Here is a 67,868-nt window from a genome sequence, read left to right on the forward strand (position 1 = left end):
ATAAAAATAGCCTTAGTTTTTAAGGCAGAAGCTCTAGGTCCCAAGTGGGCAGACAGGTGCCCATGGATTTATTTCCTCTTTTAAAGTAGGTGGATTTATTCTCATTTTTTTACTGATGGGGAAACTGAGGCACAGAGAAGCAAAGTGGGTGCCCAGAGCTGCCAGGCCACTAGATTCACATTTCTGACTGTGCCACTCCCCAGACGGCCTTGAGTGGATTCAGAGGCCTTGTGGCCAGTGGCCAGCCTGCTGTCATCTTGGAGAGGAATTTTAGGGAGCTGGTCCTGACCGTGGGGGCAAGGCAGCCCCACGGGCAGGCAGTAGCAGAGGAGTTGGGAAAATTTACCAGTCCCTGCTGGCCAGAGCCCAGGTGTGGCAGGGCTGTTTGGGATCAGTGCTGGGGAGGGGACCCTAGGTGAGCAGAGCCCTTGGGTGTCCCATCTGGGAGGGTCTTGGGCCCCAGAAGGTAGGGATAGAGGGAGTGAGTGGGCAGAGAGGCAGCTGAGGGTGTGCGGAGGAGGCTGTCAGGTGCAAATAGGCTAGGGGAGCAATCCCCTCTCTGCCCCTCCCCTTGTTTGTGTGTGCCCACTGGGGTAGGCCCATCTGTTCCTTGTTAGGGACTCCACAGACAGTCCTCCCAGAGAGTAATTAATGCCGCGTTGCTGGCAGATCCAGCAGCACGCCAGCCCCAGGGCTTCATTCTGGTAGCACAGATGCCCAGCTGACCCCAGAAATGCTGCTCCGTTCCCACCTAACAATCCTGGAGACACAGTGTGTGGGGAGGTGGCTGTGGGGGAGGCGTGGTGCCGGCCAGGCCCTGCTGCTGTGTCTGGGTGGCAGAGAGGGTTTCGGTGCTGGTAGGCAGCCAGAGATGGCCACAGGACCTTCTCACCACCCTGGGCCTGCCTTCATCCATCGCCTGCTCTGAAATTTCTCATTCATTGTTGGCTGCGCTCTAGACTTGCGGTGTGACCTTAGCCAAGCTGCTTATCCTTTCTGGGGAATTTTCTTTTCCCCATCTGTAGAATGGGTGTGTTGGGCTGAGTCATTACTGAGACACCCCTGCCTCCCCTTGTCTGAGTCCCAGCTTTGTGTTTATCTGCCTGCTTCTGAGCGGCCCTGCTGGAATCCCCGTTCCCTGCCACCACCCCCGCCTCACCACTCCGTATTGACTTCCCCTTGGTGCTCCTCCTGGCTCTCTGGCTGTGTGCACAGCCCCAGAGGCAGTCCCCAGAGCCAGATGACTGCCGGTTCTCTCTGTAATTAACCCCTGCCCATGCCCAGAATGAGGGGCGCTGCATTCCCTGTGCCCTGCGCAGACCAGCCGGTTTTCCTAGCACAGGGCCGGGCAGAGGTGACTGCCTCCACAGTGGCCACCTCCAGCCGGCCCAGCACATTCCTCAGGCTTATCTGGGGGCCCGCCCCTCCGGACTCTGCCCTCCCACCCAGGAAGCAGCACCCAGCGGAGCTGCTGAAGAGTTCCAGGGGCCGGGAGGAGAGCCCGAGTGGGCTTGATTCGCAGCCTGCCTGGGGCTGGAGAGAACCAGGTATAGAGTGGGGTGGGGCAGAGGGACTGCGGGGAGGGGGTCTGCTGAGCCTGACCAAGCAAATTGTCCTGAAGGAACCCCAGGGAGTGTGGGGTTCACTTGATCCCAGACTCTGTGCCATCTCCTGGGAACCCCTGCCTCCCCTCTCTTGGAAGGCTCTCCTGTGAGGTTCCTGAGCATAGGAGGGGGCCAGGCCCTGGGTCCCTCAACCGAAGTCCACTCCAGAGTTGTAACGGGAGGTGGGACGGGACTGCAGCTCCCAGGCCACCTCCCTCTGTCCCCAGCTCCACAGCGGGAGCCAGCGCCAGTCCTCCCAGGAAGGGGTTAACCGCCAGTCCCAGCCGTGAGGGAGGGGACTGGGCTGGACCATTTTCCTCGCTGCTTGCCTCCACCTCGGTTTTCCTGAATGGTTCTGCCGTCCCGGGTGGGGAGGGAAGGGAAGGAAGGAGGGCGGGTGGAGGGAGGGAGGGAGGAGTGTGGGAAGAGGAAGGAAAAAAGAGCGAGACAGCCAGGGGAAGAGAAAGATGTCACTGTCTAATCTCCCTGTCATTTTCATTTCCAGCAGGCGCCGGGCAGAGGAGCTGCTAGAACAATGCTGAGGCGGGCGAGGTGAGGAGCGGCCGGCGCGGCCCCCTCGACGGAGCGTCGGGAACAGGTGATCGGAGGAGCCGGAACCCCCGGCCACCTGGGCAAGCCCTCCCCGCGCCCGCCCGGCGCCCCGGAGCCCCAGGTCGGGGGGCGGGGGCAGCCATGGCGACCAATTTCAACGACATCGTCAAGCAAGGCTACGTGAAGATGAAGAGCAGGAAGCTGGGGGTGAGCCGCGGGGCGGGGGGCCTGGCCGGAGTCCGGGGGGCGGGCTGGGGGGGCCGGGGGTGCCGGCGGGGCCGGCGTCGCCGGCGTCGCGCACTTGTGGTCTCGAGGCTTCTGGCCGGCGGCCGCCCGCATGTGCCGCCCGCGCCCCCGCCCCAGCCGGCCTGGCCGGCGTCCCAGCAGCCGGGTCAGCGGTGGCCGCCGACGGGCAGGCGGCTCCCCGGCCATTGTTGAAGTTGCGGCTCGGCCGGTGGCGGCGGGAGCGGCGGGCGCTGCGGTGCCGCGTCGGAGCCCGAGACCCACCTCTTACTTCCCCTGGCGGCCCGCGGGCCGCCGCCTCGCTTCCCCGCCTCTCCCCTCCCCTCTCCTGGCCTCTTTTCTTTTAAGTCCCTAGTCTCCCCCAGCTGCCCGGGGCTTTCTGTGTGCGGTCCCTTGTGCATTTGTCTTAGTTATTGCTTTCACTGTTAAAAAGAAGTGTTTGGCGCGGAGAGTGGTCGGCGATGGGGCAGGGCAGGGGTAGGAGGGCGCAGAGGTTCGGAAGCTGGTATTTATGTGGTTTATGAATGGGAACTGAGGGCAGGATGGCCTGTGGCTCTGGGACAGGCTGCTTTTCTCCAAGTTGTTGGCGGTGACTCCTTGCTCGCTCGCCAGGTGCTTGGCCCGGAGCTGGGGGCTCAGAGGGTCTGTGGGGATGAGGCCTCAGACACACCTTACCGTGATCCCGGTGTGGATGGCCTCCCCACTCCTCCCCAGAGGGCCTGAGGAGGGCCTCCTGGGCCCAACATAATGATCTTGGTGAGGTTGTCCTAGAGCTGCCTCTATTCCCCTGCTGACCCTCCCCCACCTCCAATGAGCGGTCCTGGTAGCCGCACCCTCCCCAGTAGGAAGGTAACCTCTTGAAAGCGGTGGCCCGAGTCTGTGTTTCTTCCCGGTCTCCGGTCTCTTTCTTCCTCCCCTCCCCCATTGCCCCGGTGGGGGTGGGGTGGGATCAGACTGCTCAAGGCTTCCTGGCTCAGCCTGAGTGGGGTGGGGGAGCAATAGGGCTCTGATAGGGCTTCCCTGCCTGGATTGCAGACTGACCAGGACTAGCCTTGTAGAGGGATGGTTTTTGCCGGTCCTCCCCTCCTGTGGCCCTAGGGAGGGGGTGGCTATGGGGTGTGTTCTGTCCTGGCCGAGTGCAGTGGCTGAGCTGGGGGCCTGTCAGGAGGCTTAGCTGGATTTGAATTTGTATCCCAGCCTGGGTTCCAGCCCAGAAGGTGGGGCTCTGATGGGCATCACCCACCTTGCTGTTGTTCTGAGGGAAGGATGGAGCCCACTTGGAGCACAGAACAAGGAGAGAAGCTGAAAGCTGAGGTGGGGGGCCAAGGGAGTAGGGGCCCAGCTTCTAGGATGGCTCCTCCTTCCTGTGGAGCCAGGGCCACCTGGGCCAAGGCCCTGTATAGGCAGAGCTTACCAGAAAGGGAAGCCCCTTGAGGCAGCCACTTGGGCTCAGTATCAGACCTGTTCCAGGAGGAGACCTGGGAACCAAGTGGCCTACAGGTGGGCACAGCCAGAGGAGGGGCTGGGAGCCGGGGTGTGGCTGGCAAGGCCGAGTTTGGGTCTCCCTCTGCCTGGGGGGATTCAGCTTCCCCCTGCAGGCCTGATATGAGGGGCCCAGCCCCCTAGCCGTTCCTGTCCCGGCGCAGCCCTTGTCTCAGCTCCCAAAGGTGAGCCGGGAGGGGCAGAAAGAACTGGCGAGCAGACCCTTCTTCCCGCCAGGGCCTTCCTCTGGCAGAGCTGTGGTGGAGTGTTTCTGGTTCTGAAGTGCTGATCAAAGACCAGGAGAAGTGGGGAAGGAGGGCTCTTGAGCACAGTGGCTCCCTGGGGCTGTGCATGCGTGTGTGTGCGTGTATGTGTGTGTGTGTGTGTAACCAAGCAACCAGGGTGCTCAGGCCCCTGGGCCTTCTGCCCCAACACTGCAGGCTGCACGGAGCCCAAGCTGGCATATCTGGGTGGGCTGCCTTCGTTCACTCCTCCATCCATTCATTCATGAGCTCCTCGTATGGTCACTCGCTTGTTCAGCAGAGCTGTGCTAGCAAGGTTGCCAGGATGGGAGGGAAGATTCTGAGACTAGAATACAGCCTCTGTCCTAAAGGAGCTTCCCAGCAGAGAGCTGAGGCTGCTGCGGTTTGGGTGGACAGGCCAGGGCGGGAGCCAGGGCCATGAGTACGGGGCCAGAGATGCCTCCTATAGTCCCAGATAGGAGCCATTAATGGCCTGGTTCTGAGTGGCTTCTTGGCATGGGGGCCGCCTAGGCCCACCAGGCCTGGGGTCCTGTCTGTCCAGGACTTGGTGTCCGCCTGGCAGAGCAGAGCGTGGAGGTGCTGTGGGCTTGGGGCTGTGGGCTTGGGCCCTTGCTTCCTCCACTCTGCTCTGGCAGCCCTCAGGCTCCCTACAGTTTGCCAGTGGGAGAGTGAACCAGAGATTCCTTGCTAGTGGGCTCTGCCAGGCTTCTGGAGAGCTTGCTGGTGGAGTGGGTGCATCCCAGCCAGACTCTGGGCTGGAAGAGCGCCTGGGATGGAGGAGGGGGCCGGAAAGGAAGAGCCAGCAGCCTGGGCAGGTGGCTAGGCCAGCCCTTATGGGGTTTGACAAGCAGTTTGCCCCGTAGCCCTGGAGTGTGGTCAGCTCCCTGCGCCCTGGCTCCTTGTGTGTCTGGAGGAGTGTGTAAAGCTACAGAAAATGTAGGTGGCTTTAGGCACAGGGTCATCGGCAGTGGTTGGACAGGAGGGAAACTTACCTGGAGAGACACCGTGCTCTGGGGTAACCCCAGGTTCTTGGCTCTGCCCCTTTACCTCTGAGAGCCTCTGGTGTCCCAGCTGGAACAGGGAATGAATCCTTGGCCCCCCACACTCCAGGGCCTCAGAACAAAGAAGGGGCAGCCAGAGATTCAAGGGGCAGGTATGATGCCCATCCAGAGCCCTCCGCTGGCTCCGAGAACAAGGGCTGGGGCCATGTGCAGGCCACAAGCCCCAGCAAGGGTCTATCCTTGCCCCTAGGACACTCCTCCGTCGTGGCTGGCACAGACGAGCCCTGGACAGAATGTTTATTTCGTGGGCTCCGAGTATCAGCTCTGGGCCTAGCCAGCCTTTTTAAGATAACGGTCCCACCATTGTATCAGCTGGGACTTAACTTTTTGGTGCCTCAGTTGCCCCTTCTGTGAAGGGCAGATGATAAACCAACCTCAAGAGGGACCTGAGGTTAACTGTGAGGAGCGCTAAGAAGTACAAATGAGAAGCATTCAGTATGTGGTGGCTGTTTATATTAAGCTTAGAGCCGAACACACAGTACATGGTAATTCAGTGCATCCTTTGGGGAACAGCCTTTCAGAGCCAGCAAAGAAACAAACCCGTTTTCTCAATTTGGGGAGGGGGCGTCACTGCCAGTGGTGTTCGCCTTCCCCAGGTTTTCTCCTGGGTGGGTCTCTGGGGAAGGCTGTGTAGCACTGCCCCCTGTGGTAGGCAAGGGTAATTTCAGGGTCATGTTGGGTGGGAGCGGTCCCAGGAGCCCTGATCCCCTTCCCATCTCGCCACCTCGCAGATCTACCGGAGGTGCTGGCTGGTGTTCCGGAAATCCTCCAGCAAGGGGCCCCAGCGGCTGGAGAAGTATCCCGATGAGAAATCCGTGTGCCTCCGAGGCTGCCCCAAGGTTAGGGGTCTTGAGCCCTAACTGGCCCAGGCTGTAAGCAGTGATGATTTGCAGTCCTGAGGTCTGCGAGCACCCTCCTGGGGGTGGCATAACTTGGGGGGCGGGGGATGTAGTGGGAGGCACTCCAGCCTGGCTTAGTCCCTTGTGGATGCTGTCCCAGGTGACCGAGATCAGCAACGTCAAGTGTGTCACAAGGCTCCCCAAGGAGACCAAAAGGCAGGCGGTGGCCATCATATTCACTGACGACTCGGCGCGTACCTTCACCTGCGACTCAGGTGAGGAGCTGGGGCTGCAGGCTTCCATCCATCCATCCTGCCCCGGGGCAGTCATGGTCCAGCAGTCCAGCCGGGAGGAGGCAGAGCAGGACCAGCCCCGGCTTGGTATGATGCGTTGGGGTGAAAGTAGGGGAGGAAGCAGGTTCCCAGGACAAGGTGAAACAGGCCGAATCCACTGGCCTTGTCCTCTCTGCCCTGCACAGCGGGACACTTCAGGCTGAGGCAGATAGGGTGGGCTGCTGGGGGACCCTGGGCTGGCACGAGGTACCACTTTCTCTAGAGCTGGAGGCAGAGGAATGGTACAAGACGCTGTCCGTGGAGTGTCTGGGTTCACGACTCAACGACATCAGTCTGGGAGAGCCAGACCTCCTGGCCCCAGGAGTGCAGTGTGAGCAGACAGGTGAGGCCTGGTGCTGGCAGGTGGCCGGGAGGAGAGGGGGAGAGAGGAGAGTCCTCCCCTAGGGAGGCTCCAGGCCTGCTCCTCTCCCACTCCAGACCGCTTCAACGTCTTCCTCTTGCCCTGCCCCAACCTGGATGTGTATGGCGAGTGCAAGCTGCAGATCACCCACGAGAACATCTACCTCTGGGACATACACAACCCCCGCGTGAAGCTTGTCTCGTGGCCCCTCTGCTCACTGCGTCGCTATGGCCGGGATGCCACACGCTTTACCTTTGAGGCTGGCCGGTAGGACCCTCTCGCCTCCCCCTACCCTGACCCACTGTGGTCATGTTGTTGGCTGCCATTCACTATGTCACGCATAGTGCTGGGAGCTTTAGTTCTTTATCAGCGTAGAAAACCAGAAGGGAACCTAAGATTCCCATTTTACAGCTGAAGACATTGAGGCTCACGCCAGCCAGGTCAAGTGCAGCTGTTTACCAAAAGTCAAACTGCTTGTGCTCAAGTCAGAGCTGGTGCTGGTGCTTAGAGGTGTGGACCAAGGCTTTGTTTCTTCACTGTCAAATAGGGGATCATAAAAGTACCCACTCTGTAGAATGATGGTGAGGATTGGGTAACCTAGAGCTTGAACTCTGGAGCCAGCAGGCCCAGACTTAACATTGTGCGTGATCCTCTGTATAACCCAGCTTCGGTTACTGCCCTTCTTGTGTGCCTGTTTACTCATCTGCGAAATGGTTTGAGAAAACTTGGAATAGAGGAAACCGTGCCGGTGCACAGACCAGAGGGTGAGAGAGAAGGCCGAGTGGGCTGAGTCTTATAAAGCACTGAGCTCCTCTGGGACCCAGAAACCGCCAGGCAGGTTGGGGCTGTGTGGACAGCCCCACCTGCTCCCCAGAGGGCACAGGATGCAGCTAGCGGGTGGTGCCGGAGCACCCGGCCAAGCACGTGTGTAACCCAGTCCCCAACACCTCGCCCTCTGTGCCTCTCGCGTGCCTAGGATGTGCGATGCTGGGGAAGGGCTGTACACCTTTCAGACCCAGGAAGGGGAACAGATCTACCAACGGGTCCACAGTGCCACCCTGGCCATTGCTGAGCAACACAAGCGTGTCCTGCTAGAGATGGAGAAGAACGTGCGGGTGAGGCTTTGGGTGTCAGCCAGTCTGGGGTGCCAGTGAGGCTGGAGGGTGGGCGTCTAGGAGGGAGCCATGGCCCCCAGAGCTAATGGGAGGGACCCGCCCTTCTCCACCCCACAGCTGCTGAACAAGGGCACGGAACACTACTCGTACCCCTGCACGCCCACCACCATGCTGCCCCGCAGCGCCTACTGGCACCACATCACAGGCTCCCAGAATATCGCCGAGGCCTCTAGTTATGCCGGTGAGTCCCTGTGGGGCCCCCTGCTCCCTGGCCACCAGGATCTGCGGAAGACGGGGGCCCGCTGACCTGCACCCAAGGCCTGAGCCCGCCTCTGTGTCCACAGGTGAGGGGTATGGGGCAGCCCAGGCCAGCTCAGAAACAGACCTCCTCAACGGATTCATCCTGCTAAAGCCAAAGCCCAGCCAGGGGGACAGCAGCGAGGCCAAGACCCCAGCCCAGTGACAGCAGGGCTGGTGCACGGCAAGGACTGCTGTGGGGCCCTGTGGCAGGGCCGCCTGCAGCCTACTGTGGACAGCCTTGTGGGCTACTGGCCAAGAGCCTGGAGAAACGGAGCAAGCTGTCCTTTCCCTCCTCCTCCCAGGGGTGAGGCTGGACCAAGGCACAGGGCTGGCCACACCAGCAGAGCATGTGCAAGGGGTTGGAGCTACTGTGGGACTATATACTGTTAATGATTTTAATATATATGGCTTATGACATATTCTATATTAATGAGACCCCCCCCACCTACACATTTTTTAATCCCATGACCAGGTCCCAGTCAGGCTGTTTTTGAACATGAGGGCAGCTGTTCCTGTCCTCTGGGGGACAGCTCCCCCTTCCCCCTACTGCCCGGACACGCTGGAGCTGCCGGGGCCTGAGGTGGTAGCCAGCTCTCCCTAGGCAGCCCAGCGGCTACAGCGGCAGGTGGCTTCTCCCTTCCTCTGGGCCTGGAGCAGCAAAGGAAGGATCAGAGCTTCTATGGTGCCACGCGGCAGCCTTGCACTTGGGAGTTTTAAACCGATGACATCTGGTTGACACCTCAGGTGAAAATCTGGTTTTAAAATGTAGTTTTTGCCAAGGATCCTTTCTGCTTAGTATGCTCAGAAGATACCCCAGGGCCAGGGGTGCTGGTTCCCTCAGCCAGGCGGAGGGTGGCCAGTCCCAAGCTCTTCCCTGCCCGAGGGCTGGCCGGGGAAGGCAGGACTGCTGTGGGGAGCACCCCTGCTGCCCCCTCACTGACCGAGGGCAGGCGAGGGCCCAGCCGACGGAGCCCCTCTGCCCAGTTTGGCCACCCTCTGGTCAGCCTAAAGCACTCAGAAACGGAGCCCTTCCCACTTCCTCTTCCCCACATGGTGCTGAGGCTCCCTGCTGAAATGCAATTAAAGCAATTGATTTTCTAGTGCTGGTATTTATTGACTACCTTGCAGAAGGGCTATCTTTATATTCCCATCAAACCTTTGGTTGCGTGTGTGGGTTTTTGTTTTTTAATACTTTTGGGTTCTGATTTGTGGGAACAGACCCTGTTGTAAATAACCACTATTCAAGTTGTGGCAGGACGATCCAGCCAGAGGCCCCTCCTGGAGAGCCCTGGATCTGGGGAGGGGGCCACAGCCAGCTCGGCTCCAAACCTGACCCAGGGAATGACCACCCAAAGGCCTGGGAGAGGGAGGCAGGGCCGGGCGGGCTCAAGTTAGTGGCACGATGACGCATGAAGGAGATTATGTTGTGCTCTTTATTGCCAAAAATAAAAACTTTTAAAAAAGACAACTCCTGTTAATAAATATCCCTTCCTTGCTGTAGCAGGTCTCCGGTTTTCTCCTGGCTTCTCCTTCTAGATGGCCTAATTAATTGCTTTGGGGGTGATTCTACCTCTAGGGCTAAGGGGTCAAGGCCAGACCTCCCTTAAGGCCCTTGCTCCCTAGCCTGTGAACTTAAATAATCAGGCCCCTGGTAGCGAATGCAGACATACAGGGTTTATCTGGGGAGGGGGGCAGCCACAGTCTTAACACCATTGACTAAGGGTTCTCAAGTCTGGGCCACTCGGGGGTTTGAGTGAAATGCCTGTAGGCTGGCTTGGGCCAGGAGCTGGACTGATAGCTCCAGCACTCAGTCCTGACGCCAGAAGCCCAAGGTACAATGGTGAGAACTTTTAGAAAGGGGCTAAAGACCTGAAATGACCAGAAGAGGTGAGTCTTACCCTGCAGGTCTCACCCTACCCAGGTATGTCAGGAAACTGGCTGAAGGGGTGGTCTGGGGTGCTGCTGGCAATCAGGGGGCAGGGCCAGGATGCTAATGTCTAGTAAAAACCTGTCTGGACTCAGATACCAGTGGCACCCCGGGGCCATCTATCCACAACGGAGCAAAGCTGGGAGGGGACCCCTCCACTTTCAGCTACTTTCTTAAGATTACTGATGGCTTGAGTAGCCTGAGCAACAGCTATCTACCTCAGAGGCTACAAGTATCTCTGGAGAGAATGGAGACCCAGCTGCTGGTCTAGAACCCCTCTTGCTGGAACAGGTGAGCTGCTGCTAGTTTATGGTCAGAACATCACTCTGGATCTCGTGGCTTAACTGGGTCTGTAAGTCACTCAGCTTTTTCTTCAATCCAGAGAGGGCTGAGAGGACAATGGTTTCAGGACGCAGAGAGCCACAGGACTCCACATTGTAGTAAAACCTAAGAGGAAGAGTTGGGTTAAGAGCCCTCCACGAGGCAGGCCGGCTAGCCCAAGCTTCAGCCCTGGATCATGCTCTCTCCCTTCTGGGTCCTGACTCCCTTTCTAGAACGTGGCTTTGGCCCAGAGCTGAATTCCAGCCTCTTCCTAACAGCAGTCCTACTGCACACTAGAGGACTTCAGGAAGGCCAAGCCCCCTCAAAAAGCTTGCTGTTCGCCATCAGAAGACTGGTCTCTTTCTCGCTCTGGGCTGGTCCCTTCTCTGGGGACTGAGTCAGTAGCAGCAGAGTCAGAGTGGCTAACTGGAGGGCTCCTCCATCCCCCAATGATGAGGGGAGGATAATCTGCCCCGGGACGTGTACATGGCACGGGCTCTGCAGTTCTCCATCCTGCCTCAGCTCCCGGGCACCAGGATGTCTCCCCGGCTCAGGGCCTGCACCAAAACCCTATGTTCTTCCACGCTTCACCTTCAGGTGCCAGACGAGGGTCTTACCTCTCTGGCTTGCCATTGGGGTCATAGGGAGCCTGGGACTCATCTTCATCCAGCTCGGAGTACTCGCTCTTCGGCCTAAGATCAAACACGGGTCAGCAGGGGCAGCTACTGAGACTGCCTGCCTTGAGGCTGCCCCCACCCCACTGCCTCGGAGCCACGTCTACACCAAACCCCCGGAAAGGCCTGCCCTCACTCCCGACGAGAACTTACCACTCCTCGGGCTTGGGGTACACCGTGTGCCGCAGGGCATTGTCAGGATCATATTCAAAAGCCACCCCTGCAGTAGGGTTCCACTTGGCATGCTCCTTGCCAAAGCCCTTTTTGGCATAGGCTCGAAGTCTTAGCTCCTGGCCTTTCCTAAGCTTGACAATGAGGATGTCTGCGGGGAGAGGTGTAAGTCAGCCAAGGGCCAGCAGACACATGGTCCCTTGAGTTTTGACCTGGAATGCCACTGGAAAACCAGAATCCAGACAAATAGCTCAAGGTCAGCTGACAAGGAGACAAGGCACCGTGAGAGGCTGTGTCAGGTCTTTGTCTCCGACTGGCCTGCAAAATGACATGTTAGTAGACATTTGCACGCACCCTCCAGCCCCTTACCATCCTGTTCCACGTAGTCATTGGGGTCATTATCTCGGTTCCGAGAGGTCACCTAGAGGGAGCCCAAACAGAGGCAGGAGTTAGCGCCTCGTCTTCCCAATCACCTCTTCCAGCAACAATGTTCGAGCACCTGCCACACCAGGCCAGGAGGCCTAGGAAGTGGGGGGTGGGGGAAAGTGCCTCCTAGGGCTGGACTCTGATCCCCATCTCCAGGCACGGGGACAACTTTCTCAGTCAAAAAGGTGCCATGGCCTTTAAAAGGGTGCTTGGGGGACACAGGACCCCAACAGTGCTACTCTCCACACTAGCTAGTATCCAGAATTATTAGTACTTTTCAGACCCCAGACTGAGAGGAAAGCAGAGGGTAACAAGGGAAACCGCATCTTGTAACACCGCCCGAGTCTGGCCCACTTGGAGCTCAGAGGAGGAGGACAAAGGTGCTGGGTAAGGAGGATGTGGTAAAACACTAACTGGAATGACCCGGGGGCTGTTGGAGATGAGGTCTCGAGATGTGACGTGACGAGTTTGGTCTTCATTGCACCGCACGTCTAGGGTGAACTCCACTGAGCACTCGGGGCAGAACTCCTCACACGTGCAGTCCTGAGGGAGGAAGAGAAGCTGGAAGGGGTCCATGGAGAGATGGGGAATCCTGAGCTCCCCGTTTCTCATACCTGGTTCCTTCCCTTTCTCCATCTATAAAACGGCCGGCCATGGGCTCTAGGCTCTGGTGAGCCGTGTCCATCTGGTACACATTCTCAGGGGCTGCTCAATGCAGGCACGTCCCAGTTTAGAGACCACCTATACCTACTGATGCCCACATTCTCCTTCCACCTCCGCCAGCTGCCAGGCGGAGTGCTAACAGCCCACCCTGGCCCCTGGGGTGCTCTTCTACAGAGAATCAAGGCGTTGAGAGAATGATGCTTTCATGCATCATAGGGCTTCCCCTGAACTAAGTGGACTGACTTGGGCAGGTCACCAGCATTTAAAATAAAATGATCCAGAGCATAACACAAAAAAGTACATTTCAAGCTCTAAACTACTTACCTTTTCTTAAAGACAAAATCTCTCCCTTACGGAAAATTTCACAGATTCAAAAGAACAGAGCAAGTATGAAAGGCTACGACCAGGGCGCCTGGGTGGCTCAGTGAGTTAAACCCTCTGCCTTCGGCTCAGGTCATGATCCCGGGGTCCTGGGATTGAGCCCCGCATCGGGCTCTCTGCTCAGCGGGGAGCCTGCTTCCTCCTCTCTCTCTCTCTGCCTGCCTCTCTGCCTACCTGTGATCTCTGTCAAATAAATAAATAAATCTTAAAAAAAAAAAAAGAAAGGCTACGACCATGTAACCATCACTGGTTTCAATAATTATCCACAGTTCTTTAAGCAGCTGATGCTGGAAACAACCCATTCCTCTCGTAGGGACCACCACCTACAGTGTAACTTCACGCAAGAAGATTTACTGGAATGTAACTAAGCCAACTGTTCTCCCCCTCACACCAGCAGGAAACTTTAACCTGCTTCTGATGTTTTTGAGATGAGGAGGAAAAACGAGGGGCCACACCTGGATAGTCTGCAGTCATACACAGGTGAGGCAGGAAGGCAACCTAGAGCTTTAGCAGAAATATGAAATGGAGGGGATACCCAGCTGGCTCAGTCCATGGAGCAAAAAAAAAGGGGGGGGGAGACCCATTAATATGCTGTCTGTGAGACTCATTTCAGAAACAAAGACACCCCCAGATTTAGAGTAAGGGGCTAGAAAACCATTTACCATGCTAATGGACATTGAGAAAAAGCTGGGGTGGCCATCCTTAGACAAACTAGATTTTAAACCAAAGACTAATAAGAGATGAAGAAGGACACTATATCATACTTATTCTTAAAGGTCTATCGAACAAGATCTAACAATTGTAAATATTTTTGCCCCTAACATGGGAGCAGCCAATTATATAAGCCAATTAATAACAAAATCAAAGAAACTCATCAACAATTATACAATAGTAGGAGACTTTAACAACCCCCCTCACTGAAACGGACAGATCATCCAAGCAAAAGATCAACAAGGAAATAAGGGCTTTAAATGACATACTGCACCAGACAAACCTCACATATATTCAGAACATTCCATCCAAAAGCAACAGAATACAAATTCTTCTCTAGTGCACATGGAACATTTTCCAGAATAGATCATATCCTGGGTCACAAATCACGTCTCAACCAGTACCAAAAGACTAGGATCATTCCCTGCATATTTTCAGACCACACTGCTTTGAAACTTGAACTCCATCACAAGCGGAAAGTTGGAAAAAACTCAGATACGTGGAGGCTAAAGAGCATCCTACTAAAGAATAAATGGGTCAACCAGGAAATTAAGAATTGAAAAAATTCATGGAAACAAATGAAAATGAAAACACAATTGTTCCAAATCTGTGGGACACAGCAAAGGCAGTCCTGACAGGAAAGTATATAGCGACAGAAGCCTTTCTCAAGAAATGAGAAAGGTCTCAAGTACACAACCTAACCCTACACCTAAAGTAGCTAGAGAATGAACAGCAAATAAAGCCCAAACCGAACAGGAGAAGAGAAATAATAAAGATCAGAGCAGAAATCAATGAAATAGAAACCAAAAGAACAGAACAGATCAGCGAAACCAGCAGCTGGTTCTTTGAAAGAAATAATAACACTGATAAACCCCTGGCCAGACTCATCAAAAAGAAAAGAGAAAGGACTCAAAAAAATAAAATCATGAATGGAGGAGGAGAGATCACAACCAATACCAAAGAAATACAAATAATTATAAGGACATATTAAGAGCAACTATATGCCAGCAAATTAGACAATCTGGAAGAAATGGATGCATTCCTGGAGACATATAAACTACCAAAACCAAACCAGAAAGAAACAGAAAACCTGATCAGACCCATAACGAAGCAGTCATCAAAAATCTCCCAAGAAACAAGAGCCCAGGGCCAGATGGCTCCCCAGGGGAATTCTACCAAACATTTAAAGAAGAATTAATTTCTATTCTCCTGAAACTGTTCCAAAAAATAGAAATGGAAGGAAAACATCCAAACTCATTTTATGAGGTCAGCATTACCTTGATTCCAAAACCAAAGAGCCCACCAAAAAGGAGAATCACAGAGCAATACCCCTGATGAACACGGATGCAAAAATTCTCACCAACCCAGTATCTAATAGAATCCAACGGTAAGTTAAAAGGATTATTGACCACAACCATGTGGGATTTATTCCTGGGCTGCAAGGTTGGTTCAACATCCACCAATCAATGTGATACAATACATTAATAAAAGAAGAACAAAAACCACATGGTACTTTCTATAGATGCAGAAAAAGCATTTGACAAAGTACAGCATTCTTTCTCAATTAAAACTCTTCACAGTGTAGGGATAGAGGATACATACCTCAATATCATCAAAGCCATCTATGAAAAATCCACAGCGAGTATCATTCTCAATGGGGAAGAATTGAGAGCTTTTCCCCTAAGGTCAGGAACATAGCAAGGATGTCGACTATCACCACTGCTGTTCAACACAAAGTACTAGAAGTTCTAGCCTCAGCTTTCAGACACTAAAAAGAAAGAAAAGTCATCCGAATTGGCAAAGAAGAAGTCAAACTCACTCTTCGGAGATATGACACTTTATGTGGAAAACCCAAAAGACTCCACCCCCAAACTGCTAGGACTCATACAGGAATTCAGTAAAGTGTCAGAATATAAAATCCATGCACAGAAATCAGTTGTATTTCTATACACCAACAACGAGACAGAAGAGAGAGAAATTAAGGCATCAATCCCTCTTACAATTGCACCCAAAACCTTAAGATACCTAGGAATAAACCTAACCAAAGAGGCAAAGAATCTGTACTCAGAAAACTGTAGAACACTCATGAAAGAACTGAGGAAGACACAAAGAAATGGAAAAACGTTCCATGTTTATGGAATGAAAGAACAAATAATGTGAAAAGGTCTATGCTACCTAGAGCAATCTACGCATTCAATGCAATCCCTACAACATACCAACAACTTTTTTCACAGAAATGGAACAAATAATCCTAAAATTTGTATGGAACCAGACAAGACCCCAAATACCCAGAGGAACGTTGAAAAAGAAAACCAAAGTTGGCAGCATCACAATTCCAGACTTCAAGCTCCATTACAAAGCTATAATCATCAAGACAGTATGGTAGTGGCACAAAAACAGACACATAGGTCAATGGAACAGATTAAAGAGCCCAGAAATGGACCCTCAACTCTATGGTCAACTCATCTTCGAAAAAGCAGTAAAGAATGTCCAATGGAAAAAAGATAGTCTCTTCAACAAATGGTGTTGGGAAAATTGGACAGCTGCATGCAGAAGAATGAAACTGGACCATTTCCTTACACCACACATAAGAACAGGCTTAAAATGGATGAAATCCTCCATGTGAGACAAGAGCCCATCCAAATCCTTGAGAAGAACACAGTCAGCAATTTCTTTGAGCTCAGCCTCAGCAACTTCTTCCTAGACACGTCGCCAAAGACAAGGGAAGGAAGGCAAAAAAGAACTACTGGGATTTCATCAAGATAAAAACCTTCTGCACAGCAAAGGACACTTTTTTTGTGGACAAAAAGTCAACAGAACCAAAAGACAACCAAAATGGGAAAATGGAAAAAGACATTTGCAAATGACATACCAGATAAAGGGCTAGTATCCAAAATCTATAAAGAATTTATCAAACTCAACACCCAAAGAACAAATAATCCAGTCAAGAAATGAGCAAAAACCACGGACATTTCTGCAAAGAAGACATCCAAATGGCCAGACACGTGAAAAAGTGCTCAACATCACTCGGCATCAGGGAAATACAAGTCAAAACCACAGTGACATACCACCTCACAAGTCAAACAGCTAAAATTAACAAGTAAGGAAACGAAAGATGTTGGCAAGGATGCGGAGAAAGGGGAACCCTCCGAAACTGTTGGCGGGAATGCAAGCTGGTGCAGCCACTCTGGAAAACAGTATGGAGGGTCCTCTAAAAGTTGAAAACAGAGCTACCCTATGACCTAGCAATCGCACTATTGGGTATTTACCCCAAAGATAAAAATGTAGTAGTCTGGAGGGGCACCTGCACCCCAATGTTTATAGCAGCAATGTCCACAATAGCCAAACTATAGAAAGTACCCAGATGTCCACTGACAGATGAATGGATAAAGATATCGTGTATATATATGTACATACACAACAGAATATTCCGCAGCCATCAAAAAAAAAAAAAAAAAAGAAAAGAAATCTTGTCATTTTTAACAATGTGGATGGAACTAAAGGATATTATGTTAAGTGAAATAAATCAATCACAGAAGGACAATTATCATATGATCTCACTGATATGTGGAATTTGAGAAATAAGGCAAAGGATCATAGGGAAAGAGGAAAAAATGAAACAAGATGAAACCAGAGGGGGAGACAGAACGTAAGAGACTCTCAGGAAACAAACTGAGGGTTGCCGGAGTGGAGGGGGATGGGAGGGATGGGTGGCTGGGTGATGGACATTGGGGAGGGTAGGTTCTATGTTGAGTGCTGTACCCCTGAAACAAATAATACATTATATGTTAATAAAAAACAAAACCCTGAAACTGTTAAAAATATGAAATGGAAAAAATCAAAATGTCATGGAAATTAAAAATATGAAAAGGTAGACAACCTCAACAAAATATGTATGGCAAAAGGGGAGGAATCTGAGATTAACAGACTAAAGAGGTTAACCACCAAATGCATGCATGAATTTTGGATGAATGACCGACCCACAAACAAAAATCAAGAAAGCCCATGTGGGAGACAACTAGGAAAACTGGGATAAGGACTGTGCATAAGTATAACAAATTATTATTTTTTAAAGATTTTATTTATTCATTTTACAGACAGAGATCACAAGTAGGCAGAGAGGCAGGCAGAGAGAGAGAGGAGGAAGCAGGCTCCCTGCTGAGCAGAGAGCCCTATGTGGGGCTCGATCCCAGGACCCTGGGACCATGACCCGAGCCGAAGGCAGAGGCTTTAACCCACTGAGCCACCCAGGCGCCCCATAAGTATAACAAATTATTGCTAATACTCTAGGCATCAAAGTGTGGATGTGTGGGAAAATATCCTGACTCTGAGGACAAGCATACTAAAGTAGTGAGGGGAAAAGTGTCACGGGATCTGCAACTTTCTTTCAAATGGTTTAGCAAAAAAATGGGTAGGAAAAATAAAGCTAATATAGCAAAATATTAACAACTGGCAACTACAGGTGAAAAATAAATAGCTGTTTATTATTGGAGGTTTTTAACTTTTCTGTAGATTTTGAGAAAAAGCCAAAAAAAAGGGTAGAGGGATCCATACCATCTTTGTTCAGTAAATACTAGAAAAAAATGTAATGGACGGAACTGCTAGGTCCTGGGGCATGCATATCTTTACCCAAGACATTGCCAAACTGCTCTTCAACTGGTTGTAAAACTATCCCCACCAATATCTGTGAGGTTTCTTTCTTTCTATTTTTCTTTAAAAAAAAAAAAAAATTTTATTTATTGACAGAGAAAGACACAGAAAGAGAGGGAACAGAAGGAGGGAGAATGGGAGAGGAAGAAACAGACTTCCCAGGGAGCAGGGAGCCCGATGTGGGCCTCAATCCTGGGACCCTGGGATCATGACCTGAGCTAAAGACAGACTCTTAATGACTGAGCAACCCAGGCGCTCCCCACCCCACTTATTTTTTAAAGATTTATGTATTTGAGAGAAAAACAGAAATGTGATACAGATAGAAAGCAGGGAGGAGAAAGAGAAGCAGGCTCCCCGTTGAGCAAGGAGCCTGATTCAGGGTTCAATCCCAGGACCCTGGGATCATGACCTGAGCCGAAGGCAGACACTTAACCAACTGAGCCACCCAGGCACCCCTGATGTTTCATTTCTTACAAACAAAAATCTGGAGATGTGAAGCAAATAGTGCCAAAATGTTAGACTATGAAAAGTTGTTTGACAGGAGCAAGAGTTCTCGTCAGAAGAACTCCATAGTTCTGTGTTCTTAAACTTCTCTTAAAAAAAAAAAAAAGAAAAAAAAAAAAACAGATTTATAAGGGATCAAATTAGCTACCACAAAATGACGTGCCCCTGGGAATATCAGAGGATGGGCTGATTCTGGATCCCCAAAGCCACCAAGAGGGAAGAGTCTCAAGCTGTTACCTAACGCAGCCCTGGAGAAAGGAAGCAGGGAACCTTATCCTGTCCGGCTCCTGCCCAGTCCAACGCCTGTTAACATATCATTAGAGAACAAACACAACCCTCGAGGAAGGGGCCATGTTTAACGAGTATCATCTATGGGGAGAGGCACAGACAACAGCCTTCCAGTCCTTCAGGTCTTATTGTGGGGAATAGTTCTCACTCCCTTTGTTCTCACCCTCATGCCTCCCTAGCCCCCCCAACCCTCTGCTGACTCCCTTTAGCTTCCCAGGCTCCTGTCACTGGGAAGACATACCCTGGAAAGCAGAGTCTGAACATATCAGAGTCTGAAAAGGCAGTCCCCACCAATCAGTATAAACGGGTATTCTGGGGTGTACTCCGTCTTGTGCAGCTGGCTGGAGAGACTCCCCAGTGCCCTGGAGCCCCGCCAATCTATGTCTGCTTGGGGACCCATGTCCACTTAGGGTCTGGGCAACAACCCCAGTCTTTCTAACACCTAGAAGTAAGAGATCGGGACAATGCCTCTAAGAACTCAACTCCCCCACCCCCTGCCCCTCGCCTCCCTTCACCCAATCACACAGCATACCCTGGAGTACTGCAGCTTGTCCACAATGTCGTCACTAGTGAGGGGGATTAGTCCTGGAAGAAACAAAGAAGCACTTTAAATAAGTCCAAATGGCCAAGCGAGAAGGAGAACCTAGAAATCCCCTTGGGAGTGAGGAGGCTTCCTCCTCTGATACCAAGCACAGTCCCCTCCCTTTCACCTTCCAAAACTCGCACTATGGGGCGCCTGGGTGGCTCAGTGGGTTAAGCCTCTGCCTTTGGCTCAGGTCAAGATCCTGGTCCTGGGAATGAGCCCCGCATCAGGCTCTCTGCTCATCGGGGAGCCTGCTCCTCCCCCTTACCCCGCCTGCCTCTCTGGCCTACTTGTGATCTCTGTCAAATAAATATATAAAACCTTAAAAAAAAAAAAAAGGGAAATAATACTAAAACAAAAACAAAAACAAAAATCTGGTACTCACCAAGTCTGTGAGCAATGAACTCATCGTGAAGGACTGAGGAATTGGCATCAATCTGAACCCAGTCAATGGCTAAGAAATAAAACAGACATACAGTTTAGCCACCAAATTCACTTAAAGACTTACAGCAGTGATTCAAGATTTAAGAAACACCTGATGCTTACTAAATTGCAGAAGCGTGGGCCAGGTTGCCAAAGGCTGATTCTGCAGCTCAAGTGGGGACCAGGGATCTGCATTTTAACAAGAACCACATGCAACACCCTCCCCTCTTCCCTACTCAGGCAGATTTAATGCAGGGGAGGCCTCTTTCCCACACAAAATACTGACTTAGAAAATACCCATGGGAGTGGGAACATGTTTCTCTGAACTGAGTATCTCTGTGAGAAGCGTTTACGTCTGCTATTCATGTCAACACCAAATCCAAGAACAGGGAAAATCTCAAAGACAGACTTATGGTCCATATGTCATTTTATGATGCAATGACCAGATTACCCAACTGTAACACTTTATTGTCACTCAACCAACTAATGTTTAGAGAATTCCTTTAATGGGCACAGTGCGTGGAGTATCAAACCGAATTCTTACCAGCAATGACTAAAAGAAGGGTAAGAATTGTACGGTCACACACGCTTGACTTAAGCACATACTCATTCATTCATTCATTCATTCACAAATAAACATCTGCATTCAGACAAATTCATAAATCAAATGGCCAACCACCAAAGGGCGTGGACACTAGGAATGGAAGAAGTCAGAAGAGGACCAGCTAGTTAGGACCCAATCTGCTTTGTCCTATGCTTTTCACTGCTTCCCCAACCCAAGCCAAAGGACCACGAGCCAAGCATTTCTGACTCTGCCTCCTTATTCCCTCCAAGCCCCTCCCCCAATCTCACATGCCCTGATCCTCTCCCTTGCAGGTAAAATCCTCTGAGCCTCCTATAAAGCTTTGCTTGATCTCCAAGATACAGATACCAACACTCCCTCCCTACAAGCTCCTCCCTCACAAAACTGTCCAGACTAAAGACACTTGTCATATATACAGATATCTTTTAAAGATTTGTTTTTGAGAGAGATGAACGAGTGTGAGAGGGGCAGAAGGAGATTCCACACTGAGCTCAGAGCCTGATGCAAGACTTGATCTCACAACCATAAGTTCATGACCGGAGCCAAAAATCAAGAGGCGGGGGGAGCACCTGGGTGGCTCAGTGGGTTAAGCCTCTGCCTTCGGCTCAGGTCATGATCTCAGGGTGCTGGGATTTAGCCCCGCGCATCAGGCTCACTGCTCCTCGGGGAACCTGCTTCTCCCTCTCCCTGTCTGCTGCACCCCTGCTTGTGTGCTCTGTCAAATAAATAAAATCTTAAAAAAAAAAAAAAAGTAACAAAACAAAGATCGACTCCCTTATTTTACTCATGATGAAACTGAGGCACAGAAACATGAAGTGATTAGGGAGGGGGAGGACCAGCACTCTAAGCTCTAAGTGAAGAAGTGACTGGACATGCGTAGCGGTGGAGACTAGTGTTCTCTTGTTCACCAATCCTGCGGCGTGCTTACTTCCTTAGGAGTGCAGCAGATAGGAATTACACTTCTTTTTCCAATCCAAACTCTGAGCGGACACTCAGAAAATGTAACATACTTATAAATGTGAAAAATACCTGGGGCAGCGTGGCTGGAAGCACAGCAGATCCTCCTTCCTCTGGGCACAGCAACAGCACTGTGGTTCTACTTTTGAACTACTTACTGATCCACGTCTATCCCACAGTACTGTTATCTGTGGATTCGCCTTTGCCCTGTAACTGCACTGTGCGCTCCATGAGGGCCAGAACCCTGCACTATTTAGCTCTGCATTCCCAGTTCCTAGCACACACTGCCTGGCACTTACATGTTCCGTGAATGCAGCTGAAGGAACGGGCTCGTAAAAGGAACTTACTGGGCACTAAACACAAATTCCCTCACTTAATCCTTGCCATCACTCTGTAAGTACTACCAATGTTCCAACGTTACAGAGAAAACCACAGCAATTTAAGAGTGGGCCTTAGTGTCCCTGAGCCAAGGGTACAACACTGCTGTCTTCTCAGAGCCCCTCCCAGCTACCCCCGCCCCCAACCAAGCGCTAGGAGCAGGATCCCCAAGGTGTGCGGAGGGATCTGGCCACCACAGGCGGGTTTTACTTACCTATTATGGGCACCTCGGCGATGAAGACCCTTCGTATAGAGTTGGCTACCCTGAGGGATGAAAACCAAGCGGCATGAAGGCGCCGCATCTTGGGATGCCGATGCCCCGCGCCCACGGTTCCCCAAAGCGGAAGCCCCACTACGGGGACCCAGCTCAGAAAGGACGCCACCCCCCGCCCGGCCCGGGTTCCAGCCCCGCGCGTCCCACAGCCGCCAGCCTCTTTTCTCAGAGGTCTTACGCCAGGTCCGTGTTCTCGATGATGAACTTGACATTCTCATCGGTGAGCTCCGTGATCCGCACAGTGGGCTGGTTGGCATACGGCATCGTGCCTCACGACCCACCAGCTCCCGGGTTTCAGTGGCGCTGCGCCACGGCCACCGCCGCCGCCGGAAGTGGGTCAGCGCGGGCCGCGCCGCTTCCGCCGACACGCGCTCACAGCGCCACCTGCCGCCCGGAGGCCGCCGCTTCAGACCCCATGTTTTACACTTCCACCTGCTTTTTAAGCGCACCAGGCTCAACCTGGGGTGGTGGTGGGGGGGGGGGGGGGCAGTGGGAATTGGCAAAACCTGTGCACGCCCTCGACTCAATAATAACATTTCTAGGAATTCATACTAGGAAAACGGCTGCAGTTGTAAGCAAAGATACACGTGCGGGGGCGTTCCCTGCAGCACTCTGTAACAAAGATAACAAAACTAATTGTCTATTGACAGAGAGCAGGTTAAATATAGGAAACATATCACCACGCCTTTAAGAAAATGAAGTAAATTTGCACACTTACGGAAGAACATAAGTATGCTTCAGCAAAGTCTGGCTCACACCCTCCTGAAACTGCGGGAAGATACAAGGCCTTCCCCTTCAGTCCATCATCAGCATCTGTGTGGTTGCGGCAGGTGGGTGGGGGCTCATCTCCGCATCCCTGGCATGTGCCCCTCATCAGTGGATGCTCAGTAGAGATTACTAAAGCCCCCCGCCCCAACTGTGTAGAAAAAGGTTTGAATGGGTAGCTGCTCCTAATAGAGAAGAGGCTCTAAAATAGAACTTAGCAGGAGCTACATTTAAGGGGCAAAAGAGTAAAGAGAGGAGATGAAGAGTTTGCCTTAGCTGGGGGTGACCCTCTTCCTGAGACAGAACTGGCACTGAGGGGGCGTGTGCTTCCCGGCCTCTGTCATCTCAGGAAATTAAGGATTAAGGCTGCCTGCTGAATGCAAGAAGAATGCTATGAAGGAGAGAATGGGATAAAATTTGGAATAGCCACTGTAGGGGGCTTGACAGGAAGTCATGATACAAAGAATTAAAGAGGTACAAAAAGGGGCGGGTGGAAGGCCAAAGGACTGGAAACAACTATTAGCTAGTGACTTCCCCCCTCAGTACCCCATCAACTTAAGTCGGACATGGCAATGCAGAAGACAGATGCTCTGGACAAAATTGTATTCCTCTTAAATGTTGAAGCCTAACGCCCAATGTGGTATTTGGAGACAGAGTCTCTGGGAGGTCAGGAGGGTGGGAAGGGTGCCTTGATAAGAACAGGAGGAGACACTGGAGCTCACTCACTCTCTGCCCTGTTAGAACATAGAGAAAATGTGGCATGTCAGAAAGACTTCACCAGGAACTGGATGGCACCTTGATCTTGGACTTCCCAGCCTCCAGAACTATGAGAAACAAATGTCTCCTGTTAAGTCATCCCATCTATGGTATTTTGTTATAGTAGCTCAAGAAGACTAAACAGAGTTAACCAGACTTGCAAAGGGAACTCAGCCAGTATAGGGAGAGAGAAAATCATTAATGCTAAAGAACAGAGCACCGAAATGATTAGTGATAGGAAACAGCAGCCAAGGGAGCTAACAGTGCAGGGAAGGTCACCATCACCCACACTTCTAGAAGGGAAGCTGGGCCCAGAGAGGCAGAGCTGCCATAACCACCCCCTGCTAGTAGTCCTCCCAAAGACCAGAGCCCAGGTATCCTGGCTGCAAGCCTCAAGCCTTTCCAGCCTCACTGCTGTCCTTGCTCTGGGGTCCTGGATACCTGCTGTGGCCCACATGGAAACTGCCAACATGAAACTGCTTCAAATATATTTATTACTATTTTTACACTCTTAAGTTCACTAATAACCCTGCCACACGAGCTGGTGTAATGTGACAGCGGGCCTGGGTTCCCACCTCTGGCCGAGCTGAGCACCGCTGTCCAGAGGCACTGGTCTCAGGTGTGGCAGCTTTCTAATAAATCTTTTTTTTTTTTTTTTTTTTTTTTTTAAGATTTTATTTATTTATTTGACAGAGAGAGATCACAAGTAGATGGAGAGGCAGGCAGAGAGAGAGAGAGAGGGAAGCAGGCTCCCTGCTGAGCAGAGAGCCTGATGCGGGGCTCGATCCCAGAACCCTGAGATCATGACCTGAGCCGAAGGCAGCGGCTTAACCCACTGAGCCACCCAGGCGCCCCAGGTGTGGCAGCTTTCTGACGGGTTCCCAGGTGCAGCATCTCAGATACCAGAAAGGAGAGCGGTGCAAGGACCACCTATGTGCACAAGTCTGTGCTGTGCCGGGGGTGGCCAGCCACCTTGTACTGGTTCCACACCGCGACTCTGATCTGGGAGCCCCAGAGAACACTCCAGGAAGGTTAAGACGTGATCAAGGAATCTGTGAGACCATGACAGGAACGTGCTGGGTTTCTGTGGCTCGAAGGCTTGGATGAGAGCTTCATTTTCCAATCACACAGCTGCAATGCAGAAAGGCATCAAAAGGCCTGGCCTGGTATTCAGAACTGAGGAGGTGGCCCAATGGCAGGCTACAGCAGCAGCGAGAGCCTGGGTGGCAGTTGCAGTGACTAAGGAGTCCTTCAGTGTCTTCCCATTAACACCCTGTTCCGTGGATGGCACTTCTTATTTTCCAAAGCCCTTTCAATGTATCTGTAGCTTTTCTCCTGGGCACTCTAGCTCATACCCCGTGATGCTCACCGGCGCTGGTTCAGACCTGTCAAGTTCTTGAGCTGATACAGGGCAGAAAAGGGAAGGATGAGGCCTTGCCCTGTCCCTAGGACTCCCGTGGGAAAGACTGGGATTTTCAAGGTGGCAGGCATGGCTGAGACCCAGAGATCTGACATGCCAGGGACCTGGGAGTCAGCCATGATTTTTAATGGCAGCAAAAAAAGGAGGTGGGGAATTTGGGATCAGAGACTAGGGCTGAACACTCTTAGTTTTATTAGTAGCTTTCCAGTATAAAGCTTTTCGGACCCTTGACACATGTTGTAAGGACCACAGGGCAGGAGTGGAACAGGAGGAGGGCAGGCGTGAGTGGGGCAGTACTCACCGTCACTGCTGCACCCATGAGTCCCTGCACCAGTGCCTCTCCAGTGGACTTTACCTAGAAGAAGTCAGGGTCAGGTTCTCTTAAGTCCCCCACACAAGCTCAAAGGTCAAACAGGCAGGACAAATCAGGGGGGACTTATGAGGATCCTGTGGACTGGAGGAAGAGCCTACGGACACAACCACAAGTGGTCCAAGTGTGGCTCTTAGGGAAGGGCTGGTATGAGGAAGAGCCAGCCCGACTCCCTGGGCAGGCCCTCAGGACTGTCCTCTGAGGCCAAAGGGGAGCAAAAGGACAGGAGACCAGCTGTGGCTTGAGGAGGGTGGTGTCCCTAAAGAGGTGGCTTCCCAAAGGCTAGCCCCTACTACCTGCTTGGCGGTGTGGCCCATGTTCATTGCGTCATTAATCCGGTTATCCAAGAAGCGCCAAGTGTCCTCAAAGTCTGGGGAGGAGTCCTGCATCATCACCAGCTCTGTCGTGTTATAGATGCCAGCCAGCACAGCTCGCCGGGTATACCAGTTAAACTGCAGAGAAACCCAGCCAGGAAGGTGGGTCACCATTATTGCTGTGGACTGGGGGAAGTCTGGGGTGGCTCCTACCCAAAGCCACAGGCTCATGTGGGCTCCCTCCTGATCCCTTCTTTCCCCCAAAGATACATTTGTCCTCCCTGGATAACATTACTATTCTCAAACTTGGCTGGGTATCAAAACTACCCGGGAGATTAAAATGCAAGCACCTGGGCCCAACCTCCTAGAGCTTAAGAGTCAGGGGGTCTGAAGAAAGTGCAAGGAGTTGGATGTCTGATAAGCATCCCAGGTGATTTTTGCTATAGCCAGTCCATTTTGAAACTGCTGGTGAAAAGACTAAGTCTCAGGCCACCTAAACACCTGGAGAGGCTCTATGGTTAGCCAGTTACGAGCACACTGCGGTGTGTTTATCAATCATATGAGGGCGGAGACGACTGAGGACAGATCAGAGCACCTGGGCTGAGCTGAGGGTTCCGGTCCCTTGGCCACTCAGACTGGCCCAGCAAACTGTTCTTTGCGTACTAGCCCAGCTACTTCGTGTTTTATTCCTTTAATTTCTCGGGTTTCTAATTTCATTTTCTCACCACTCTGTTGGTGGTTGTACTCCCACGCGGGGGAAGCTTATTAAAGTTCTTTGTTAGAACTGTGGCAGGAGTATTTCTTTGTCTCCCCAGCCTAGATTCCACAAGGCACCATCACAAATTAATTTCATCTATGAAGGTATACTTTTTATTTTTTAATTTCCTACCAGAAATATGATAGCATTAGCAAGTCAGATTCTTTCCTAGTGCCTATTTAAAGGTTTACTGATCTCTTAGCAAAGCAGGCCAAAGTGGCCTGGGGGAGGGAGTTTCTTTTCAAAGTAATGGATGGCTCCATGGCATTCTTTTTTTTTTTTTTTTTTTTAAGGTAGGCTCCATGCCTAGCATGGAGATCTCATAACTGAGATCAAAACTCAAGGTGAAGTCAAGAGTTGGACATCTAACTGACTGAGCCATCTAGGCACACCCCCCCCCCCTTTTTTACTCAATCTCATGCAAGACACACACTGAGAAAGCCCACTGCAGAATCTGAATCTTAGGAGAAAATGTTTATAAAATGGCAGCCTAATCACCTCTGGGGTCAGAGGGAACAACTGCTTATTTGTGGCTAGAGTGCTGGCCCTTGGGTGAGGACCTGGCTCCCACTGTGGCTTGTGGAGGGACCTTCTCCACCTCTAGCCTCTCCTTCCCTAGACAGGAATAGCACCGCAGGCCCCCGAAGGGATCTGTGATCAAAGAACTTTCACAAACCTCCTGAAGAAATGCTTAACCCAAACCTTTCCCGGTACTCAGTAGGTTGGCAGAAAGCACTCACGTCAGTGGACTGGTCCCCAGCGTAGTGCCACATGTCATCCACCATACTGGTGAGCAGGCTGAGGCTGGATGGGATATTGTGAGGAAGCATGAGGATGCTGAGGGCCTGAACACAGAAGGACAAAGAAATAGGACACAGGAACGACAGCGCGCAGGCGGGAGGGTGCCTCACCCCTCCATGGAGGTGTGTAAAAGGGCCTGCCCAACTCTACTGCTGAAGCCCATCATCTCTACCCAGCTGGTGTGAGCTCCTGGCAGTTGACCAGCCTGGCTACGGCTGATGGGAGCCAGGGGCAGATCCTACCCTCAGCTGGCCGGCTCAGCTTCTCCATCCCCAGCACATGGGCTTGGAAAGGCCAGCAGCCAGAGGGTCTAGCCTGGTCTAACAGCCCTGAGAGCAAAGATGAGGGAGGGCACCCCATTCTATAACATGGAGGAAGAGGCAGAGATGGGAGAAGGGTCCAGGTGGTTTCTAGGTCCAAATGCCAGGCCATTGCCAGGGCCCAGCAGCATTCCTGTCCTCAAAGCCCCACCACAGCTTCTCTGGTGTTTTGCTTAACTCAAGTTGGTTTCTCATACCTGAAACCAAAAATCCTTCAACTCATACAAGAAATGGCACCACCCAGAGCTGCTTCCTTAGCAGATATAACTCCTGAGGACAAGGTCTCATCACTTTACCAACTCAAAAATCCACTGGCTGTGGCCTATGGAGGAGCTAGTCAGAGGCCCCTGGATTGGCTGGAAAGTTTTCTTGTATTGAAGGAGCCCACAAGAAAAACATGCTGAATCAGAAGGCAGCTGGGGCCCAATCCAGACTTCCACTGCTTTAACTGCAAGGTGGAATGAGTCAAGGCCAGAGGTCTGAAGATCAAGTGTGGCAGGCACAGGCAGGGGACGGGAGTTGACTCACTGTACTCCCTCCACACAGAGCCCGGGATTAGGCACAGGTGTTCTCATGCCTGTCCACTGACTGACTGACACCACAGGCTCAGTGGTACCCCAGTTGGGTGGGGGACACAAGATGATCTTGGCTGTCCTCTTATCCCTGATGTGCTTGGACTCCCATTTCTTAACTAAGAGGATGGTCCATACGGTGACATGCTTGGAAACCAGAAAAAGGAAGCTTCTGAGAAGGGGATAAAAAGCCCTTGGAATGAATACTCTAATTCTCAAGCACCACGTGGACAGCTGGCGAAGCCATCCCAGTCCTCTGACATCCAGAACACCTCAGGCCTGTTAATGGCGATGGCCAAGAAACTCCTCTCGTTTTCTAATCTCTGTCACGGATTCCTCCTCACTGAAGAGCTGGTGGCACGCTTGGGCCACCAGGACCCAGCACGGATGTGACCTAGTTCCCCGGGCTACTCACCTTTCTAGGTATTGAGACCCAGGTGTTCCTCCCTCTGGCACTCCCCAGTTTGCACTCCCTAGCTCTACCAAGTGCACTGAGAATCCCAGTATCCCCGGGTCTGTGCAGATGAACGAGCTAACTTCTGCAGAATGTGCAAGGTCCTCTGAGGGCTAGGCGCTGAGAACTAAGCCCATGAATACACTGTTACCCTGGGGCCTAGATATGGACACTGTACCCGGGGCCAGTGCTCAATGTACGGGATCAGCATTCTCAGTCTGGTTTCCACTGCGTCCCTCAGGAACTGGTCTGTCTTCCTCTTCCTGGAAGAGGGAAAAGAAAATAGTGTGTCTCCAGGTCAAAGGCATGGGCTCAGTGCTACACCACTTACTCGGCTCTGGGTTGGTGGGGGGCCCACTGGCCCCTGATGCTGGCCTATCACAGACGGGTGGCTGTGTCCCAGGCCCGTCCAAGCAGCAGGGCTGCTCCATGCTCCTCTCTTCTGGCTCTGCCTGGATTGGCCTTCTGGGGCAGAGAGTGGGGCCTGAGCCTCCCCCGACCCCGATCCCTAGCTGCCACCCTGAGCAGACTTACTCTGCCTGGCCCAGCTGTACCAGCTTCTGCTCCTCTTCCAGCACTCGAGCGAGCTTAGCATTGCACTGGGTCACAAAATGCAGGATCAGCTCACTGCCGTCATTCCCAAACATGCTGGCTGCCGCACTGGACAGACCCAGGGACTACAACAGGAGACAGGGAAAACAGGAGAGTGGTAGACAGATGTAGTGGACCTGTGCTGCCTGTTCCTCACTAGTGCCTCTCTTTCTAGCAACAGCAGATTGATTCTTAATGGGCTAACTCTACTCTTCGTTCTTGGTCCCTGTGGTTTGGGTGAAGCTGATCAGAAGTTCCTCCATGCTCCATCAAGCCCCCTGGTGTACAGTAAAGCGTGAGGTCCAGGCTTGGACAGCTGGAGTTCACAGTGACTAGCTCAGGGACCTGCCAGGACCCAACCCAGGCTCTAAGAGGCTGCCTCTGGGCTTCTGCTAGGGCTGATGGGAAAGGAGTGCTCTCTTTCCACTGGGGCTGCTGAACCATTTTTAGTCCTGCATGGGAAGCCCCTGCTAAGAATGAAGATCACAAAGAGGAAAGCAAAAGAGACAGGACAGAGAGATGATTCCCAGCTGCACAATCCAAGAACACTGTGCCAGAACTACTTCTAGACTTTTCTGTTACTGGATGACCCCAGACATTCCCTTTCCTGCTAGAACTGAGCTCTGACACTAGTAACCTGGAGCCTGACACTCATAACCTAATACAAAAAAAGGGGCTGGGAAGAGCACTCAGCAATTCTTCACCAGTTCACTTCACCTAAATCTCCTGGAAATTAGGCCTCTCGGTTATTAAAAAAAAAACAAAAACCAAAAAACATTTCTCTTAGCGAGTTATTAAGGAGTTAACAAAGCCACGAAGATCCTCAGCTCTTCCTGATACATGGCGATCATTGAGTCGCTACCAGAAGCAGAGCCCTGACAGCACCACGGACAGAGGGCAGAGAAGGAACAAAAAAGATGATTCACTCCAGTCACCAGTGCTGGGAGTGGAGACAGAGCTCCTGCTGACCCAGCCTTCCCAGACCGCAGTATGGCCGGCTTCACAAGACACGTGCAGCAGCGGCTTCACTTCTAATGGGGACGTCCGCTTACCACGTCAGGCGCTCCACTAAGAACGTGACACACACCATCTCACTGTGGCCTCACGGCAACACCCGCTGCTGGGCCTTATCCTCACCCACATTTTACAGACCAGGAAACTGAGGCTCAGAACTCACCACCACCAGGCTATACTGCTTCTACTACATGGGTAACAAGAGGCTCAAAAATATGCACACTTGGGCACCTGGCCAGCTCAGAGGGTAGAGCATGCAACTCCTGATCTTGGGCTGTGGATTCAAGCCCCACGCCGGGTGCAGAGATTCCTTAAATAAGCCAATATTTATACATACTCGCACACCCATATCCACATGCACTCTGGACTAACACAGTGAGTTCACGTCTCAGCCCCAAGGCTGCCCTCAGCTTCGTGAGGCAGGGGCTGCAGCCCCACCAGCCACCTCCCCGCCCCGTGCTAGGCAGGATCTGCAGAAGGATGGGGATGGGACTGCGAGGCAGGAAGAAGAGTGGGGAAAGAGGGACCTGGCAGGTCCGCTAGGGGCTCCCGTGGGCATCTCCCCAGCCGCACTTCTTCAACTCGGCAGCAGCGCCCTCTGGCGGCTCCGTAGGACTGGTTCCAGCCAGCCACCACCCTCCCCTGTCCCGGGGGACCCTCTGTCCCAGTTCCCAGAGGGCAGCACTAGCCGCAGCCCAGGAGGCCTGAGTTCTGCCTCCACAGGGGCTCTCCTTCAAGCTTCTCCTTTTAACAATTCCACTTTCTCCCCCTGTCCCCTTAGCCCTGGAGATGGGAGCCACTTCCTGCAGCGGCAGCCTGCATAACACCCTAGAAGGTGCTTACACTGCCAGTGGCCCAGTTACCAACCTTCCACCTAGCTCATCACTCTTTGTATTTTTTTTTTAAGATTTTTATTTATTTATTTGACAGAGAGAAATCACAAGTAGGCAGAGAGGCAGGCAGAGAGAGAGGAGGAAGCAGGCTCCCTGCTGAGCAGAAAGCCCGATGCGGGGCTCGAACCCAGGACCTGGGATCATGACCTGAGCTGAAGGCAGGGGCTTAACCCACTGAGCCACCCAGGTGCCCTCATCACTCTTTGTATTAAATTCTCTCTATCTGGGGGCGCCTGGGTGGCTCACTCATTAAGCATCTGCCTTCGGCTCAAGTCATGATCCTGGGGTCCTGGGATCGAGCCCCACATCGGGCTCCCTGCTCAGCGGGAAGCCTGCTTCTCCCTCTCCCACTCCCCCTGCTCGTGTTCCCTCTCTCGCTGTGTCTCTGTCAAATAATTAAGAAAGAAAAAAAAAAAACTTTAAGGAAAAAAAAAATTCTCTCTATGTGAATAACTTAACTGACAGTCTCTGTCCCCTGAGGGATACGCTCCCCGAAACTGCAACTCCACTTCTCCAAACACACTTAAATGTGTCGCACAAATAGGTTTAGAATACTAAAAAATCGGAAACAACTCAAATGTTTGTCAGATGAGATCAAGTAAACACCAAGGGTATTATGCAGCCACTAGGAACGAGGAGATAGAGTAAAAAAAGACCAGTCACCTGCAGCATAATTCGGTGTCTTTCCGAACAATCCTGGTACGTTTCTCTCCTCCGCTGTTCCACCACTTCCTCTAACGATTCTTTCAAACGTTCTCCGCCACCCTCAAATCTCTGTCTCCTCCTACCCTTTCCTAACTTCAGGTTCATGAGACAACCACACCTGCTTCCCAGAGAACAGAAGCTGTCTCCGGGGAACTCCCTCAATATTCCAGGAACTAAACCTGCAGCTGTCTTCTCCAACCTCACCCCAATACACCTAAGACTGTCTTCCCACTCATTTTCTGGATCTCCTAGTTCCTGCCTTCAACGGACTTTGTACTTTTCTTTTGCCACTTTCTCTCGTACTTTTACCTCACCCTTGTTTCTGGGTTCTTCTGGCCAGTGTTCAAGCATGCTCACCCTTCCATCCCATTTCCCTGCAAGCTTGAGACAGGAGAAGTGAATCTGGAGTGCCTCTGCTCACTGCTCTCACAGAGCTCTTGCAGGGCAGTATGTGGCCCCGCCGGACAATTCTGCATACCGCGGCCTCAGCGCGCGCCTGCGGCTTAACCTAGAGCAGCTACCTGTTCCTGCGCAGGAGGCATGTACTGAGAAAAGTCAGGCGAGTTGGTCTCCTAAACGGTGCCTTCTGGAGAGTTTTCAAACAACCGATTTCATCAGTTCTAAGATGTACCTATTTTATCATTTCTTTCAGGGTTTTTATTTTTATTTTGAAGTAACCTCAACACCCAACATGGGGCTCAAACTCACAACCCCAAGACCAAGAGCCGCACAGCCTCTACCAAATGAGCCAGCCAGGTGCCCCCCTGTTTTTTATTTTCTTTAAAGATTTATTCATTTAAGGGGGGCAGGGGGAGGCGCAAAGGGGGAAGGAGGGAATCTCAAGCAGACTCCTGGCTCAGTGGGGAGCCTGACTCAGGCTCAATCTCACAACCCCAAGACCATGACCTGAGCTGAAATGAAGAGCTGGCTGTTTAACCAACTGAGACACCCCACTGCCCCATTTTTTTCAGTTTAAACAATCAGTGTGAATTATACACCTGACAAGTCCCAAGTAGCATTTTCCCTTTTTCAGCGATGCATACTATAATGGTGCTTCTTACAACCACTGGCGTCTTAGACTCAAAGAAATGTGGTAGTTGTGATCACTGGCAACGCTTCCCTAGTGCGCTGCCTTTAGAACTTAGTTCACAAGAACCAACTCTACAGTATGATCTTTCTGTACTAAAAAATAAAACCATTTCACCCTACTGGGGAAAAAAGCCTCCCCTCGCAAAATCCTGGAACAGCGAGGGGCTCAAAGCTGGGCCGGAAGTAAACATGAGGCCGTCTGCTCAGGCTGATCCCAGCCAGGCCACCCCACCCTGTCCCCTACATACCTGGGCTCCTTCTGCGATGGCCTCTGCTGTCCACCCGTGCGCAGGCACAAAGTCCAGGGCTGCCGTCAGGATGCGGTGCTGCAGTTGCTCCTCGCTCTCATGGTCCTCCTCCTCCTCACCGCCCTGATCTGTGTACCTGAGACCCACACGCAACAGAGATGTGGCGACAGAGCCCAGCACACCTCATCTCCCCGCCTCCTGCGTGACAGGCAAAATGTGCCTGACCAGAAGCCGGAGGCTCAGTGCCTCCTCTGAGCACGTGTCGGGAAGACATTTACTTCTGTGCCAGTATTGCTATTTCCACGCCAATGGGACAAAAGTGATATTGTCTTTCTCTTCTCATATAATCACTGAGAGAGGGGATCCAGGGAGCAAGGAGGCCAGGTCACAGGAAGGCAAATGCCCTTAGCACTCTGGATTTCTCTGTTCATAGCCCTCAGCACACTGTTTCTTTATCTGTATTGGTATCAAATGATAACTCCAGGGCCTAGCACAAAGTAGATCTTAAAAAACATATTTGCTGAATTGAAATAAAAGGTATTTTAATGGGGCGCCTGGGTGGCTCAGTGGGTTAAGCCGCTGCCTTCGGCTCGGGTCATGATCTCAGGGTCCTGGGATCGAGCCCCGCATCGGGCTCTCTGCTCAGCATGGAGCCTGCTTCCTCCTCTCTCTCTGCCTGCCTCTCTGCCTACTTGTGATCTCTGTCTGTCAAATAAATAAAAATCTTAAAAAAAAAAAAAAAAAAAAAAAAAAAGGTATTTTAATTAGGAGACCAGAAAAATGACAGGAACACCCTAATTTCAGAGCTAGAGGAACTTCTCAGTGGCAGGATTAAGAAGAAAAAACAGGCAATGGAAATGTAAACTATTATCACCTTCCTGGATGGCGACTTGGCCCCAAGTATGTAACAAAATCCTAAATGTGCAAGTCCTTTGAGTCAATGCTCTCACTGCTGAGAGATAATCACATTATTTTTTTATACCAGTGAAGGAAATCTAAATATTCATCAATAAAAGATAGGTTACGAAATTTTATTTTATTTTTTAATTTTTAAAGAGATTTTATTTATTTATTTGACAGACAGAGATCACAAGCAGGCAGAGGCAGGCAGAGAGAGAGGGGGAAGCAGGCTCCCCGCTGAGCAGAGAGCCCAATGTAGGGCTCGATCCCAGGACCCCTGGATCATGACCTGAGCTGAAGATAGAGGCTTTAACCCACTGAGCCACCCAGGCACCCCAGGTTAAGTAAATTTTAATACTGCCATACCACTGGAATATTATGCAACTATTACAGTCATACAGACTGAGAAAACATTAAAAATGTACTGTTGAGTGAAAAAGCAGCTTCTGGAACAGCACATATAGTGTAATTACTTACTTACTATATATAGATTTATGTATGGAATATACTTAGAAAAACATCTAAAAGGATATTCACAAAAACATTAGTTATTTCTGGGTTTGTGATATCTGGTCATTTTTGCTTCATTTTTCTGAACTTCTTTGTATTGTTTAGATATTTTAGAATGAACAGGCACAATTTTTCCCAAAAAACCCACAGATTCCTTTCACAGCAAACCTCAAAAATGATAGAAGGTGAAAAGGGGGATAAAAAGAAGAGCGGAAGGAGAGATAGGACAGACATACCCGAGCACACAAAATGGCCAGAAATGGATGAATGGGGGTTCTGGTGCATACCTGGGAGGTGAACGAGAAGATTCTGGATTGGGTTCTTCTGCTTCGTGTGTCTCAGAATGTTGCTGAGAAAAAGATGGGGGAGGTGGTTGTTTCTGCTCATCTGTAGTCTTTAGCTGCATGGCTGAAGCATGGAAGGCACGTGACACCACAGCTGATTGGCAACGGGACACTGAAATAAAAACTGGGCTGGTCAGTCAGGGACACTTAGCAGAGAAGACTCTTTGAAACTCAGAATGGTGAGAGGGATGGGGGAGAGGAAAAGCAGGGCTGAGTCTACTCCAGAGCCACTTATCCAACTGCTGAGTTCCAGGCAAAAATTTTGGGTAAGTTGGCAACCTTGTGATATGATGTGGGGGCAAAAGCATGAGCCAGGTAACTGAAGACCTGGCTTTTGGGCCTGCTGCTATCATTTGTTAACTATCTTTTTTTTTTTTTTTAAGATTTTTTTATCTATTAATCTGACAGACGGAGATCACAAGTAGGCAGAGAGGGGCAGGCAGAGAGAGAGAGGAGGAAGCAGGCTCCCTGCTAAGCAGAGAGCCCAATGCGGGGCCCGATCCCAGGACCCTGGGATCATGAGCTGAGCCAAAGGCAGAGGCCTTAACCCACTAAGCTACCCAGGCACCCCCATTTGTTAACTATCTTAATGGACAAATCACTTCGCCCCAATGACCATGATTTTTAAATATGCAAAATAAGAGTAAAAATCTGTTCGCTCAACGGGAGTGTTGTGAAACCCAATCAAAAAGTGAAAGTGACCTAAAAATGTCACATATTTACATCACAGCAAGAGCACTGGACTAGAAATTAGAAGGTCTGAGTATTGGCTCCCATAGTGTTTATATGGTGTCATCAGACGGGTCATGCAGGACTTGAACTCACTACCCTGAGATCAAGACCTGGGCTGAGGGCACCTGGGTGGCTCAGTTGGTTAAGCGTCTGCCTTCGGCTCAGGTCATGATCCCAGAGTCCTGGGATCGAGTGCCGCATTGGGCTCTCTGCTCAGTGGGGAGTGTGCTTCTCCCTCTCATTCTCCCCTCCCACCAAATAAATAAATAAAATCTAAAAAAAAAAAAAAAAAAAAAGGACCTGAGCTGGGATCAAGTCAGATGCCTAACTGACTGACCCACCCAGGTGCCCCTATTATAAAAAAAAACCCATACAACAAGTTGAAAAGAACTATGGCGTGAACACCTGTATATCTACCATCTAGGTTCTACAGATCTATCACACTCTTCATTCATCATTCCAGCTTAGTTTTTTTAAATCCAGCTTATTTTTGATGCATTTTGTTGCAGTCCTCAGTATTCCTCACTCTACACATTCTGACATGCATACCATTAACCAGAGGTTCAATATTTATTTACTGTTCTTTTATTGAGGTGACAGTTATATAAAATGAAACACACAAATCTTAATTGTGCCAATTCTAAGTTTTGACAAAGGTATAGGTACTTGCATAACCTGAACCCCTATCTAGAGAATATTATCACCCCAGAAAGTTCCCTCATGCTCTTTCCCAGTCACTCCCCACTTACACTGTTCTGAAATTTTCACCGTAGTTTACTTTAGCCAGTCCTACAATTTCATCTAAGTAGAATCATACAGTATATTTTTTGTGTAATAGAGTATATTTTTTGCAGTCTTTTTTAGATGGATTAGTAGTTCTGTGGAAATTATTTTTTTTATTGCTGAGCAGTATTCCAATAAGAAACACTATTCTGCCGATGAACACCTGGTTTGCTTCACCCTTGTCTTTCATGAACAAAGTTGCTATAAACATACTTCTGCAAACCTTTTGGTGGATATATGCTTTCATTTCTCTTGGGTAAATACCTAGGAGTGGCTTTACTGGGTCACAGGCATTACTTTAACTAAACATACGTAGTTTGGAGTTCTGTATAAAAACAATAATATTAATACTCATTTTTGTAAAAAAAAAATCTGGACTAACTCAAGGAACAATGATCTTAAAAGAAATGAAGAACAGTTATGTGTAAAAATATCAATATTTTACTATTTGTACAAAAAAATGGAACAAATACTGATGAAACTTTGAAAAGGAGGGGAGAAGTCCCCAAGCACAACTGTGGAACCACTGAGGTTCGCAAGAAGATTTCTGATGAAATGCAGGAAATTATAATTATTTCATTAGTTGTGTATTTATGCTAATGCGTCAATGTGTTCATTCTATTTATGGATAGTGACACTGGTTTTCCATTTACAGTAATAACATAAAGTAACCTCTTCTAAAGTAGACATCTGTAGTTTTAAGAACTCGGATGTACAAACGAAGATACAGGTTCTGTTGTGGGAATAATCATAGAATTACTGAAGTGGTGAGAAGTAACTGACTTAGGAAACAATGGACTAGGAGTTCTTTGCCGCTGTTTCCCCAGAGTGGCCCTGGCCGGGGACTTGGCAACAGAGTTATTGAGACTGGGTCCGCGTCTACCAGTCTGCAACTGCCCAGCTGTGTGACCTTGGGCACCCACAGCCCTCTCTGGGGCTCCGTTAACTTCGCTAAATGGGAGTGACAGGCCCTGCTCCGCTACTCTTTGCCCCTCACAGCTCGAGAATCGGGGCAGAAATCATCCAGGCGACCCCTTCGAGACCAGGACGCCGGCGAATCCGCGCCGATGCCCTTCACGTCACCTTGGTCGCCGGTCGCCACGACGAACTCTTCCAACCCGCACCCAGCCCAGTCTGCTTCGTGCCCCCTCCCTCCCCCACCACGCTCCCCGGCTCGGCCGTCCCCTCACCCGGCAGGCACCGTAGCTGCAGGAGCCTCCAGCCCGTCCGGCCGAGAGCGCCTGACATCGCGGCCGCCGCCGCCGCCATCTTGGAAGCGGGCACGCTGCCGACTGTTACGCGGCTGGCAGCCCCAGGAGCTCGGTGAGGCCACTTCCGCCCTGCCCGCGCTCCCGCAGCCTCCTCTTCTCGCGAGAGGCGCGAGGTGCGAAGCCGGTGGCGCCGGAGAAGCCGGGAGCGAGCGAGTCCCGGGAGGCAGGTGAGCGTTGTGCATGCGGCCCAGGAGCTCGATCTCCCCAACCGTCCCACCCTTATCCCTAGAACCTCTTGTTTCCTATTCCCAGCCCCGTCTCTCAGTGAGCACCGAACCATGACCACTTCCCTGGGGAGCACGACGGGCTTTTGCTCGGGGAAGCCGGCGTAGGGCACCGGCCGGCCCGGCGTGTCCCGTGCTCCTGGCGCTGTGGCTTCTTCCCCTTCCGGGACCGCCTCGTCTCCCGCGCTGCCGGCATCGATCTGAAACCCCGGAGACAGCTCGCTGATGGGGTAGAGCCTTGATGACCGGGGTCTGAGATCCGCTCCTGCTAATAGCCTGCCGTTGTGACCTTGGGCCTCAGTCCCTCGTCTCAAACACTGAGGGAGCTGAAGTCTCCGTCTTTGGGAGTATCTGAACTCCCAGGTTGTAATTTTGAGGCAGTGACTTACCAGACCCTCCATAGTGTGGAGTTGGTGTTGTTAAATAACAAACTTTTAACCGGGTAACTTGTAAAGATCTAGCTGGCTTTATTCAAGTATTCATGAATCCGGCAGCATCCCATCTAAGTAGAGAGGAGCTCCAAAGAGCTACAGGGAAAGAAGGGCTTTGTGTTTTTGTCGGTTTTTTTTTTTTTAAGATTATTTATTTATTTGACAGAGAGATCACAAGCGCAGAGGCAGGCAGAGGTGGGGGCGAGGGTGGGGAGGAGCAGGCTCCCTGTTGAGCAGAGAGCCCAACGAGGGACTGGATCCCAGGACCCTGAGATCATGACCTGAAGCTGGAGGCAGAGGCTTAACTCACTGAGCCACCCAGGCACCCGGAGAAGGCTTTTTTTTAAAGGCAGAGAGGAGGTGAGACAGGGAAGTCATAAAGGGGAGAAAAGAGTTATATCAAGCAAGGTCACTTTCCTTTGGGGGACAGATGGGGGTTTGTTAGCCAGATTACCTTACTAATGCTGACCAGAAAATTTCAGTCTGACCACTTAAGAATACATTCCTGGAGAAAGTCGAAACTGCAGTTAGGTTAGTTAGGTCTTAGGTTCTGAGTGGTGATGATGTGGGCTTAGCACCACTGACTCCCATTTTGGGCCCGTTTTCCTCTTTTTAACAGTTTAACTGAAAATATCACAAACTTGCCAGATCAAAAGAACCATCTAGGATTTGTAGGTGATTTGTAGGATCTGAAGTTTGAGAAAGGCTGGTGGTGTTCATTCTGACATTGAATGCTAATCTCAGTGACTCAGGGAGGTCATGGACTGGGCACTAAACTGAAAGTATAAATGCAGAGTGCCTCACTGTGATCTGTCATCAGGGAAGGCTTCCTATTAATACGGAGAACTAACTGGTTTGGGGATTAGGGATAACTGATGACAGAAGCTAAGCATGTCACTCCATAAATTTTGAGTTTGCAGTTGGACCCTTGTCTTTGTGTCTGTTTTGCAAACCCTTATCAACTCTAGTCTTTCCAAAACATCTTGCCCTCTCCTACCTCAGTTGCAGGGGAAGCCCTCCTAAACCAAAACTACTCCCCAAATGTGAAAATTCCAGATCCACATCTCTGGATTTCATTAAAACACTACTGAGCTGTCCATGAGGTTTTGTTTTGTGAGTTCTGTCCACCCATCTTCAGTTGAGCCTTTCCTGTGGAGTTCTAGCTCTGGGGTGTCCTTCCTAAAACCCTCAGTCCTTGACAGGCACACCTAATTGTCTGAAGACAGTCTTCCATTTCTTTCTTTTTTTTTTTTAAACAAGTTTTTTGTTTGTTTGTTTTGTTTTAATATTTATCTGATAAAGACACAGTGAGAGAAAGAACACAAGTAGGGGGAATGGGAGAGGGGGAAACAGGCTCCTGCTGAGCAGGGAGCCTGATGCGGGGCTCAATCCCAGGACCCTGGGATCATGACCTGAGCTGAAGGCAGACGCTTAATGACTGATCCACCCAGGCGCCCTTCCATTTCTTTTCCTTCAAGTTTCTTGTTTCCTTGCTGATGATCACTTTTTCCCGTGTGTGTGTGTGTGTGCGCGCGCACGCACGCTTCAGCCAGTTCATTATACTTAAAATTCTCCTTTCTGATAGCGCTCAGTAGTCTCAGAATTTCTTTAGGCACCTGACTCAAGAAGATTTGATCCTTGGTTTGAACTGATATGTTAACTTCAGTCTTACTTATTTTTTTTTCCTTTTGGCCCTCTTCATCCTTGAGAGGAGCCAAATGCCTCAAGATTCGAGGTTTATTGGGTGCCTTGGAAATAAACAAGTGCATCTCCAGAGGATACTTGCAGACCTCTGCTTTCCCATGGGTATGTGTGTAGGGCAGTGAGCACCGGAAAGGTTGTTAACAAACGAGGCCTGTGACAAGACAATGACGTCTTCAACTCCACTTCTTTCTAGATATGAAACTAGGCTATGAGTCACTCTTATAAGTATGTTGACTCAGACGCCAGACATTTTTTTCCTTCTAGTTTTATTGCCAACACCACCAAACTCTGATGACGGACAGTGTCGTCCTTTGGCTTTTGGATACTTAGAAGAACATTGTCTCCAATTTTATTTGGAAAATGCTGACCAAGAGGGGTGGCTGTGTCTGTGTTTTGAGGGTTAATGTTTAATAAGTGCATTTTATGAGCTCCCTCTTGCCACAGAAGATTAGTTTGGGGTGGGGGGATATGGAATGCGAGCCACTTTGCATTCTTCTAATGTACTGGCACAGTCCCATGGGACCAGTGTCTACGACGTCATAAAATACAGCTCTTATACTGTGTAAATTCTAACAATGAAAAGGAAGCTTCACATCTCTGCCTAGGGAGTCCTCAGCAGGCATGGCTGAGGAGAGAGAATAGGTTTTATAGGGATTCTTTGAAGCAGAGGCAAATAAGCTGGCCACCAAGAACTAAGAGTTCCCTTAGAATATCCATTCCTTGATAAGAAAAGAAGAGAATAGTGGACCCATGGTTGACAATCCAGTGGTAGCTAGAAGCCCAGTTCATCTGTATTCAAAACCCGTGCTCAGTAAAACAGCCTCCATTAAGGTTGCTGGAAAGGTCTAGACACCTGGCATTTTGTTTTTCTCTGGCTAACAGCTAACCTTTTGGTCCTTTCTTTCATGACGGTTTTTCTATGAGTACCTGTGAGTACAGTGCAAGGTTGTAGTTGGTGGTGGTAGGCCAGGAGCCTATCCCTTTCTATTGTCCTGGGCGAACCTGTGTCAATATCATTCTAGAAACAGGTCCTTTCTTTCTTTCTTTTTTTTTTTTTTAATTTATTTGATGGAGAGAGAGATCACAAGTAGGCAGAGAGGCAGGCAGAGAGAGAGAGAGGGAGAAGCAGGCTTCCCGCTGAGCAGAGAGCCCGATGTAGGGCTCGATCCCAGGACCCTGGGATCATGACCTGAGCCAAAGGCAGAGGCTTAACCCACTGAGCCACTCAGGTGCCCCAAGGTCCTTTATATCTTATAACTTAATGCCTAGCAATCCATATTCCTCTTGGTTCGTAAATGGGACATTGATCCCAAGTTGCCTACCTGAAAGATTGGTGAGAGTGTCCTTCCTCAAAGGTTTTAGATCATGATTATGCACTTTTTAAGGCTTTAAGAACAATTCAGTGACTAAGGAATTCCGCTTATCTGATAACACTTGGCTTCCTTTCACTGGGGCTTGCAGTCAGGTCAGGATAAAAAAGAGTAGGCATTCCACATGGAAGCAAATAGATAAAAAGGCATGATTGAAGCAAAAATGAGGAGGTTTTTCATAGAACAAGGAGGGATTCCCTTTGGAGAGGTGGGAGATCCAGAGGGAGCCGGATCGTGGAGGCCTGACTCCAGAAGAATAAGTTTTGGTTTCTCTGTAGAAAGGAAACTTCTTTAGGAAACGAAGGACAAAATCAAAGTCCTATAGTATTTAAGGATGACTGGCTAACTTGACCATGTTTTATAGACAGAGGAGCCAGTTATTTGAAGAGAGAGGGTAACGGACATGGCTTAAATTCAGTCCCAGAGTGTGGTGGCATCCTTGGGACCGAGTTAATGACTTCTGCAGAAGCCAGTAGTGTTCAGCCCAACACTGATCCATGCTTGACCTGTCTACCTGGCTTCTGCCTTTATGCCATTTATTAGAGCTATTTTAAGTCGAGAACTTGATGGCATTAATGTTGAAGAAAGAAAGGAGGAGCTAAGTAGAATGCTGTCGCCTGACCTAATTGCATCCTGAGCGCATTCTATACTCCTCTTTGTATCAGGTGGAAGAGAAAGTTGACCCATGGTGGTGGCGGTGGGCGGGGCTCTCCATCAGTTAAAGCCATGGACTTTACAGTCCCATGGATTTGGATTCAAATTCCAGGTCTTGCTTTATCCCACATTTACTAGTGTATGACCTGGCAAAGGCAATGGCTTCAGTGTTCTGTCCATAAAATGGGAATAATACCTAGTTTCAGGTTGTGCTGAGGTTCAGTTGGAATAATGTATCCAAGGTGCTTTGAACAGCCTGGGTAATAGTACATGTGACACATGTGGTAGGTACTATGATCCTTGCAGATTCAATGGGATTGAATTTTCCTATTTTGCTGAAAGTGAAACCATTATTCGATTTGCCAAATTTAAATATGTTGTCTCTTTTTCGAAAAAAAAAAATTAAGCTCAGAATGGCATTATGTCTGCCAATTTATTTGCTTTCTTTGCTGAGTCATACTTTTGCCTAATTAATGTCCCGTGTATTTTATATTCTGTTCAAGCTGAGTTGTCCCAAATCAAAGCAGAAATAATCTTTCTGCCTTCAACCTCCTTCCTTGACTGCCAAGTCAGGACTCTCATCAAGGAAGCAGCCTGCGTCATTTGGGAACGTTGGGGTTATGAATCCTTGAGATAATAATGGGTTCATTATTTCAGTCTCTCTGGTGTCTACACAAAGAGCTTCTAATGTGGACAGAATGCGCAGTGGGAGGTCGGAATTAGGTGATGATTCTAATGGTATCTGCTGGTTCATAATGGTACATCATGGGTTGAATTATGCTTTTCACTCTGCTCAGTCCTGACTTTCCTTCATCCCGTAGGTTTTAGGTCCATCAGCACAGCCAGCATGGCAGAGTATGGGATCTCAGCTGGCCAGTCTGTGGCTGTGGTCTGGGATAAGTCGTCCGCTGTGGAGGCCCTGAAGAATCTGGTCGATAAGTGTCAAACGTTAACCGGCGATGAGGGCCAAGTGTCTGTGGAAAACATCAACCAGCTATTGCAATGTAAGTCCCTACCCATGTTGTCTTTACAGGGCTGCGGGGGTTGATAGGGGTGCAAGGAATGTGGTTCCTTGATAATCTGAGTTTTTGTTCTGGGTGGCCCACGATGGCAGTGGGTGGTCACCCTGCTGTCTTTCAGTTGAGATCCAATGGACTTAGGAGTGTAGTTGATTTATGTAAGTATGTTGTTTCTTATTAGATATTCCACATTTTTAAAAAGACTATTTATTTGAAAGAGAGAAAGAGAGCACGAGCAGGAGGAGAAGCAGACTCTGCGCCAAGCAGGGAGCCCAGTGTAGGGCTTGATCCCAGGACCCGAGCCGAAGGCAGATGCTTAACCGACTGAGCCACCCAGGCACCCAGATATTCCACATTTTTTTAAAAAGCTTACTCTTCAGCCAGCTTCCTTTTTTACTTCTTTTCCTGAACATGTAAAAGGATATGAAATTACTAAGACCAAGGGAGAGCAGCAGCTTCATTGCCCCTTTTGCCAGTAGTGGTGGTCTGATGGCGTTTGCTGGACAGCTAGCTGTTCAGTCTTCAGGGCCAGGCCCAGAACATCTCCAGGGTCTCGGGAGGGCTGGGCAGATTGCCTCGGGGGCCCTGATGATTGCTGATTAGAATCTTCCTTCTTTTCAGCTGCCCACAAAGAATCTAGCTTTGACATTATTTTGTCGGGTGTAATTCCTGGAAGCACCACTCTGCACAGTGCTGAGATTTTGGCTGAGATGGCCCGGATCCTGCGGCCTGGCGGATGTCTTTTTCTGAGCGAGCCAGTAGAAACAGCTGTAGGTAAGGAAATCTTCATTTGGAAGACAAGAATTTAATAGCCTTGACTCTTCAGGTATGTTTGCTGCATGTCTGTGAGTGGGAGCTGTCATCCGGAGAGCCTCCTCCTCAGTGGTGAGTGATGGTAAAAATCGGAAGCAACTCATCTGAGGGGACTATGATCTCTGACCGACCCAGCTTGGATCGTGCCTAATGGAAATTGATCACAGCCAATCCTAAAAGGATGCATGCTATGTGATTCTGTTCCTATAGCACTCTCGGAATAACAAAGTTCTAGGGATGGGGGCCAGACTGATGATTGCCAGGCGTTGGGAGTGGGAGGGGGGGGATGTGTGAGGCTGGAAAGGGTCACAGGAAGGCTCCTTATGACTGTGGGAGCATGCACACTCAGCCATGCCTGCACACACACACGTGCGTGTGCATGTGCCTATGAAACCAGTGAGATCTGGGGAGCTCTGCGGACCCTCGGTGACCATCCCCCGGTCTTCCTAGCATGCTGCACTAGTGGAAGGTGTTCCCATGAGGGGAAGGAGGCAAAGGGTCTTTTTTTTTTTTTTTTTTTTTTTGTAACTTCCTACGCATTTATATTGATTTCAAAATAAAAAGAAAATAATGACTGGAAGTCTGGGAGTGATGAGTCTTATTATTGACTCACGTGAAACTAAGGGTGGGATCCAGGAAACAAAACCTCTTTCTGGCTCGGTGGTAAAGCTGCCAGAGAGGGCTGCCAGGAGCTATGCGGTTCTGAACTTGTAAACTTTTCCATCTGTATGTGATGACTTGATTTGTAAATACAGTCAGAGAATGAAAGGATTTTCCAATGTGTAAAGGTGGTTGTGTGGAGATACCAACTTGTGACACAGACCCTGGACACCAGTGTCCTGTGTCGGGGGCGTGGGCCGTGGGTGGCCGCACACAGTGTCTCTTTGTCAGAACCAAACAGAGAGAACACTCGCGTGCTCTCCAGTTAGTTTCTCAGCCTCCTTCTCACTCAGTGTCCAGCCACCCCGGGAAGGTCTTCCAAGAAGCCGAGGGGGATACGTCACAACAACAGTGGAATTATTATATGACCCTTAAGGGCATAGGTAGGAGCACTTTGAACAACCAAAGGGATTTGTCCATTTAAAATACCATCCCTGTTACTGTTCATGGCCTCTCTGACCCACATAGGTTGGAAGCCTTTATGATTTTTCCTGTCTTTGACCCATAAAGCCACTAACTGGGGTTTTCCTCTTGGCAGTTAACAACAGCAAAGTGAGGACGCCCTCGAAGCTGTGTTCGGCCCTGACTCTTTCCGGTCTCGTGGAAGTGAAAGAGGTATGTTGGTAAATGAGGTCATACGTATATATCATTCAGTCACTAGCTTTTTCTCCCACCTTTAAATATCTTCCACATTTATCCACCTCAGCATGTTGGTCCTCACTCTTAACTATCTAACAATGTCAAGAGCTGTGGAGGGGCTGGGACTCACGTAACCATTCGGTAGCTGTTGGACACAGAGGTGGCACTCCTCCATTTTTTTCTCCCTTAGCGTCTGCTACCTTTTCCAAAGAAGACATTTTCATCCCTCTGTGGTTTCTTTTCTTTCGTTTCTGCTGTGTTCCTGGTGGGTTTGCTTCCCTGCCGCAGGCTATGGTCCTCGCCAACATGTCCGACTCACTTGTGTATTCATAACTGCTACAGCCCATGGAATGACCAGCATGGTGCCGTGTACCTCATAGCAATTTGGTAACCACTTTAAAACTTTCCAGAGGGTTGGCTCAAAGTAAGCACATAGACAAAATGACACTCCAGGGTACAGAGCCCTGAGAAACCGAACATGAGGCATGAGGCGACATCTGTCATCTCCCGCTGCCATACACTTACCAACACCGAAACGAGTATTTGATGCCTGTGTGGGTGGACACAGTCCCTCTTCATTTTGTGGAGTGAGTGTGGCCTCATCCTTTCGATGTCTTGAATTCCAGCTGCAGCGGGAGTCCCTGAGCTCTGAAGAGATACAGTCTGTTCGAGAATACCTGGATTACCAAAGCGACAGCCTGCTCTCTATGCGCATGACGGGCAAAAAACCCAACTTTGAAGTGGGTTCTTCTAGTCAACTGAAGCTTTCTCTTGCCAAGAAGACTTCTCCTCCAGGTAAAACTGGCCCAGGGGCGTTGTTGTGTCCGGGTGGACCTAGAAGGACATCTTCTACGTTGAACCTGAGATCTAGATAGAGGCAGTGATGTCCCCAGAGTATCAATCTTTCCTTCATTTCTGTCATTTCCAAAGGGAAGAATATTTAATGTTCTGTTGTCCTGGGCATATGCAGATCCAGATGTGAAATAATGCATAGCAGTTACCCTGTTCAGCCCTTCTGTGCCAGAAGACACTGAGGCCCCCAGATTCTAGAGGCCTGAGCCACATGGTTTAGCTGACAACATCTTGCCACACCCCAGAATGACGACAGTCGACCTCAGGAGACCTTGCAGTGGCAGTCGTGGTTGATAAGAGTGACTTGCTCCTCTTCCTTTAAGTCCTTTCTGTGCTAGTCAAGTCAGCTTTTCTTACTGTGAGGAGCTAAAGCCGCTTGTAAAAATACTTCTTCTCAGAAAGTTGCACCCGCCCTTTGCCACCCCCGCCCCTCATCACCTCATCCCTGTTTCACGATGCCTGAATTAAGAGAAATTGTCCCAGCTTTGAGGTATGTGAAAATTTGCAGGTACAGTCACACTATCCTACCTTGACTGGCCAGCCGCAATCTTTTAAGAAATACGCCGGAATCCCAGCCTTTGGATTCTTGGTTCCAGAATGGGCAGGAAGTCCTCAGAGGAGCAGTTTGCCCTGGGGACAGTCTGAGCCTCCACCTGCAACAGTGTTCTTCACGGCTGTGCTCACCCCCACGGCCCGGCCGAGGGCCTGCCCACGCTGACTCCGGGCTCAGCTCCCAGGGCCTTATCTGTACAGACAGGGTCAGGAGGGCTGAGGCTTGTGTCTGCCTCTGGTTTGCATCACACCGCCGCCCCCAGCTCCAGAGCTGGCTTTCTCATACGTAACAGGTTCCTGGGAGGCAAAAGCTTTGGCACGCTTGCCCACTTAATCTTCAATCTCCTGCAGTAGGTCTAGGGAGAACCAGCCCCAGGTTCTAGGGACAGAAACCAAGATGAGGACAGAGCAATGTGGAGTAGTCAGGCACATCGGACAGACTCCTCCTCTGTGTGGCTCTGTGGAAGGGGCCCAAATGTCAAAGCCGGTTTCCTCATCTATAAAATAAGGACAGCACATACCCACCTTCAAAGGGTCTTAGTGGGACTGACTCACACAGCTCGTATAAGATCCTTACCTTAGTGTCTCCGCGGAGCAGGTGCTTAGCAGATCCTGGCATCGGTCACCACACAGCGACTGGCCGCAGGCCACGGCTTCTCCAAGCGGCACAGCTGTGCCTCAGACCCAAGCCCCCTGACTCCCAGTCCCGTGCGCTCTCCAGAGTCTCAGGAGAGAGCACGCACGTGGACCTGTGTTTGGTTTCTGCTGTTTTGATGGAGCTCTTTTTCTTTTCTTGGTTGGACTCAGCAAAGCCTCCCATGGACCCTGCCGCAGCCAAGCTCTGGACCCTGTCAGCCAATGACATGGAGGACGAGAGTGTGGTGAGTTAGCCTGCGGTCCATGGACTGCTTTCCATGTGGCCTCACTCTGGGGCAGCCTCTCTGGACACAGAGGGGTAAAGCCCAGCCGGCGGCTCGGCCTGTGGCTGGCAGTTTTGATTGAGAAGGAAAACTCCACATTGGTTGCATTTTAAGAGCCTTTTTTGGCATCTCTTTTCCCCACAGATTTTCTTGTTCTCACTTCATGTGATATGTTAAAGATTCTGGTGGGTGTGTGTGAAGCTGAAAAGAGTTTGTCAGCTAAAGTATATCATTGGCTCCTTGGTCTGGGCAAGTCACTGCACACTCATTGTCTTAAGAGCTGTGCTTGTCCATCTTTGATCAATACTGTCTGTTAAAAAGTTCTTCATTTCTGCAACTGTTAAAGTTACAGTGATAGCAAAACAGGTTATAGTTCGTGTCCTCGTGGAATTTACAGATGAACTGTCCACACGTTTATCAAAGAATTGTACAAATGTATATGTTATTATTTGCCTTCTTCTCTGGAATTCTATAGAAAATATTTTATTCCTTTTTTCACGTGACAGCACTTCATATATGCAAATAAATATAACACCTTTTTGTTCTTCCTGCTCCCTCCCCATACACACACACACACACACACACACACTCTCTCTCTCTCTCTCTCTCTCTCTCCACATCATAAATTACTTCCCAGTCCCCCACAACCTAGTGCATCTTCTGGGGACATAGTCAAGTTCCCCGTGGTGGTCGGCTTGAACGTGGTGATCAGCCCAGAGTAGGTCGGTGGATGCACTCTTTATACGGGCCGGAGAAACCCACTACCACAGCCCTTTATCCGGCCTTCTGGCAGCAGAGACCGTGACCGTGTCCCTCACTTCTTCAAACACTCTCTAGGATCTCATTGACTCCGATGAGCTGCTGGATCCAGAAGATTTTAAGAAGCCCGATCCAGCTTCCCTGCAGGCTCCTTCGTGTGGAGAAGGGAAGAAGAGGAGGGCCTGTAAGAACTGGTAAGTGTTCGCAGAAGCAGAGTCTGCCAGGCCGCCTCTGGTGCCTTCTGAGTCCCAAGGAATCATAATACTTGACTATTATGACAATATTTATTTTATCGTGAAATATGTACTGATGACCCAGGTTAAGAATCAGAAACATGACTGGTATTGGGGCGCCTGGGTGGCTCAGTGGGTTAAAGCCTCTGCCTTCAGCTTGGGTCGTGATCCCAAGGTTCTGGGATTGAGTCCCCCATCGGGCTCTCTGCTCCGCGGGGAGCCTGCTTTCTCCTCTCTCTCTGCCTGCCTCTCTGCCTACTTGTGATCTCTTGTCTGTCAAAAAAATAAATTAAAAAACAAAAAACATATCTGGTATCTTAGAAGTCCCCTCTCCATGCTTCCTCAGTGGCGTCTTGCTCCCTCCGCCTACAAAGGTTAATCCTCACAAGTTCATGTTCATCGTTCTTGGCTTATTGGATAGTTTCCCACCTAGTGTGAAGCTCTAGAAGATATATTCTTGAGTGGTGAAGAACAGGGTAGGAGGCCTGGCGAGGCAAGGAAGAGTCGGTATCCTCCATCTGTGAAGGCTCCCAGTGATGATCTGGGCTGAGCTCTTCGAGGATCTCCCAGAGTCCCTTCCGGGAAAGTCAGTAGGGAGTGTCGTGGGAGGGCTCTGGGACACCAAGGGCATGCATAGAGGGAACACCCGGCAGGGCTGCAGTGTGACGCGGTGACCTGGTGGCCAGCAGAAGTATGGTCAGAGGGCGTGGACTGCTCGGGCTGTTTGGCCCTAAGCCGCCGTAGCCTGAGCTCTCCTCCTTGGAGCAGAGCAGAGCATCGTGTCCTCAGCAGATCAGCAGGGCGGGCAGGGACGGGAAAGCCGAGGGTTAGCAGCACGTGGTCCAGATAAGCCAGGGACAGGGTCTGGGCTGGCTTGCCTGTGCTCGGGGACAAAGAATGATGTGGTGGCGGCTTGGTGTGTGACCTTGGCAGCCATCAGCCCGTCCCATCTACTGGGCCCCTGTTCCAGCACTCTCCTATGCCTCCGTCCACAGCAGAGCTGACATCTGGGGGGTCTGTCCCACTGTGCCCCTCAGGGCTCTCCCCTTTCTGTCCTATGTTAGCTTTTCTGGCTTTTGTAGCATCTGCTGCTTTCTTGGTTTTCTCTCTCACTTTGGTGGAGCCCATTCTCCAGGAGCTGCTTTAGAAAGGCTACTTGAGAGGCAAGTTTTGTTTTTTTAGGTTTTCAGACTGTGTGTGGCTAATATGTCTTTTTTCTATTCTCATAAAGGATTGGATATAGAAATTAGGTTGGAAATAATTTCCTTACATGATTTTGAAGACATTCCTGTCTTTTTTTCCAGTGATTGTGACAAAGGCATCTGAGACCATTCTGTTTCTTGATCCTTTCTGTAAGACCTCTTGTTCCATTTCAGAAGTTCATAGAATCTTCTTTATCCCTGGTATCGTTTTGTAGTATGTCTCAAATAAGGGTCTGCTCACATCTTTTGCACTAGCCATTCGGTGTGGCTTTTCAGTCTAGAAGTCATGTTCATAGGCCTGGGAAACATTCTTTAATATGTATGTGAGTTTTGTCTTCTCGATTTCCTGTCTGTGGCCTGTGCCTCAGACACTGGGCCCCTTTAATTGGCCCCGTCATTTTCTTTTCTTCCACATTTTCTTTATGCTCTACTTTCGGGGAAATTTCTGTGGGTTTATCCTCCAAAATTTCTGTTGAGTTATTTTATTTCTACTGTCATGTTTTTGATTTCCATGATTCCTTTTGTTTGTTTTGACTTTTTGTTTTGTTTTGTTTTTAGCATAGCGTCCTTTTTTTTTTTTAAGATTTTATTTATTTGACAGACAGAGATCACAAGTAGGCAGGGAGAAGAAGGGAAGCAGGCTCTCTGCCAAGCAGAGAGCCCGATGCGGGGCTCGATCCCACCTGAGCCAAAGGCAGAGGCTTTAACCCGCTGAGCCACCCAGGCACCCCATAGCGTCCTTTTTTAAATTTTGCGGGTGTGATCTCTTTTCCCTTGAGGTTTGTGATAGTTCTTTGGAGGTTTTTTTCCCTCCCTGCATTTTCTCTGTTTCTTTCAACTTGCTCTTTTCTTTTCAAGATTTTATTCATTTATTTGAGAGAGGGGGAGGAAAGGGAGCAAGCAAGCGAGTGCAAGAGCTTGGGGGAGGGGGAAGAGGAGCAGAGGGAGAAGCAGACTCCCCACTGAGCAGGGAGCCCAATATGGGACTTGATCCCAGGAACCCAGGGTTAAGACCTGAGCTAGAGGCAGACACTTAACCGACTAAGCCACCCTGGCGCCCCTAACTTGCTTTTTCTCTTTTAAAGATTTTATTTTTTATTTATTATCTTGACAGAGAGAGAGAGATCACAAGTAGGCAGAGAGGCAGGCAGAGAGAGAGAGAGGAGTAAGCAGGCTTCATGCTGAGCAGAGAGCCCGATGCGGGGCTCGATCCCAGGACCCTGGGATCATGACCTGAGCCGAAGGCAGAGGCTCAACCCACTGAGCCACCCAGGCGCCCCGCTTTTTCTCTTTTAGGAGGCCTTCCACCTCCCAGGAAGCTCCGTTGTCTCCATGATTAAGAGGGGAGGACAGAAAGCTGGGAGCCCTGAGCTTAGCGCTGGGATTTGTTGACTGTGCTTTAGCGAAGGGAGCCTGAGTGGGCCTGTGGGGAACACCACAAAGTCAGCATCTTTGGTCTTTGCCTTTGGGGTGGTTAGATGTTTCAGAGAAGGGTCTTTCTGGTGCCCCCTGTTCCTTTGGAGGTTTCGGGGTGTGATGTGGGTTGAGAGTCGGCCACCTGCTTGACCGGGGCTACCTCCCCGCCTGCTCGGAGTTCAGCTCCCCTCAGTTAGAGCCACAGTCCCCAGTGCCGCATTGCTGTTGTCTCTTTTCCCGTGGTCCCTGTCTTTGCAGGTTAGGTCTTTACTGAAGTTTTGGTGGGACCTCGAGGGCAAGTAGAGTAGACGCGTGCTTTCAGTCTGTCCTCTTAACCTAGAAACCTCACTGCTTGGTGTCTTTGCATTCATTCTATGGATAGAAAGAGCAGTGAATAGTTAACTGGTGGTGTGTGGGCTTGCTGAGTCATTGGCGTTTTTTTAAGTGTGAAAGTTGCCAGCATTCACAAGTCAAGTGATTTCAAGTAAAAATCCAAATTGTTTTCTGTCCTTAGCTTCGGAAAACGTGGTAACATGGGGTCTGCTTCCCGCCACAGCATTAATGAGCTGAAGCTGGGTAGCGGCCAGCCTGTGTAGATAGGGCACCTCCCCTCCGGGTCTCCTGTAGCCCACTATTCTGCCTCCCTGAACAGCCTCAGGCACTTCCCTTGTCCGCCTGGCCCCGTGGATGTTTGTGAGCTCAGACGCCCTGGTATAGTAAAAAGAGAGACATTTCTGAGCGAGTTTGGGCTCTGTCAAGGACTTGGAGCCCCCCGGGGGAGGGGGTGGCCCGTCTCACTCACAAGCTCCTGATTTTCCCCCAGCACCTGTGGCCTTGCGGAAGAACTGGAGAAAGAGAAGTCAAGGGAACAGGCGAGCTCCCAGCCCAAGTCGGCCTGTGGAAATGTAAGTATCCGGATCCTTACTCAGTACTCACGAGACCCCCACTGGTGTTGGTCCTCATCCGAAGCCAGCACAGCCTAGTTCCCGTTCCCAGTTACTGCCCACATATTTTAATAACGGGCAGAGACCGTGTATGCAGGAGAGCGCTCACCCCCTGAGGGGGTTAGCATGCTCATGCCCGTAGGGGAGGCTCCTGTCATTTATTTTTGGCCCCGTTCTTCCCAGCTCATAGTGGCCTGATGCCATTCAGCCATTTGGCTGAGCTCAGCTGTGATGGAAACACGGCCTCCCAAGGAACTTCTGTAGACCACTGTTTTTCATAAAACCAGAGCTCTGCAAACCTCTTTGTATTTGGGTTTTAGATGGACCCCCATCTGCGCCCAGCCATTTCCACCAGGTGACCGTAGGCATGTTATGAACTTAGGGGTCCCTTTCCTGCCCTTGTATCTGGGACGCGCGGACACTAAGCTTCCCCGTGTGTGTGATCATCTCTTCCTTCAACAGTGCTACCTGGGTGACGCTTTCCGCTGCGCCAGCTGCCCCTACCTCGGGATGCCAGCCTTCAAACCCGGAGAGCAGGTGCTCCTGAGCACCAGCAACCTGAGTGACGCCTAGGAGGGAGCCGACGCCCTCTGGCCAACCCCCGTCCCTCCAGTCCCACCATCATGCTTCCTCCCACCCCCTCTGCACTCGCTCGCTCTCTGCTTAGAATCCATTTGCAGGGGGCGTGCTTGGTCAACAGAGCAGAGAGGGCCCTGGGGTGCGGCCGTGTGCGGTGCTGCTGTCTGGCAGAAGACCTAAGTATAATGGGGCCTGCTTACTCCGAGCGGGGGGACCTGTTTCTCCACCTCGTGTGAGGGCACGCTCTCCCGACATCACTCTGCTGACCTGTCGCTCGGATCCCAGACACCCTGGAGTGGTCACGCTCTGGGACAAAGAGGGCCCCCGCCCCACTTCAAAGCTCAACCACAGTGCCACTGAGCTGTCTTCCAGAGGTGGCGATCTCCTCAACATGCAGTTGGTGGTGACGTGAGTCACATGTCTCATGGCCTCAGGGCACCAAAGGACTCACCCATTGGTTGCTGTGATCATACTCCGTGTCCCTCTGTCCCTTCCTTCCCCACCTCACCCCTGTTTTACTGTATTATATCCGTCTTGTGGTTTCTGTTCATCTACAGTTATTAAAGTTGTGTACTTCACATGCATTGTGGTAAGGGGCGTGTGTGTGTGTGTGTGTGTGTGTGTGTGTGTGTGTGCGTGCATGACGTCTGACACAGCCATCTGACTGCAGCTTGGACCACAAAACTTCCTTTGTTGAAGAGACTTGGTGTCACCCCAGTGGGGTCAGTCCTAACTTTAGGGTCAGGGCCTCTCTTCATCTACTTAAGAGACCAGGGTGATAAGGATTTAAAGGAAAGCAGGACAGAAATCTGAAACAATAAATCTCTCTGACCAGGAGACCTCTCGTTCTCTTTGTTTCTCACTCACATAGACGGGAACTGATTTCGCCAAATAGTTGGAGAGTTTGTATGGATTTAAGAGACCAGGATGGGCGGGGGTAGGGGTGCTGGCTGGCTCAGTCAGTAGAACATGTGTCTCTCGATCTCAGGGTCCTGAACTTGAGCCCCATGTCGGGCATAAAGATGACTTAAAAAAAAGAGAGACCAGGACTGGTATATTTTACCAATAAGTGGAAGTGAATGCTCATTGGTATTTGTCCTTAAAACTTGGCTTGATTCTCTAAGTCTGCTTTTGCTTATCCTGGCCCCTGCTGGTGGGCTTTCTGGGTGTGGCTGAGTTCTGTTTGACCTCCAAGCCCCTGTGGTAGGCAGGGTTCCAAGATGACCCCAATCCCCAACCCCTGTGTCATCCCCTGCCCCTGAGTGAGACACCGACCCCCCTCATGTGAGCACGACGGGACATCACTGATGGGATTGGGTTACCTCGTAAGGCAAAAGTAAAAGGATTTGGCAGATATAATTCAAGTCCCTAATGGGCTTCAGTTCAAAGGGAGCTTACCCTGAGTGGGCTGCCCTAATCAGGTGATCCTTTAAAAGAACCAGAGAACCAAGAGTTTCTCCTGCTGGGTCTAAAGCTACCATGTGGAGAAAAGGTCCTAGAGGGGCCCCTGGAGCTGAGAGCAGCCCCTGTCAGCCAGCCAGGAGAAGGGGCCCTCAGCCCTGCAGCTGGGGAGACCCGGGGCAAGAGCCCAGCCTCACAACGTCTGGAGTCCTGAGCCACAGAATCTTCAAGGGTAAATGTGTATGGCTTTAAGTCCCTAGATCTGTGGTAATCTGTGATGCCGCAAGAGCAAACAAATTCAGCCCCAGACTACATTTCACATTTACAGATACTTATAACCAGTATTTACTGAGAATGGCTGGGATGCTGTTCGTTGCCTCCATTGCAGTTGCCAAAGTGAAGGACAAAAATCTCTAACTTTCAGGTTGAGGACAGGAGATTCTGAACCAAAGACCTTCTTGGGTTGGGTATAGCAGAGCCTGGGGCAACTGTCACCAGCCCTTGCTGATCTGATTCTTGGTCTGCCTTCCTGTTGCTGCTGGCAAGAAGGATGACACTCGGTCCTGTCTGCTACACTTGGCATAGTTAAAGGTCCCTTGTTGGCAGCTGCTGGGCCACCCCCATGAAGGCTCAGAGTTGGGTCAGCAGGCTGGAGAGAGGCCTCCACACACCTGTGGCACACACCTGTCCTCGGAGCTCGGCACAGTGAGCAGACACCAGCGGGGATCGCTAGTCACACCTTGTGACTTTGGAAGACAACACTTCTGAAGGAGGTTTTAGAGCCAAAAACAGACTCAGATATCACTGACTGCAACCTCGGTTTACATCTGAGAACACTGGGTGGGACAGAAAGTGACCCGCCACCAGCCGAGGACCTTTAAAACTGCAGGTGCCTGATGTCCCTGGGCGTTCTGGGTCAGTCATGAGTCTTGAGATGGTGCTGGGAAATCATTTGTTTTTTTTGTAAACCCTGTAAGGTCTTTTGCTTAGAACTTCCTTCTCTCCCTGAAGTCACTCTAAAGCACAAAGAGGGAAGGACAGTGGAGCAAACCACAACTTCCTTGGTTGTCACGGGCTTCCAGAGCGCTGGGAGAGAGTGGGGCCAAAGGAAGAATCCCACAGAGAAGCCTCATGAGCAGGAAGCACGGGCTGTTGGGCAGAAGAGGGGTTTTGCTTTGTGACCATCCTACAGGCACCCGTCTGTTGTATGGGGAGGGAGGGGGGCTACACACGGAACCCTTACCAAGAATCTGTGAAGGTGCGCCCAGTTGAGGCCATTGGTTTGGACAGTCATGCCCTAGCGTGTCAGTTTCAACTCTGCTCGTAGGTTAGCATCCCTTGGGTGGCTTCAAAAAACCAACAAAACACCTATGTTTGGGACCCCTCCTTGCCAAAGACCAAACAAGTCAGTCTTTTCAAATCGGGCTAAGGGTGTCAGTGTCTTTGCAAAGCTTTCCCAGGTACTCATTTCTAAAATGCCTCCAGGATTGAGAATCCCTGCCCTAGAAAAGTTCTTTTCCGCACACACCAGAAGACAAGCTCAAAAGTGGTCAAAGCAGCACTAACTGTAACAGCAAGAACCTGGAAATGGTCCAAATGGCCTTTAACAAGAGGACGGATGAACGAGTCATGTCATCGCACGGTGGAAAGTGGCGTGCTGTGGCCATGCATGTCAGCGTGAAGGGTCTCCCACGATAGCCACAAGAGCAAGTCACGGGAGAGCGTGTGTACACAGTGTCACCCCTCCCATAGAGCACAAGGTTTGAAAACACACAAAATGAATCAATGGGAGGGATGTATATTATATATACTGTGTATACACACACATATGTGACAAACAAGAGGAAATCAAGGAGAATGATACAATTCAGCCACATTATTGTCTCTGGAGGTTGATGGGAAGATTACATTCTATAAAGAGAGGAAATGGGGCTTCTAAGCAGAAGGAAGTTTCTGTTTATTGAGCTGGCTGGTAATTATTCTATTATCGGTTTATATACCTTACATATATATTACCTACTTTTGTATTTATAAGAAATTTCATTTAAAAAAAAAAAACTAGGAAGGGTTGCCTGGGTGGCTTAGTTAGTTAGGTGACCCACTTGGTTTCGGCTCAGGTCATGATCTCAGGGTTGAGCCCCTGATCGAGCCCCACATCAGCCTCTGAGCTGGGCCTGGAATCTGCTTAAGATTCTCTCTCTCTGTGCCCCTCCCCCCACCTCTCTCTAAAAAACAAACAAACAAACAAAAAACCCAAAACAAAAACAAAAAACTAGGAAAACCCACACATAAAACCCTGCGGTTTAAGGAAAATGCCTTCCAGCCCAGAACACAGTCCTGCACCTCTCTAATGCAAACCTCCAGGAAATATTTGGCACAGTTAAAATTCCTTTCAAAATTGTAAACGTAGAACCAACGCTAACCTTTTTTTTTTTTTAAAGATTTTATTTATTTATCTGACAGAGAGAAATCACAAGTAGGCAGAGAGGCAGGCAGAGAGAGAGGAGGAAGCAGGCTCCCCGCTGAGCAGAGAGCCCGACGTGGGGCTCGATCCCAGGACCCTGAGATCATGACCTGAGCCGAAGGCAGCGGCTTAACCCACTAAGCCACCCAGGCGCCCTGAACCAACGCTAACCTTAATCACAAAGCAAATGAATATTATCCGTGACCAAAAGAACTTGCTGCAGGTCATACGTGGATGGAATACAGTGCAGACACAAGAGCGAAAGGCGATGATTGACAAGGCTTAAAGAGGGAGGGATTCCTGCGGCAGAGCCCCGAAATGTCAGAGCTCAGGCAAGACTCAAAGAAACATAAAACCACGGAGGGGAAGCAGCCATGGGGAAGAGCACTAGGAAGAACGGAGAGTGCTAAAAACAGGGTCAGTGAGGACAGGAATAAGAGAACTAACCAAAACGAAATGGACATGAAGAGAGAAGGATCAGGAGACAAGAATAAGTCACAGAAGGTAAAAGAAACACAGTATCTCAGAATCATCTCATGAAAGAGACAATTCCAAAAAGTTTCCAGAAAGCAAGAGTAGATCTCTATGTTGAAGGCAAAAGTAGTACAGAACGTTCAAGTCTAAAAATAATGGCTTTCTGGGGTGCCTGGACGGCTCAGTCAGTGGAGCTGTAGACACTTGATTTTGGCTCAGGTCCTGATCTCAGGGTCCTGAGATCGAGCCCCACCCAACAGGTTCCATGCTCAGCAGGGAGTCTGCCAGATTTTCTCTCCCTCTCTCTTCTCTCTCTCTTTCTCTGCCCCTCCCCCTACTTGTGTTCATTGCACAATCAACCAATCAATCAAAATATTTTTTAAAAAGTACGTTTTCTTAGCTGTGGTGCCTGGACCTGTGCAGGCCGAGTCCTCTTACCTCTGAAACAAGGTGACACTCTCTGTAAATAAGTGCAGTGAAGATTTTTGTGGTCTCGAAAACTTGCTGGCTTGTGCTCGTGTTATCTTCTCAGTTCCCTCCGTCTGTCCTTGCTTCCGTGGCTGTCCCGTCAGTGACAGACCTGGCGGGCACTGGGGGAGAGCGATGGGGACAGCGCCAGCTCTCTCTTCTCTCACTGGACAGCGAGCTAGGGACCCAAGTCTCCGCTGGGCCCTTGGCGGCCTCACTTCCGGGTGGTGCAGGTGTGGACTGAGCGCGGCTCACACCGCCCACCGGCTGCTCCCATGAAATCCACACCACCCCCCCACCCCGCCCCACCACCCCCAACAACCCGGAAGCTGCATGAGGCTGTGAGGGGCTCCAAGGCTCTAAGCCCCTCCCTCCCTTTCTCCCTTCTCCCCTGTTGACCATCACTTAAACATTTTTTCTTGTACATTACCGCGGTTTTCAAATAGAGTTAGATATACTGGAATACAAGTGGATTCATTGTTTTCATTAAAATCAACTCTACTCTTTAATACATGAAGGGTTACAGCTGCTTATGCCTTTCCTTCCCTCCTCCGCCCTCCCCAGAGGGGTTCTCTCACCTGAAGCTGATGCCCAGCACACCCTCGCCTCTTCTATAGTGTTTCTCTGCAGTAAAGAGTTTATGTGATGCTTGTCCCCCCCACTTTTTTCTGAAGTCAAATTGACATAACATAAAATGAGCCTTTTTTTTTAAGATTTTTTTTTTTTTTTTTTTTTTTTTTTTTGGACAGAGATCACAAGCAGGCAGAGAGGCAGGTAGAGAGAGAGGAGAAAGCAGGCTCTCCATGGAGCAGAGAGCCCGATGCAGGGCTCGATCCCAGGAACCTGGGACCATGACCCGAGCCGAAGGCAGAGGCTTTAACTCACTGAGCCACCCAGGTGCCCTTAAAATGAGCCTTTTTAATGGGAACAATAGTACGTCAACAATGCTGTGCAACTCTCACTTTTGTCTAGTTCCAAATGTTTTCATCACCCCCAAAGGCAGCCCTGAACCTGTCCAGGAGCTGGGCTTTCTCCCCCATCTCCCCCGGCATCGCGCAATGCCCATCTGCAGTCTGTCTCTGGAGACTTGCCTATTCTGGGTGTTTGGTATGAATGGAAGCATACAGTGTGTGACCTTCTGTGTGTGGCTTATCTCTGTGTATTTTCAAAGTTCATCCACCTGTAACACGTATCAGTTACTCCTTTTTGTAGCTGAATAATATTCCATTGTACGCATGAGCCACTATGTATCCATTCATTTCCCGGTGGACATTGGGGTTACTTCTGTCTTGGCTTCCACCTTGGCTGTGGAGGATGGAGCTGCTATGATCACGGGCGTGTGTGCACTGAGCATGCCTCCGCCCCTTTTAAAAAAAATTATTTATTTGACAGAGAGATCACAAGTAGGCAGAGAGGCAGGCAGAGAGAGAGGGGAAAGCAGGCTCCCTGCTGAGCAGAGAGCCCGATGCAGGGCTCGATCCCAGGACCCTGAGACCATGACCTGAGCCCGAAGGCAGAGGCTTAACCCACTGAGCCACCCAGGTGCCCCATCCCCCCTTTTCTTTAATGACCAAAAAGTTTTATTATAGAACTATCAAACACTTCAGTCTAAGGGGGGAGGGATGAGCAAGGGCTAACACCTAATAAATGAGGGAAACCTATTTGTTACATATGTGAGAGATAAGTAATTAGTCTTGATCAATAGGCAGGTTTACAAATCAATAAAATGTCAGTTCAATTAGGAGGAAACTGCAGGTTTTCTCAGACTCTGATCCCCTGCAGGCAATGTGGGAGCAGAAAAGCAGCAAACTGAGCCCTCATTCTCTTGACAGGGCACATCCTCAAGCCACTCAGAGAAGGGTCCGATTTCATCATTTTGGGGAGAAACGGGCCCAGGAAAGTGGAGTGATTGTGCCAAGACCCCACAGCCAGTCAGGGGCAGAGCAGATACAGGGCAAGTCCCTGACCCCCATGTTAAAATGTACCTGTGGGGTTTTAGTTTACGGAAGGGACATTGACAGAGAGGTCAGTGCTAGTCTAACTGCTGACATTTCCCAAGAGAAGGGGCCGTGGGCCATCACTCAGGGCAGAGGAAAAGGGAGGAGAAAGCAGAGAGGCCAAAGCTTTTATTGGGGTCCCCATGGGAAAAGCACGGGGCCGGGGTGGGGGCAGGAGAAGCTCCTGAGGGTTAGCTAGTGTGAATAATTCCGAAAGGCTTTGGGCAGGGGGCTATCCCTAGTGGTCTGGTCCCCGCCACGGGTGATCTGGGGCAGGGGACAGAGTGGTCTGCGGTGTGAGCTACAGAAAGGGGGCGTTTAGGGCAATGAGCTGCAGGTTGCTTGGAGAGTTTGTCGTGTGACTTTCGCTTGCCTTCCAAAGCTGGAACGCAGGGGAGGTGTAACTAGCTTCGGCCATGACTTCGGGCCTGTGATGACTGGAGGCCAAACAGGGAAATACGGAATCTAAGAAGACACAGAGAGAGGAGCCCTGGCGTGGTGCTCCAGGCGCTGGCCACCACCCGGCTGGAACGCGGGGCACTGTACACATCCCAGCAGCGTTTTTGCTTCTTCGTCTTCATGCGGCTAACCCCGGGCAGAGTGTTGGTGGTGCCTGTGCCTCTGCTCTCCTAGCAGGAGGGCTGGCCAGCTGCAGACACTCTCACTCTGGGCCCCTAAGCAGCTACCGTCAGAAGTGGGTAACCGGGTCCCTGGGACGCTTCGGAGGAGGCTGGAGGGCCTCTGCGCTCAGGCACCTCCCGCTCTATCTTTATGGGGGCGCCCTCTGCTGGCCAAGCGCAGAGCAACTCAGTTCTTGGCCACTTAGAGGCCAAGCTTGAAGCCCTTAATCAGGGTGTCCGCTCCTCCGGGATTTTCTCCGTTCGTGCTCCTCGTGAAGTTCAGCCCGGGGCTAGTTGATCAAGATGTGTAAATCGCATGCCCACTATGCGCAAACCCCCCCCTTATAAATAAGTCATGTACTGACTTGCCTGACCCAAATACCAGTGCCCGTGAGCTCACTGGCGCGACCAACGTGCAGTAAGTATAGTAAAGGGGGCAGTGTGGTAGAGGTGAGGCTGAGGCCAGAGGGGGTACTTGGCAGAGGGTCAGTGCAACCAAGCTGAGCCCCGAAGGGGGACTGGATTTCAGTCGAAAAAGGGGACGCCCCTTCCAGGTGGAAGGGACAATGTGATGCCAGCACCCCCACTGTTCTCTGTTCTCTGGTCACTGATCGGTCCTCTTTTGTGCCAGTCAGGGGAGTCCCCAAGTCACCGTTCCTTCAGATGGCTCCCTTTCAGAGGGACATGGTGGCTGATCCCATCTCCTGCATCTTGTCCCCTCCCCAATCCTGATGTTAAACATCCTCACAGTTCCCCATGAACCTCCATTCCTCTGAGCTTACCGATGGGCCTCTGAGGAAGATTTCACTCAAAGAGGTTTTGCTTCTTTTAAAATGCTATGCACATGGATGAAATGTGTGTCCTCTTGGGTGTCTTTAAGCTCCAAACTGCAAGAGTGAGGGATCTGGGCCCCCGCCCTTGTTCTCCTTTGCTGTAACAGGGGCTCCTTCTTGCTTGCCTCTATTTGGAAATCATCTTTCCTCCAATCCCCACCCTGCCCCCACACAATGGATCCTGAAGAACTCAGACCCCGGCTACCCACAGGATTCTGCGTCCAAGGCAGTTATTGGAGGGATACTCCTCGGGTTCAGAGCCAGGGAAGAGCCCAGCTACGATCCAGGAGACCCTGGGGTCACAGAGAAGCCAGTTCATTATCATCAGCCTCATTATTATTGTTGTTTGTCCTGTTTTATTCCTGCTTCTACTGTAAGTGAGCTTGGGTCTGTCATCTGGCCTGTAATAAGATGACTGGCCACAAGGGGGCAACAGGAGGCAAAACTTTACCTGAAAATCACTCCTAATTGCAGCCGTCCCAGACTGTGAATTACAGAATCCTAGGAAGAGAAGGATCCCCACCCCCCCACCCCCCACCCCCGCGTTGTCTCCAGACTGTGTCCCAGAAAGAGAAGCCACAAGGCCATGGCTGGTCAGAAGAGTGAGATAGAACTAGAATCCAAAAACCCTGCTTCCCCCACACCCAGCACACTATGGCTCAGGCCCTGAGGGGGGCTTGCTCAGAGGGGTCTGGGAGGAGGGAGTCCGTAAACTCCCTGTCCCCCATCCGTCTTAGGACTTAGGCTGTGGGGTGCTCAGGGTGGTTCATGGAGCTCCCGTCTAACAGAGGAGCCAGGACTGACATACCCACACAGCAGTCATCTGGGAAAACAACCCCATCACAGCGGGCTGCCCTACAGTCCCTAAGAGCAGGAGGAATCAGAGCAGGAGAGACAGCCCGATGGGCAGCTTCTTGGGGAAGGCCTCCTGGAGGCTGGGCTCATCCCACAGACACCCTCAGCTCCCCGGCCGGGGCCTCTCTCACCAGGACCTTCTCTCGCCCCTCACATGTGTTCTGCAGTGGCCATGCCCCCCTCTCAGCCTCAGTTTCCCTTTCTGGCCTGGACAGGACATGACAGGACCAGATGTTCTTCCACTGTGACAGGCTGGGTGGGCAGAACACGCTGACCCAGACTAAGGTATGAAGAGAGAGACTTTATTTTTTTTAAAATTTTAAAAAGATTATGTTTATTTACTTGAGAGAGTGAACACGAGCAGAGGGAAGAGGCAGAGGGAGAGGGAGAAGCAGGCTCCCCACTGAGCAGGGAGCTCAATATGGGGCTTGATCCCAAAACCCTGGGATTATGACCAGAGCCGAAGGCAGATGCTTAACCAACTGAGCTACCCAGGTCCCCCCGAAAAGAGAGACTTGAATCTGGGCTCTTTCTGCTATGATTCCAGTCTAGAAAAGGAGGCAGGGGTCCCCTTTGTCCGTGTAGGGCCTCCCCTGGACTCAGAAAGCTCGGGGCTGGAGTAGTGAACACTGAAGCTGGAGGTCTCCAAATGGTCCCGGCAGAAATCAGGATTGCTGGAGCCCAGGGTTGTGCATGCGTTTTAAATATCTGACTGCCTTCTTCACCATGGTGTCCTTGGGGTCTGAACAGATGGGCTTGTCCTGGACACTTATAAGCCTACACGAGAGGGAGAGGGAGAAAGTCGTCAGTGGGTGTCAGGGCAAGAAGGACTTCCACAGCCCTGGGATCAGCCTTGCTCTGTAGCGACCAGGTCCCCGAGGCCCCCAAGAGAAGCAAGAGGTTGCCTGAAGTCACACAGCACCTCGGTGACAGATCCGGGACATCAAGTTTGTCGGCAGTGACTCTTGACTCCCAACGCTCCTGACAGTCCCTCCCGGGGAGCCAGGACATTCTGCCCCTCACTTCAGCTGGCTCACTCCCACCAAAAACCTGGAAACTAGGGGTGCCCAGGAGGCGCCCGGCTCAGGTCCAAGCCGTGGGAAGTGACCACAGTGGTCTCTGAGGGCCAGTGTGCTGGGGGGCTGCCCTGTCTCTCGGGGCTTCTGGTTCCCCATCAATTAGAGAAGAGGTCAAACCTCACAGCCCGAGGCCTTTGGGGTCTCACAGGGTGGGGTGCAGGAACCGCCAGGAGGAGCAGGGCTGGGGTGGGAAGGGGGCCATGAAGGCCCCACTCTCTCCTCTCCCCAGTGCCCCTTCTGCAGCCCTAGGGGCTGCCTTTTCCCAGACTCCTAGGAGCAAAGATGGTGGGGGAGGGGAAGGGGGCTGGGCACACTTACACGATGGCTTCCTTGGGACACTCCTTTGAGGTCCTGTACCAGGCTTTGAGCCTTCTGAGAGGAATGGCTCCTTTGAAGTACTCTAGGCAGCACTCCCGGCCCACATTAGTCCCTCGCGCTATGGAGAAAGGAGGCAGGAGTAGGTACGTCTGTGAGTGTCCGTGTGTGTGCGCGCGCGCGTGCGTGCGCATGTGTGGATGAACACATTTGTGTGTGTGAGGTCTCTCTGTGTGCTCTGGGGGGCCCTGAGTGTGTGTACATGTGTGCACGCATGTCTCTGTGTGTGTTTGGGGGATCTGTGCGTGTATATTGGTGTGCGTGTAGGCGCGGCTGTGTGTGTCTGCATGTGTGTTCCTCTGTGTGTGCACACACTCAAATGCCAGCCGGGGAACCACCCAAGAATGTCCTCTGGACCAGGCTCTGGGCTGAGCCTCTGCCTGCAGGAGCTCATTCAGCCCTCACAGTGCACCCAGAGACAGGCTCCGCCACTACCGTATTTCACTGAGGATTACACGGGAGCCCTGGGCGCAAGGACACTTTCCTGGGCCTCAGCTTCCTTCTCTTGCACAAGAAAAAAGTATCCAGCACTTGCAAATAGGCCAGCTGGTGATGCGTGGCTTTAATCAATGCCACGGCTCGAGTGTTTTCTAGGAAGCCCCCAGCTGTCCTCCGGCCATCCCCCAGGGTATAACTCACTGGGTTGGACTAACTCAGAGAGCTAACCCAACCTGAGTTTTGCAGAAGTGAGAGCCACGGGTGAAGGCTGGGGAGCCGTGGCCGAGCGGGGCGCTAGCCAGCTGTGTTCCCACATCGGCCGCCTTTCTCTTCCAGCTGCGGATAGACATCCCTCGATTCAAGTGCTCCGGGAACCAGCGCTCCTGCCGGCATGCTGATGCTCTCGGTGTCAAGAAAGACCCGGGAGCAAAACAGACGCTAACCAGTGCTTCCGAGAATAGGTCATTTTCCACTGTCAAAACCCAACCAAGGTCATTGCCTCTCAGTCACTGCAGAGAGAGAAGGGCCAGCACTTTGCTCGTCACTGAGCCAATCCCAAGCTCTGGGGTGGCATCTTCCACACACCCCCCTCCTCCTCATCCTCATGCCTCCCTCAAAATCCTACTGCTGCCAGCCTCCCCCGTCCCTAGAGGAATCACCGGGCTGTCCCTAATGCATAAATAGCGGTCATCGCGGCCGTGATCTTGGTGCCCTGCCCCCTCCTGTCCCAGGCCACCTCTCCTTGGCTCTCACCTGCATACATGACCTGCAGAGAAGCCCCCAGGAGGAGCGTGACCAGGAGCAGCGTCTTCAAGGGGGTCATGGTGCTGCGAGCCCAGGAGAGGACCTGTGAGTGTGGGTCCTTCTGCTCAGGGGGAGGCGAGGATGACAGCCAAGCTTGGAGGTGACCTATTTAACCTCTTTGGGGATCTGCCCCACCTCCTGCCGCCTCCCCCATACATCCTTCCCTACACCCGTGGAGTCTGAAGATTTTGAGATGATTCAGCACAAGTCCAGTCCTGGAATGTTTGTGGCTTTCCAGAGAATGGGCACTCCGTTGGGGACAGAGGTGGGGTGTGTGTGTCCGGGGGCCATGACAGTGACACACTTCTCCTTTCACAGAGACATTTCTTAGTTCCTCTATTAGAAGAACAGAAGAGCCTCCCCTACAGGGGGTTAGCCTCTGCCCCGAGGCCGGTGAGCCTCCTTCATGCACCGTGTCCTGTATGGGTGGGTGGGGGGGTGGCGGACAGCCAGGTAGGTGCCAGTGGGGCTGCCTAGCCTGGGCCTGGACGGGCTCCTGGGCTCCTGGCAGGCCTCCTGGGTTTGGGGGTGTCAGCAGGCTGCATAAGCATGGGGGCATCTTCCCGGGGGTACCCCAGCTCCACTCATTCTGAGAAAGGCCTGAGGCCCAGACGACTTCGGTTGTGGGTGCTTCCCCAAGCTGGGTCCTGAACCACAGGAGACCAGAGCCTGGCAGGTTTTAATCATCATTTAGTCTAAATTGGCCTCCTGTAGATTGGGAAGCCTAGCTCCCCAACATGGGGTCCCTCACCCCGGACTGCAGAATGGAAGGCAAGGATCTGCAAGGACCCAGTCTGCCATGGACAGGTGGTCAGCTTCCAGTGTGAGCCCCGAACAGACTTTCCATGCACCATGGGCCACAGCATCCCTGCCTCGGGCCCCTCCCCAGCCACCAGAGAAAACGGCCAACAGTCTGCTTCGGGTTCCCCTGGGCCAAGTGGCAGGAGCCCCTTCCTGGGAGGAGAGTCCTGGGCCCACTTCCAGGTGGCAGCATCTCAGCAGGGTGACCCCAAGCCCCGCTCTGCTCTGTCCCTGAGTGAATAGGAGCTCAGATGACACCCGGGCCCACACCATGGGACACACGTCTTCCCCTCCCCACAGCCGGCTCTGTATTAGCCTGACACCACTGTGGCATCTTATTAGCAGGGATGATAACGGCAACAGGTGCTGTCTGGGAAACCCAACCCACGGAGGGGGAGGGGCGGTGCTTGCTGCCACCTTGCCAGTCCTCACAGGGCATCTGGGAGAAGAAGCTATGCATTGGACAGGGGCGCTGGAGGGCAAGACCATTCTCCTCCTCCTCCCCTCGCCCCCATCCCAGGGCCACCTTGGCAGGCTGGTGCCACTTTGCATCCTGGTCAGGGAGGGGTGGGGCACGCCTGGTCCATGGCAGGATGTCTCCTGAGCAGGGTCCTCTGTCGTCATCTTGTTGTGTGACTTTGGGCAGCTCACAGACCCTCTCTGGGCCTCACAGCATCACCCATCAAGGGACGTCTGGACCGTCCCAGGGGCCCCACCAAAACAGCCAATCCGAGCCAACTGGGGTCCCCTCAGTGGATCTCACACCAGTTTTCCTCTGCTTCTCAGGGTCACATCACCCACTCCTCAAGCCACCACCCGGGGGGGTTCTTTGTCCCCAGCTTGTCTGGGTGGGCCCTTCTTCCTGTCTCTGGGACAGGCTGTAATTTGCACATGCGGCAGGGGTCCTCCTGCCTGTCGTCATCTTTGGCACCAGCTTCCTGCACAAGGTGGGGACAACCTCCACCCCAAACAGAGGCGAACCGAGCAGGCTCCATCCTGCGGAGTCAGAGGAGGCCAGCCTGGGCTGGGGAAGGGATGCTGGTGCCCTCGGTGAGCCCCCCTGGGAGAGGGCCACTTTGACCTGGAGAAGAGTCTAGGCTCGGAGGAAATGCAAACACCCCGAGGTGCTTGGGGAGGGCCTGGGTCCCGTGAAGGGCAGAGGTGGTCTCTGCCGATGCTGCCCTTCGTGGGTAGAGTGTCTCCTGACCCTCTCATCCTCATGCCCTCTGCCCAGTGGCTTCTCCACTGGCCACAGGGGTCACGGAATGCTCTCCTGTGTTGGACAAGAGGGGACTGTAAGGATGATGATTAGCAACTTTACTAACAGCCAGACTGCCCGGCCCCTACCGCTGGGGAAAGTCCCTGACGGGGGTTTGAGTCCCCCTTGTTCTGCTGCAGACTCAGAACTTTTCTCCAGAAGGACCCAAATTCCCCTGTCCCTTCTAGGGAATTGGTTGTGACAGCAAGAGCAGAAGGTTCTGGACTAGCTCTGGGCTGGTGTGGGATGCCTGGCAAGGGAGGGAACAGAGGAGCAAACATGCTGTGCCCAGGGCTGTGGTGGGAGAGGAACAGGGCCCAACCCCGATGTAGGAATGTGCACATGAGATAAAGGGCTGTCAGACCTAGAGCAGGGAGAGGTTCCTTCTGGCTGAGAGACCTTGGAAGGCTTCCTGGAGGTGGTGGCCAGGAATGGGTCCTTGTGACTGGGAGGATTCACACCAAGAGAAGGAGTAGTGGGAACTTCACAGAAGGGAAGCACTTAGCATGGGCACAGAGGAGGGAATGTGCAGATAAATGAGAGAAACAGGGGCACCTGGGTGGCTTAGTGGGTTAAGCCTCTGCCTTCAGCTCAGGTCATGATCTCAGGGTCCTGGGATCAAGCCCAGCATCGGGCTCTCTGCTCAGCAGGGAGCCTGCTTCCCCTCTCTCTCTGCCTGCTGCTCTGCCTACTTGTGATCTCTCTCTGTGTCAAATAAATAAATAAAACCTTTAAAAAAAAATGAGAGAAGCAGTGCAGAACTCTGATGGGGGACACTGTTCTGATGTGACAGGGAGACTGTAAACTCCGTGAGGACAGGGACACATCTGCCACCATGTGTGTCCCTAGCATCTCCACACTGTGGGGCTTTCCATGAGGCTTGACCAAAACAGAGGGGACGGGACGAAGGACAAGGACAAGGAGCCCGAATCTGGGGAGAAGCACTGGAGTGAAGAGCCCACCTCTCCACCTCTCTTTGGAGGCAACACAGACCAGGGACATTTTTGAGGTGGTTTCCTTGCCAGGGGTTAACTGGTTCATTCCTCCTCAGGTCTCCCAGCTATGAAATGGGTTCCCAGGGACCTTCCAGATGGGATGTCCTGAGACTATGAGTCTGGGACTATGCTAAGGTCTCAAGAGACCTTTACGGTGTTGTGCACACTCTAGAGCTCAGAGGTCGGGCTGGGAAATCAGGAATGCTCCCTGGCGGAGGCAGTGGTGAGGCGGAGTTCTACAGAGGGCAACAGAGGAGAGGGTGGCCAGAGGAAGGGCAAGGTCACGGGTGGGAAAACAGGCCAGATGCAGGCCTAGTAGGACCATGGAGTTAAAGGGGAATTGGACCAGAGTGGAAGAGA

At 51.1% G+C, this 67,868-nt stretch overlaps 5 protein-coding genes and 1 long non-coding RNA gene across 6 annotated transcripts; 2 read left to right on the top strand and 4 right to left on the bottom strand.

Moving 5' to 3' along the window:
• Nucleotides 1–1,437: 1,437 nt before the first annotated feature.
• On the top strand, nt 1,438–9,620 carry DOK4 (docking protein 4). Its single transcript, XM_047709939.1, has 9 exons — nt 1,438–1,547; nt 2,110–2,363; nt 5,937–6,044; nt 6,205–6,319; nt 6,600–6,719; nt 6,815–7,004; nt 7,714–7,852; nt 7,970–8,093; nt 8,197–9,620. The coding sequence occupies exons 2-9, from the start codon at nt 2,298–2,300 to the stop codon at nt 8,313–8,315; spliced, it is 981 nt and encodes a 326-aa protein (XP_047565895.1). The 5' UTR covers nt 1,438–1,547; nt 2,110–2,297; the 3' UTR covers nt 8,316–9,620.
• POLR2C (RNA polymerase II subunit C) lies at nt 9,568–22,457 on the bottom strand. Its single transcript, XM_047709941.1, has 9 exons — nt 22,245–22,457; nt 22,007–22,056; nt 19,837–19,905; nt 19,401–19,453; nt 12,086–12,214; nt 11,615–11,666; nt 11,228–11,396; nt 11,018–11,092; nt 9,568–10,526 (listed from the first exon to the last, which is right to left on the bottom strand). The coding sequence occupies exons 1-9, from the start codon at nt 22,328–22,330 to the stop codon at nt 10,382–10,384; spliced, it is 828 nt and encodes a 275-aa protein (XP_047565897.1). The 5' UTR covers nt 22,331–22,457; the 3' UTR covers nt 9,568–10,381.
• A 2,431-nt stretch (nt 22,458–24,888) lies between these two features.
• On the bottom strand, nt 24,889–43,052 carry COQ9 (coenzyme Q9). The gene is made up of 10 exons (XM_047709938.1): nt 42,873–43,052; nt 37,595–37,842; nt 34,833–35,001; nt 33,136–33,271; nt 29,130–29,272; nt 28,774–28,858; nt 27,189–27,293; nt 25,674–25,829; nt 25,309–25,362; nt 24,889–24,988 (listed from the first exon to the last, which is right to left on the bottom strand). Exons 1-10 carry the CDS (start codon nt 42,905–42,907, stop codon nt 24,953–24,955), a joined length of 1,167 nt encoding a protein of 388 aa, XP_047565894.1. The 5' UTR covers nt 42,908–43,052; the 3' UTR covers nt 24,889–24,952.
• Nucleotides 30,433–32,555, bottom strand: LOC125088667 (uncharacterized). The gene is made up of 2 exons (XR_007123749.1): nt 31,294–32,555; nt 30,433–31,087 (listed from the first exon to the last, which is right to left on the bottom strand). It is a non-coding gene; the product is annotated as an uncharacterized LOC125088667 (long non-coding RNA).
• On the top strand, nt 42,906–53,225 carry CIAPIN1 (cytokine induced apoptosis inhibitor 1). Its single transcript, XM_047709940.1, has 8 exons — nt 42,906–43,062; nt 43,699–43,851; nt 45,089–45,165; nt 45,816–45,984; nt 47,401–47,474; nt 48,351–48,466; nt 51,947–52,028; nt 52,530–53,225. The coding sequence occupies exons 1-8, from the start codon at nt 42,906–42,908 to the stop codon at nt 52,638–52,640; spliced, it is 939 nt and encodes a 312-aa protein (XP_047565896.1). The 3' UTR covers nt 52,641–53,225.
• An 8,923-nt stretch (nt 53,226–62,148) lies between these two features.
• On the bottom strand, nt 62,149–64,529 carry CCL17 (C-C motif chemokine ligand 17). The gene is made up of 3 exons (XM_047711588.1): nt 64,404–64,529; nt 63,156–63,273; nt 62,149–62,535 (listed from the first exon to the last, which is right to left on the bottom strand). Exons 1-3 carry the CDS (start codon nt 64,471–64,473, stop codon nt 62,424–62,426), a joined length of 300 nt encoding a protein of 99 aa, XP_047567544.1. The 5' UTR covers nt 64,474–64,529; the 3' UTR covers nt 62,149–62,423.
• Between the last annotated feature and the right edge of the window lie 3,339 nt (nt 64,530–67,868).

Source organism: Lutra lutra, chromosome 17, assembly GCF_902655055.1.
Source record: "Lutra lutra chromosome 17, mLutLut1.2, whole genome shotgun sequence".
Classification (NCBI taxonomy): Eukaryota; Metazoa; Chordata; class Mammalia; order Carnivora; family Mustelidae; genus Lutra; species Lutra lutra.

Excerpts from the sequence above, each read along its gene's own strand:
- CIAPIN1 (XM_047709940.1), top strand. The coding sequence starts at position 42,906 with ATGGCAGAGTATGGGATCTCAGCTGGCCAGTCTGTGGCTGTGGTCTGG. Across the intron at positions 47,475-48,350 it reads ACATGGAGGACGAGAGTGTG|GATCTCATTGACTCCGATGA; the intron begins GTGAGTTAGCCT and ends AACACTCTCTAG. Across the intron at positions 48,467-51,946 it reads AGGAGGGCCTGTAAGAACTG|CACCTGTGGCCTTGCGGAAG; the intron begins GTAAGTGTTCGC and ends ATTTTCCCCCAG.
- COQ9 (XM_047709938.1), bottom strand. The coding sequence starts at position 42,907 with ATGCTGGCTGTGCTGATGGACCTAAAACCTACGGG. Across the intron at positions 25,830-27,188 it reads CTGGGGACCAGTCCACTGAC|TTTAACTGGTATACCCGGCG; the intron begins GTGAGTGCTTTC and ends GTTTCTCTGCAG. Across the intron at positions 25,363-25,673 it reads TGGGCCACACCGCCAAGCAG|GTAAAGTCCACTGGAGAGGC; the intron begins GTAGTAGGGGCT and ends GACTTCTTCTAG.
- POLR2C (XM_047709941.1), bottom strand. The coding sequence starts at position 22,330 with ATGCCGTATGCCAACCAGCCCACTGTGCGGATCACGGAGCTCACCGAT. Across the intron at positions 19,454-19,836 it reads GTTCATTGCTCACAGACTTG|GACTAATCCCCCTCACTAGT; the intron begins GTGAGTACCAGA and ends TGTTTCTTCCAG. Across the intron at positions 11,397-11,614 it reads TGACTACGTGGAACAGGATG|ACATCCTCATTGTCAAGCTT; the intron begins GTAAGGGGCTGG and ends CTCTCCCCGCAG.
- CCL17 (XM_047711588.1), bottom strand. The coding sequence starts at position 64,473 with ATGACCCCCTTGAAGACGCTGCTCCTGGTCACGCTCCTCCTGGGGGCT. Across the intron at positions 63,274-64,403 it reads TCTGCAGGTCATGTATGCAG|CGCGAGGGACTAATGTGGGC; the intron begins GTGAGAGCCAAG and ends CTTTCTCCATAG. Across the intron at positions 62,536-63,155 it reads TGTCCCAAGGAAGCCATCGT|GCTTATAAGTGTCCAGGACA; the intron begins GTAAGTGTGCCC and ends CCTCTCGTGTAG.
- DOK4 (XM_047709939.1), top strand. The coding sequence starts at position 2,298 with ATGGCGACCAATTTCAACGACATCGTCAAGCAAGGCTACGTGAAGATG. Across the intron at positions 6,045-6,204 it reads GCCTCCGAGGCTGCCCCAAG|GTGACCGAGATCAGCAACGT; the intron begins GTTAGGGGTCTT and ends ATGCTGTCCCAG. Across the intron at positions 7,005-7,713 it reads TTTACCTTTGAGGCTGGCCG|GATGTGCGATGCTGGGGAAG; the intron begins GTAGGACCCTCT and ends TCGCGTGCCTAG.